The sequence below is a fragment of the Stegostoma tigrinum genome, chromosome 38, assembly GCF_030684315.1.
Source record: "Stegostoma tigrinum isolate sSteTig4 chromosome 38, sSteTig4.hap1, whole genome shotgun sequence".
NCBI lineage: Eukaryota > Metazoa > Chordata > Chondrichthyes > Orectolobiformes > Stegostomatidae > Stegostoma > Stegostoma tigrinum.
In genome coordinates, this window is record NC_081391.1 from 23,830,889 (window position 1) to 23,891,836 (window position 60,948).

The 60,948-nt window shown below is 48.1% G+C and overlaps 1 protein-coding gene across 2 annotated transcripts; it reads left to right on the forward strand.

Moving 5' to 3' along the window:
- Nucleotides 1-10,769: 10,769 nt before the first annotated feature.
- On the forward strand, nucleotides 10,770-43,381 carry sox10 (SRY-box transcription factor 10). Of its 2 annotated transcripts, XR_009443033.1 has the most exons (5): nucleotides 10,770-10,964; nucleotides 11,192-11,582; nucleotides 33,507-33,763; nucleotides 36,259-41,211; nucleotides 41,263-43,381. XR_009443033.1 is itself a non-coding variant. In XM_048521294.2 (4 exons), exons 2-4 carry the CDS (start codon nucleotides 11,197-11,199, stop codon nucleotides 36,936-36,938), a joined length of 1,323 nt encoding a protein of 440 aa, XP_048377251.1. In that variant the 5' UTR covers nucleotides 10,770-10,964; nucleotides 11,192-11,196; the 3' UTR covers nucleotides 36,939-43,381. The 2 variants fall into 2 exon arrangements, 1 of the variants encoding a protein (XP_048377251.1); XM_048521294.2 differs by having other exon boundaries at nucleotides 36,259-43,381.
- Nucleotides 43,382-60,948: the final 17,567 nt, after the last annotated feature.

Sequence of the window (60,948 nt, forward strand, 5' to 3'; positions counted from 1 at the left end):
CTGGGCTCTTGTTCGCATTCCCTTCCTGCACAGCTAAGGTAATGGCAGTGTCTGTACTGAGAAGCGTACACTATCACCTGGATTACTTTGACATCAGCCATGGAGTTAGAATATTTACCTTTGCAGAGGTATCACAGAAAATACTTTAATGTGGGTGAGGCCAGGACAGTCAGCAAAAGAAATCTAGCGACAATTAAGTGGGAAGCTTTCAGTACACATTTGCCCTTCAACAGGATCAACCCCCTTTATTTTACTCACTATTTTTTATACACTTTTGCTATGTCAGGTTTATCTGTGGTGACAATCCGATTCACCTTTACCTACCCCAACTGAGACTCAGTTTAACCATCAAGGACCTTAGCAGCAAGTGCAGACTTTAATTCATTGCAGCTACCTGTGTGACAGTCACCCAGACCCCACCTCAAGCAAAATACAATTCTTTGCCTTGTCATTTTTAAGAAAAGCCAGAATCATTAACCCTGCTGTCAAACGCACAAGACATTTTCACAAACCTTTGTAGATTCCAAAATCGGGATATTATTTCTCTCCCCAAATAAAAACACATCAACACTGGATTCCACTTGACAGGCAGCTGCGGCTGTGTAGGCCCAAAATTCCAACTACTACGTGAGGTAAATTTGGTGGCTTCTGGAATGTTCACCATGTTCAAAAGGAGACAGACAGCAACCAGACTGAAAACATGTTGTCGTTCTGTGACTCTGTCCCTTCAGCTATTCATTTTAACAAGTCTTTACATTTGATCACATGGTCCCAGTTCACCTGGGACTGAACAAAGGGGATACACAACTAGGCCCCAAAGTCTTATCTAACTTACCATTCATACTGCAAAATTGGAAACACAAGGCGAATTGTTCTGGGCCCCTATTGCTTCTAAAAGACCTCACTGTACATTAAATTCATTGTTGCCATGCTGAGCTGCAAACCACGCCAGGCAAATACAATACCAGTCTTATATCAAGCCGCAGGCCCCATATAAAGGCTGCCCTGTGTAAGGGATTGGTGCGGTGGGAATGTCCCAGGTACTGGGGAGAGGGAGTGGGAGTTGGGGGGGGGAGCGCGCATGGAAAGCTATTTAAATACCCGCAAGTGTTCCATCAGCTGTTCAGGTGGATTCCAAAATCCCTGACACAAGGCCAAAACTCCACCGACTTCCTGCAACACAACATGATGAGGTTGAGCATGTTTCCCACAGTTTGGGCATTCACCAGGGTCAATGCTACCTTTGCCTCGACTGTGAGGGGCCGAGGAAGGAAGTGTTTGCCTTCCCAGTGACAAAGGCTCGCTGAGCAGTCCAACTACTGAAACACTCTTGTTTCGTAGGATAGCAGCAAGGAGAAAATGGGGTTTTGATGCTGCTGCCTCATTTAAGCTTCAGAAATTTCCAGTCTTACATAATAACAAACTATAAGGGTATAATATTGCAATAACTGCTTGGGGGCCAGTATCCCATCAACCAACCACCCCTTATTTACAGGTCTCTGACCACCAGCTCATAGCCGGGCCCGGGACTAAGGAGACTCTCTGAATCTCCTGTTTATATCTGTCAGCCAGGGCTCCCTGATTGGGCCAGGCTAGCAACCCCAATTAAGGGTCTCATAGTCAATGGAGCCACCCGGCCCTGGTTCCAATCACTACAAATATAAACACAGTTCTGGAATCCACATTATAGGAGGGATGTGATAGCCCTGGAGAGAATACAGGGGAGATTTACCAGGATGTTGCCTGGGCTGGAGAGCTTCAGTGAGAAAAAGAGATTGCATAGACTGGGGTTGTTTTTCTTACAACACAGGAGACTGAGAGGGGCATGATTGAGAAGTATAAAATTATGAGGGACATAGATAGGGTAGACAGGAAGGAATTTTTTTCCCTTGGTGGAGGGATCAATGACCAGGGGACATAGAATTAAGGGAAGGAACAGGAGGGTTAGGGGAGACTTAATATACTTTTACACCCGGGTGAGTGGTGGGAATCTGAAACTCACTGCCTGTGAGGGTGATAGAGGCAGAAATCCTCATAACATTGAAGAAGTATTTAGATGTGTCCTTTGATTCCAAGGCATAAAATGCTTCTATAAACTGCCCTTTCACAGTGATCTGGGCAAATTAGAAAGAGGACAATGCATTTCAGCCTCTCCAAGCTGTTCTATATTCCGTTAGATTCCGCATCTCAATTTTATTTCTCCACCTTTACACTACGCCACTTCACACAACCAAACTCCAGCTTTATCATTCCTGTTGCCTCAGTTTGCAATGCTCCTTAAGGCATGGTTAACTCCAACTTATTTACTTGTAACAACCCACGTGTGAAATTCCTTCTTTTCCTTATTTTGGAAAAAAATCACCAGAAATAAACAAAGCCCTATGTCACATTTATCGATTGATTTCACACTAAGATGAAATATTCATGATCATGGGGTCATCCTGGTGAATGGCAAGAGTCAAAAGCAGAACGAAAACAAGCTTCTCTCCTTTTGCAGAAATCATGGGAAATTCTGATGACGTGGGATCATCGAGTTAATGCCGAGGTGGTTACACAGTCTGTGTTGTGATCCCGACTGTCTTTGGCCTCCAGTGACTTTGTCCATTGCTCTGCTGATTGTGCAGATGTGGGAATGAACCTAAGACAAAGGACCCAACTGTAGCTCTTTATCAACGCCTTCCCACTGGCTCTCCCACACGGGGCACCTCCTCAAATGATGCCTTTTCATCAGGCCGGCACTGAGGGGGCCGGCTGGCATCACAATGCCAGCAGCTTCACTGTGTTGCAAACTAACCACTCTCACTGTCACCAGCACCTCATCCTTCAGAGGGGCATTACAAATGTTTCACCTTCCCAGCATAGGCCTCCTCGCTGACAGAGTCAGGGGAAGGGCTGGGGAAGTTTGTCAAAGTTTGTTGGATCCAAGGGGCCATGATGGCATTGTGTCTAAATAAGGGAGTGGTTTTATATGCTGACCTTTAACCCTCATTACACGGGTAGCTTCTCATTGAGGCTTCGTGTTCCGGAGGGTTGCACTGGGGTTTAGTTTGAGGGCCAGGGGCGGTTGAAGGTTTGAGGGGCGACCAGTTGGGAAGGGTTAAGCAGTGAAGGATTGAGTCAATTGACAGTGAGGGTATGAGCAGGGGTGAGGGGGTGACCGCGGTAAGCGGGTGAGCAGGTTTGAGGTTGAGGGGTGACCGGGGTGAGGGCGTGAGCAGGCTTGAGGGTGAGGGGGTGACCGGAGTGAGGGGATGTGCAGGGGGGAGCAGGTGAGCAGGGTTGGGGGTGAGGGGGTGACTGGGGTAAGAGGTTGAGCAAGGTAATGATGAGGGGGGGAGAGCTGGATGGGATTGAGTGGGGAAATGTTTAGGGTCACGAGGTAGACTGGGGGGAGGCCGGGGAAGGTCAGTGGGGTGGGGGGGACAGGTTATTGAGTTAGGGTCAATTTTAGAAACTCTCCCCCATTCTGAAACTGGCTCCCAATTGGTCATCATCCAAAGTGTTGTTGCTTATTGCAGAGCAAACCCACAAATCCTATCAGTCTAACCCAGCCCAGGCCTCCTACATCTGCAACCATTCAATGGCTCAATTTTTTGAGGAGAAGATGCCTTTTGGCCCATCTTGATTCTATCTTTCCCCATCATGGAGCAGACAGGCCTCAAGAACCCCCTGCGAATGCGATGTATGCCTAGTCATCTGGCCCAGGTATAGAGGGGATGGATGGACTCTGAAGAGTTTGAAGAACAGCAGCAGCCTTCTGAGGATGAAGATGGGAATGTGATGCAGGGGGAACATCATCTTCGACAGGATAGAGTGCTGCAGTTTAGAGTGCAACACCCCAGGCAGGACTCAACCGACATCCAGTGGACCTGAGGTGGATGAAGTGATCGCTCGCTGACTGTAAGTTTAGGTAATGCAATGGTAGTGTCCCTCCTCCAGACCATAAAGCTGAGGTTCTAATGAGTGTGCTCCATGGGTGTGCAATAACAGCCCTGAACAGGCTGATTAGAAAATGCTTTGATGGTGAATATACTTGCCAATCACAGCCCATTTACTCTCAGGCACGAATGCAGCGGTATTTTTGCTTGTACTTTCCTCACTTTCCTTGTTGTTTAATTTAAAGAAAAAGCTTTAACAACTGAAGTCTTTACAAAGTGTGCTGTTGCCAGATTCGGCAATGACATGGCATTGTGCTCTGCCTGTGTTAGGGAGAGATCAATGGGTGTTAACCACAGGGAATGTTGTAGCCACAATGACAGGGAATGTTGATCAGGGAGGCGATGTCACAAGGTGCCGATAGATTTACAAAAATGGGATCAGTGCATGGCAAGAGAATTGAGTGAGAGAGGTCATGGAGGGCAAGTCTCCATGGAATTCCCTGGAATAGACACTCAGCTGTTTTTTTGACAAGATTCAGCCCAGTGTCCCTGATTCGAATCCAGTCCCTCCCTAAGAACGGGGTCACATCCATTCTGCATCAGCACTGTCAAGCTCCTTCAGAATGTAGGGTTCACTCCTCATTAAAGGTAAATTGTGAGAGAAACCCCTCCCTATTCCTTCTATCTGAAAACAGGAGAAGAAAGGGGAGAAGATGTGGTGATGATGCAGTGGAAGGAGCAAGGTTGAGACTGGGAGCTGATCCAATCAGAACCAGAAACAGCATGTTTAGGCTAGAGGTCAAAAAAGTTTCCTTTCTACAAGAGGGCAAACATAGCAGCTGGAAGCATGTGTAGGAAGAGTTGATGAGTCCAGCACACACAAAAGATGTAACGCAAGGGTTGATGCTTTGAAAGGATGTTCAAATAGCTCAAAACAAAACCCACCTCGTGATCTCACATATTTACAAAGTAATGAAAAGATCGAGTCATGATTCTTCAATACTTGGAGAGGTTAGGGAAAGAATCAATAACAGTAATTATTCTACAACTCCAATTTGTACAAGTTAATTCCATTACACTTCAGAAATGGATAAGAATCGTTTTAAATAAAAACTGAAAGAATTGTGGAAGCCATAAATCAGAAACACACACAGAAATTTCTGCGAAAGCTCAGCAGGTCTGGCAGCATCTGTGGAGGGAAATCAGAGTTAATGTTACAGCGCAAGTGACCTTTTCACCCATTTTTATTCATTCATTCACAGGATGTGGGCGTCCCTGGCTAGGCCAGCATTTATTGCCCATCCCTATTTGCCCAGGGGGGAGTTGGAGCCATGAGTAGGCCAAAACCAATGTGGATGGTGTACCCGAGCAGATTTCCTTCCCTCCAACAACCAGACAGGATTTTCCTGACATATGACACCAGGTTCATTAGAACCTTAATTCCAGATTTTTGACAGAATTCAAACTCCATCATTAGCCATGGCAGAATTCAAACACAGGCAAAAATACCACTAAACCATACCAACTCCCCGCTGTCCTTTAAACTTTGTTTTCAATTGTGCACATCACCGCCTGGCCTCATACTTATTGCCTGTCCCTAGTTGCCCCCCTTGAGAAGGTGGGGGTGAGCTACCTTCTTGACCCACTGCAGTCCATGTGCTGTGGGTTGACCCACAATGCCCTTAGGGAGGGAATTCCAGGATTTTGACCCAGCGACAGTGAAGGAATGGTGATATATTTCCAAGTCAGGAGGGTAAGTGGCTTGGAGGGGAACTTGCAGGGGGTGGTGTTCCCATGTATCTGCTGCCCTTGTCCTTCTAGATGGAAGTGGCTGTGGGTTTGGAAGGTGCTGTCTGAGGATCTTTGGTGAATTTCTGCAGAGCATCTTGTAGATGGTACACACTGCTGCTACTGAGTGTCGGTGACAGAGGGAGTAGATATTTGTGGATGTGGTGCCAATCAAGCGGCTGCTTTGTCCTGGATGGTGTTGAGCTTCTTGGTTATTGTTAGAGCTGCACCCGTCCAGGCAAGTGGGGAGTATTCCATCACACTCCTGACTTTGCCTTGTAGTTCCGAAAAACAGTTGTTGGATTTCAGTCATGAACTCTGCTTTTCTCTCCACAGATGTTGTCAGACCTGCTGAGTTTATCCAGCTCTTTCTGTTTTTATTCCAACAGTCCCACAGCTGCATTATTTTACTTTTATTTGAGCCTTATTAATTGTGGACAGATGTTGAGGAGTCAAGAGGGGTGTTATTCATTGCAGGACAGTGCGGCACTCCCTCAGCACTGACCCTCCGACAGTGCCACTCCCTCAGCACTGACCCTCTGACAGTGAGGCCTTCCCTCAGCACTGACCCTCCAACAGTGCGGCACTCCCTCGGTACTGTAGTGGAAGGATCAACGCAGGGTCTGTGTGCTAGTGGATGGGACCTTTCCGTGTCCGTACCACGCAGTGGCCTGGAGCTTAGCAAAGAAGGACGATGGAGATCAGTGTAATAGGATCCACGTGGTTGACATTGCAAATAATCAGCCTGGTCAGCTGCGTTATTGAGCTGTTGGAGATAATGGGAACTGCCGATGCTGGAGAATCCAAGATAACAAAGTGTGTAGCTGGATGAACACAGCAGGCCAAGCAGCATCTTAAGGAGCACTCCTAAGATGCTGCTTGGCCTGCTGTGTTCATCCAGCTACACACTTTGTTACTGAGCTATTGGGAGTGTTTTACTGAAATTACTCCAACCATGAATGGCCAGCACATAGAATTCAGTTATTTTCTTTTACCTTGCCTGAAGGTCCATCTCAGAGTGCGATTACATGGCAGCTTGTTTGTTTCAATACCACAGTGTCCTCCTCATCTCAGCACCTCGGGTCCAAATGCAAATCAAAGGAAGAGTGAGGCAATTGGTTAATGCCAGCCTTGGAATCTTGCCTACAATCCTTTCTTTTCTGGATAACCAGTGGGCAAAAGTGGAAACTGAAGGTAATTCACAGACCTTGCTCAAACACCAAGCTAGGATCTACCTTGAGAACCTGGTAGTTCCTCACTGCATTTTCAGCGAGATTCCAGCTCAGCTTCATTGGGTGGAAATTGTCTTGGTCAAAGTTGTGTCCAATTTTCAGTCCTGGGTGATTCGGCACAAATCCTAGTGATCAACTCATCAAATCAGACTGCATGTTCCTTTGGTCGTTTGCTATAGGCAGACCACAAATTATACTCAATCATCCTGCTGTTGTAAAACCAAAAGCAAAACATCTATGGTCAGGATGTGATTATATATTTGGGTAACAATTGCAGAATAATTCAGAGCACAGCACTGATAACCGATATAAGATACCCAGCTGAACTCAGGGTGTCATGCATTTGTATGTGCTAAAAGCAACATACATTCAGAAATAGGGCACATTCTCTACTGAGAGAAAGAAACATGCTTAAACCCTGTATCAGAGACAGTAGGAACTGCAGATGCTGCAGAATCCGAGATAACAAGGTGTGGAGCTGGATGAACACAGGCCCAGCAGCGTCAGAGGGGCAGGAAAGCTTGATGTTTCAGCCTAGACCCTTCATCGGAAATAGACCCTTTTTCTGAAGAAAGGTCTCGGCCCGAAACGTCAGCCTTCCTGCTCCTAAGATGCTGCTTAGCCTGTGTTCATCCAGCTCCACACCTTGCTATCTCTGCTTAAACCTTATGCCTTTTTGGAATTACCCACATGATTGAAAAGCCTGTAGTTCCCCATTTTCCTCTCCATGGCAACAGCTTAGCAAATCAAAGTTGACCTGACAACCAACCATGGTATAGATTGTTATGATTGCTTGAAATTTGGCATTCTTGTGTTGGTCCTGATGTGTGCACATCTCTCTGTGCAGCACTTGGAAGTTTTAACTTAAGAAACGATTGTATGTCTTTTGAAAGAAAAAAAATGAGTGCCTTCTTCAAAAGGGATACAGTATCAGGATGGAACAATTAATTCGCAAATAGCTGTGAGTGAAGGTTTGGGAATCAATGGGGCTACAGTTTCTTAATGAGTGCAGATTAATTCATGGCAATTATTAAATTGGTTCCGTGTAACTTAATGGCAAGCAGGGTTGATGTTTCACAAGAAATATTTCTGCTCTAAATCTTTTCTCTGATCTGCTAGGATTTAATCACAGGGTGTGGGCTTCATTCACGGGTCCGGCTGTTCATGCCCATATTTAGCCATCTCTTAAGAAGATAGTGACAAAATCTCATCCTGAAACACGACAGCTCATGTTGAAGAGTTACTCCCACGATGATACCAGATCATCCGTTCGAGGATGTTGGTCCAAAGGTTTAGGGAAGGAATTGCAATACATGACCAGTTCAGGATGCTGTGGAATGTCCACAACAGTGCAAACTTCAAACACTCCCACTACACTGTCCCCATAAAACACTCTCAGCACAGGGGCAGCACGGGGTTAGATACAGAGTAAAGCTCCCGCTACACTGACCCATAAAACACTCTCAGCACAGGGGCAGCACGGGGTTAGATACAGAGTAAAGCTCCCGCTACACTGACCCATAAAACACTCTCAGCACAGGGGCAGCACAGTGTTAGATCAGAATAAAGCTCTCTCTACACTGTCCCCCCCCAAGCACTCCCAGGACAGGGGCAGCACAGGGTTAGACACAGAGTAAAGCTCCCGCTGCACTGTCCCCCATCAAACACTCTCAGCACAGGGGCAGCACGGGGTTAGATACAGAATACAGTTGCCTCTACACTGTCACCCACCAAACACTCACAGTACAGAGACAGCTCGGGATTAGTTAAAGAGTAACGGTCCTGCTAAACTGTAACGCTTCCTCTACATTGTCCCTCCTCAAACATTTCCAGGACAGGGATAGCATTGAGTTAGACACAGAGTAAAGCCCCTCTAAACTGTTCCCACCAAACACTCTCAGGACACTGGCACACAGCAAGATCCCACAAACCGCAGCAGAACAACCATAGAGTCATACAATAGACCCTTCAGTCCAACTCATCCATGCCGACCAAGTTTCCCAAACTAAATTAGTCCAATTTGCCTGTGCTTGGCTTATATTGTTCTGTACCTTTCCTGTTCATGTACCTGTCCAAATGTCTTTTACATGTTATAATTGTGCCCAATAGAGGGAGTGCTGTGCTGTCTTTTGGGCGAGGCGTTAAACTAAGACCCTGTCTACCTTCTGAGGAGATGAAAGAAATCCCACTGTGCTATTCTGAAGAAGAGTAAGGGGGTTCTCCAATGTGTCAAAATCAATCTTCATCTCTCTGTCACAATCACTTGGGTGTTTGGAATATATGCCTTCATTACTCAGACCACTGACTTAAGGAGTTGGGATGCCATGTTGCAGTTGTACGGGACACTGGTGAGGCCACATTTGGAATACTGTGTAGCGTTCTGGCTGCACTGCTATAGGAAGGACATTATTAAATTGGAGAGCGTGCAGCAAAGGTTTACAAGGACGTAAAACAGAAGTTGCTGGAAAAGCTCAGCACGTCTGGCAGCATCTGTGAAGAAGCCAGTTTTGAGGAAGTATCAAAACATGACACGTTAACTCTGAATCTTTTCTTCACAGATGCTGCCAGGCCTGCTGAGCTTTTCCAGCAACTTCTGTTTTCGGTCCTGATTTTACAGTATCCGCAGTTCTTTCAGTTTTTATTTACAAGGATGTTACCAGGAACAGAGGGTTGAGTTATTTGGACAGGCTGGATAGGCTGGGACTTTCTTCACAGGAGCATAGGGGGTGAGGCGTAACCTTATCGATTATAAAATCACGAAGGCCATAGGTAAGGTGCCCCCACGCCCCCCTCCTCCAGGATTGGGGCGTTCAAAACTAGAGGGCATAATTTTAAGGTGAGAGAAGAAAGGTCTAAAAGGGACCTGAGGAGCAACTTATTCACACAGAGCGAGGTTCATATGTGAAATGAATGCCAGAGTTAGTGGTAGATACACTTCCATCCGGTCCATGTGTATGCAAGGAACGTCATTTAATTTTTGCAAAGATACCCGCTATCTTCTGGATGTGACATGTCGTTGTCCTTTCCCTAGAATGGGGGATCTCAAGACCAGGGGGCTTTTTTAATGTGAGAGGAGAGAGATTTAAAACAAAACATATGGGTACTTTTTCTCACACAGAGCGGTTCAACTGTGGAATGAACTTCCTGAGGAAGCGGTGGAGGCTGGTATAATTACAACATTTAAAAGGCATCTGGATAAGTACGTGAAGAGGAAAGGTTTGGAGGGATATGGGCCAGGAGCAGGCAGGTGGGACTAGCTTAGTTCGGGATTATATTCGGCATGGACCGGTTGCTCTGAAGGATCTGTGTCCGCGCTGTACGACTCTAAAGCTTCTTAAGTTCTTCAGAACCGAAGAACAGTCAGACTGGACTGGAAACATTAACTCTGATTCTCTCTCCACAGGCGCTGCGTGACCTGCTGAGTTTCTCTGCGCAACGTCCAGCATCTGCAGGCCTTCGCCCTGATTCTGACAGGTCTCTGAGCACAATTCCACATCTACACAAGTGAAAGCCTCAACATGCCTCCACACTCGCACACTCCACACTTCCGGATAATGAAGCGGGCCCCGCCTCTGGGTGGAGTCTAACGCCTAAGCCCTGCCCACCCATGGAGAGCTGTCCAATCGCTGCAGAGCTCCATGGGGGGCGCCAAGAGCCAGGCAGAGTAGCCAATGGGGGCTGGGTATGGTATTTAAAGCTGAACGACCGAGCACCCTCACGTTTCTTTTTACAAAAACTTCGGCTGTAGCTGGGAGTTGCGCAGCCTCTGCTGTTGAATATCCCCAGGAGGAGGAGGAAGAGGAGGAGGAGGAGTGGGAGTGGGGGGGGAGGGGGAGAGGGAGAGGGGGAGGGTTGGGGAGGGGGGGGGGAAGCAAGGAGAATCCCAGGGCTGAGAGGACAACTCATTCCATCGGATGATGCCCACTGTTTGCTCTTTAATTAAATCTTTCAACACTAAGAGAAAAACAGAACTGGCGTTGTAACTCTGGAGGGACCTGCAGAACGTTCACAGAAAGTTAGTTGGAATTTCTCAAGCGCTGAAGAGCTGGCACTGACAAATCTTAAGGTGCAAATCAAGTTTGACAACTTCCAAAAAAACTTTTTTTGTCTTCTCTCTGCCCTTCTCTGATTGTGTTTCTGAAAAAGGAAAGGGTTTGTGTTCCGGGGAATGAATTAATGTTTATAAAGGCGGCTCTAGACTCTCTCTCTCTGTGTGTGTGTGTGTGTGTGTGTGTGTGTGTGTGTGTCTAGCCATTAGCGAGCTGTAATCGGGTTTATTTTTTTACTTGGAAGGGACCATGTCGGATGATCGGAGCGTGTCAGACGTGGCGAGCTCGGGAGGCTCAGAGAATGAGTCGGTAGTTTCTCCTGGATCCTCTCTCGCTCCTGATGGAGATGAAAAGTTCCAGGCTGGCACCGAGGAAGGCAGTGGCAAACGGGAGAGCGAGGAAGATAAATTTCCGCTGTGCATCCGAGAAGCGGTGAGCCAAGTGCTGGAAGGTTATGACTGGACCCTAGTGCCCATGCCGGTCCGAGTCAACGGCTCCTCAAAGAATAAGCCTCATGTCAAGAGACCTATGAACGCCTTCATGGTGTGGGCTCAGGCCGCAAGGAGGAAACTAGCAGATCAATACCCACATCTCCACAACGCGGAGCTTAGCAAGACTCTGGGCAAACTCTGGAGGTGAGTTCAACACACGCGCACACAAAAAAATCTCCTAAAGAACTGAGCGAAAAAACACCAGAAATTGCTGGAAAAGCTCAGCGGGGTCTGGCAGCATCTGTGGAGAGAAATCAGAGCTAACGTTGCGTGCCCGGTGACTCTTCCTCAGAACTGAGGATACTGACATTCAGAAACAAACACAAAACTAGCTGGAGAAGCTCAGCAGGTCTGACAGCATCTGTGGAGAGAGAGAGTGTGTGTTAATGATTCAAGTCTGGTATATCTCTCCTGCTGAACTGATCTTTGAGTTGTTGTAACATTTAGGACATGCAGACCGCATTTGAAACGTTAACTCTGTTTCTGTCTCCGCGAATGCAGCCAAACCTGTTTTTAAGTGTGTTTCTGGAGGTGAGTTCTTGAGGGTTAAAACCCCTTTCCCCTTGGAGCATTTCAGATGCCAGCACCCTCCAGCCGAATAGAGGGCCCGCGGAGACGCGACCTGAGCTGTTTGTGTTACTCAAATGCGAATTTTTGCCTAGCGCTTTCTGGGTTTTGCTTTACATTTTGTTTCCGTTGTAAGGCAGGCTGGACAGAGAGAAACGAAATGCCTTTCATCAAGCTCTTCAGCCCTGGGTTGAGAGGTGCTAACTTCTCAGCCGGGTTTAGGGGCGACAAAGTTTTGGGGAATTGGAAATCGTTTATGGAGCTCTGGTCTAATTTAAATAGTGGTTTGCTCAGCCGGATTTTTGCACCAGTCCTTCAGAAGCATTTGCCAGTCATTTTCCATCTAACGCAGACTGCAGATACACCGAAATAGGAACCCACTGTTGCCAGAACTTCCTGCGTCGATTCCAAACTTTTTGTCTGATATTTACTTGCTACTTTTACAGGTTCCAACTGGCTTGTCATTAAATTAATTACTTCTCAATGAACAGCTAAATTATACAAAGCAAACATTACTTTGTGAATATTGCTGCCTTTGTTTAGTCTGTGAGGATGCATTCAAAATGTTTGCAGACCTTTGTCTTGTTATTCCCAATTGGAAGAAATTCTGAATTGGAATGGGCCGGGGAACTGGGTTTGGAGGAATTTGCAAGGAAAAGCCTTTCTCTGTATGAATCTTCAGTCGCCACATTTCCTGACTGCAAGGAATGCCCACCACATCCTAACATTGTGAGGGACAACTGAAAAGTACAAAATATAAAAAGAGTGAGGGAGGAGGTGCTGAAAAGCTTAGGTTCACTGAGCAGGGAGAGACAGAATGAGCAGATGAAAGAGGGATTGGGAAAGGAGAAAGGTGGGTAACGACAGGAGGAAAAAGGGGTTGGAGTGAGCGTAAGAGATGGACTGAGGGAGGAAAAAATCTTCCAACAAGTAAAAGGGATAGAGAAAACTGAGCAAAGAATGTGAAGCTTCAAATGGAGAGGGAATGGGGAACAGGAACGAAGGATACACTGAGAGACAAGGGGGAAAATGGATGAACTGTCTTTGCCAATTATGCGTGTTGTGGCACCTCTCTTAAACCCCTGTTACAAAATAAAATGAAAATGAGCTCAGTAGGTCATGCTACAGCAAACAAGATCCGTCAACTTCCCATCTCTAATTCTTCATATCCTATGTAAATTAGCATTAAGTAGTCACAGACTGTGAATATTCTAGCCAGTGCAAGATAATATTAATTATAGGAGTAACTGGAAGGCAAAGTACAGGGCTAATGGTAAGATTCTTCGCAGTGTAGGTGAGCAGAGAGATCTTGGTGTCCATGTACACAGATCCTTGAAAGTTGCCACCCAGGTTGACAGAGCTGTTAAGAAGGCATACAGTGTTTTAGCTTTTATTAATAGAGGGATCGAGTTCCGGAACCAAGAGGTTATGGTGAAGCTGTACAAAACTCTGGTGCGGCCGCACTTGGAGTATTGTGTACAGTTCTGGTCACCGCATTATAAGAAGGATGAGGAAGCTTTGGAAAGGGTGCGGAAGAGATTTACTAGGATGTTGCCTGGTATGGAGGGAAGGTCTTATGAGGAAAGGCTGAGGGGCTTGAGGCTGTTTTCATTAGAGAGAAGAAGGTTGAGAGGTGACTTAATTGAAACATATAAAATAATCAGAGGGTTAGATAGGGTGGATAGGGAGAGCCTTTTTCCTAGGATGGTGACAGCGAGCACGAGGGGGCATAGCTTTAAATTGAGGGGTGAAAGATATAGGACAGATGTCAGAGGTAGTTTCTTTACTCAGAGTAGTAAGGGAATGGAACGCTTTGTCTGCAACGGTAGTAGATTCGCCAACTTTAAGTACATTTAAGTCGTCATTGGACAAGCATATGGATGTACATGGAATAGTGTAGGTTAGATGGGCTTGAGATCGATATGACAGGTCGGCACAACGTCGAAGGCCGAAGGGCCTGTACTGTGCTGTAATGTTCTATGTTCTATGTTCTATGTTCTATGATATGGTCAAGAAATTGGGAGCAGAGTGAGGCAGAAAAATGGACAGAAGGTTTGAGGGGAAGCCTAAGCAAGAAAGGATAACGTCACCAGTCCTAGCAAAACATAGGCATGTCCTTTGGGGAGAGACCAGGGAAGGAGAAGTGTGGTGGTGGGGACAGTATTATATTGCCAACAAAGACAAGTACTAGAGAGAGGGGTGGCAGGAGAGGGGAACTGCCCCCAACCCAACTTTTTCTCTCTGTGCAAATTGCCTGTGAGAGTGCAGTGGGATTGATGGAGTCAACAGCAAATCACTAAATGAGGATTAACCAGATTGCCCTGTGTGCTGGAACAGGGGAGAGCCTCTGGAGTTGGGCAGGAATCAGAGCGTCTAGCCGATAAGAGGGTGTGATGGATCAAGTTGGATTGGCTCCATGGATGTGACTCACCGCCTCAGTACAAAGGATGTGGAGGCACTTATGGGAGGGTGTTATGTTGGGTGTCACATTGATGCCAAGGAGAGGTCCTCACCGTGGAAGTGGGTGTTCCATTGCGGTGATTTGTGGGAGCTGTGCTGGTGAAAGGAGGAGGAACAGTAACACGCTGAGTCATTCAGCCCCTCAATTCCAGTTAGCCATTGAGGAAGATCATGGCTGCTGTGAAGCATCAGGGGCTTGCATGAGGTGTACTGGCAGAAATTTCTGATGATAGTGTGTATTGTCCACACCTGAGAGAGAAAGCAAAATGATTACCAATAGACACATGAGGAAGCAGCTGAGACCCTATGCCCTGCAACCCCCACCTCCTGCCAAAACACTATTGTCAGGGTGACCATGGGCAGCACTCTCACCTGGCAATATTCTGAAATTGAAACACACCCCAGAGTACAGACAGGCAGACGCTCCTGGTGTGTTACTGAGGGAGCGCCGCGCTGAGGGAGCGCCGCACTGTTGGAGGGTCAGCGCTGAGGGAGCACCGCACTGTCGGAGGGTTAAGTGTACATGAATATTTTGACAGCCATGATATGAAGAGGAGTAGTGGAAATCTCACCCCTACTCCTGTGTCCTGGCCAACAATTATCTTTGTAGTATCAAACTAACCCTTAAATCAGGTACATTTTTCTCACTATAATAAGATAATAAAGTGTGAAGCTGGATGAACACAGCAGGCCAAGCAGCATCTCAGGAGCACAAAAACTGACGTTTCGGGCCTAGACCCTTCTAGAGCTCTCTGATGAAGGGTCTAGGCCCGAAACATCAGCTTTTGTGCTCCTGAGATGCTGCTTGGCCTGCTGTGTTCATCCAGCTTCACACTTTGTTATCTTGGATTCTCCAGCATCTGCAGTTCCCATTATCTCTGACACATTTTTCTCACTGATGTGTTTACTGTCCTGAAAATCCATTTGCTACATTTGAGCCATGACTGCCCTTCGAAAACAATGCATTAGTCATGTGACACTTTGGAATTTCCTGAGGTTGTAAAGGATGCTATTGAAATGCAATTTGTTGTTTCTCACTCATATCGTAATTAAAGAGAATAAAATAATAAACTTCAAACTGGAAAAGAAAGCAGCACGGAGGCTCAGTGGTTGGGCAGCGCCAGGGGCCCGGGTTCAAATCCAGCCTCGCGTAACTGTCTGTGTGGAGTTTGCACATTCTCCCTGTGTCTGTGTGGGTTTCCTCTGGGTGCTCTGGTTTCCTCCCACAGTCCAAAGATGTGCAGGCTAGGTGGATCGGCCATGCTAAATTGCCCATAGTGTTCGGGGGTGTGTGGGTTATAGGGGGATGGGTCTGGGTGGGATGCTTCAAGGGGTGGTGTGGGCTTGTTGGGCCGAAGGGCCTGTTTCCACACTGTAGGGAATCTAATCTAATAAATCAGCAGAAGGTTATTGTGTTCTGGTTCAAATGCTCACTTTATCGTCAGGTACTGATCAATGTTCTATGTTTATCCTCCACTTTGATCAACTGATTTATCCATTACTGTCCTGACTGATATCTCACTGTCTAGCCCCACTGTCACCTCATCCAGGACCCTGCTGCTAGATTTGAACCCTCATCCTCCCTCCATTCACCTATCAGCCTTGGTCTTACTGACTTGCGTGGGCTCCCCATATCAGGCAACACTCCAACTTTAAGCCTCTGATCCTTGTTTACAAATCCCTCCATGGCCTCACATCCCCATCCCTTCCCTTTTTCTCATCTCATCCAGTGCTCCAACCTCCCCAGATCTCTGTACTCTTCTTCGTGTGTATCCATGACCTGCCCACAAACACCCACCCTTGCATTAACTGGGGCTAATGGTGGAGCGGTGTCATCGCTGGGCGAGTAATCCAGAAGCACAGGCTAATGATCTAGGGACATGGGCTCAATTCCCATCACAGCAACCTGGTGTAAACTAAATTCAATTCAGAAAATCTGGAATTTAAAAAAAGAAATAGCAAATGTTGTTGATTATTGAGCTGATGCATTAATGCCCGTTAGGGAAGGAAATCTGCCACCGTTACCCAGTCCGATGTGGAGGTGCTGGTGTTGGACTGGGGTGGACAAAGCCAGAAGTCGCATGACACACCAGATTATTGTCCAATAGCCTTATTTGAAATCACAAGCTTTCGTATCACTTCTCCTTCAAAGCACTCTGGAAGTTTGTGATTTCAAATGAACCTGTTGGGCTATAATCTAGTGTCATGTGACTTCTGGCCTTACCCAGTCTGGCCTACATGTGACTCCAGACCCACAGTAATGTGGTTCATTCTTAACTGACCCCTGAAATGGCCTCAAGACACTTGGAGATGATAAAGTCAACAATGAGTGAAAATATCCTTCCCCACACCAATTGGGTGACCACACAATTGTGCCATATGGAATGTTGGCCCAGACAGTGACACCCACGATTCCCAAAGACAAAGAAATAAGAGGAAAATTAACTTTCTGAATTTCTGACAATATTTAAAGTTGAGAAAAGGGATTTGGGAGTGGTAGGGGTGGAATGGCAGGGTGGGATGAATGGGATGGGGCTGAAAAATAGGATGTTTTCTCGACTACTGAAGCAATTTTTTTTGATCTAAAGAAAATGTTGCAGGGGTTATTTGGGGTGGAATCAGAACAGCTTACCAGCAAAATGTAACTGAGTTTGCAAAAATAAACTCTCTCAGCTATTTATAAGAAGGTGAGTAACCGGCATCCGGTAGGGAGCTGGAGACAGAAATCCAGCTGTCTGTGGTTTCTGGTGTTCAGTCACTCTGGAGCTGGTCTTGTAACTCCTGTCCAGGCATGTGGCTATGAGGAGATGCGTGGAACACGGGAAAGGGTTCGGAGAAAGCAGGAGGGCACCAAGGGGCAAAAGAGGATTTTCAGTCTCTTCAATCCAGCAATCATTCCGAAACCCGCTTCCCATCCATGGAATGGGTTTGATCTGACTAGGACTGTGGGAGGTTAAATTAATCAGTCATCTGGTTGGCCAATAAACCTTTAATCAGCAGCAGCTTTGGCAAAATTATTTAATTGTCAATTAGGCAGAAGGAATAATTTCTCACGTTGTATTTGATCAATTGATGTACATCAGGCCAAAAGAACAGCCTTGATAATGACACACATCAATAAAAGCAAGTTCAATGTCTCCTCAAACACCCCCAACATTTCAGTGAGGTTGTAATAGTTTATTATAGACTTCTGTCCATCAGTTCTAATCTTCAAATCCTCTCTGAGCTCACTCTCAATCCAGAAGGAGACCCACGTCATCTCTACACCTGAATTTTCCAAGGATTTCCTGGTCAGTCTCCCAGCTTCAGAAACTGCACAGTCTTTCCCCCTTCTTTCCTTCCCTTGTACCAACTCCTGGTCATTCATCATTGTCCCCACCCCTCACTCACGGACCTGCATTGGCTCCTGGTCAAGCAACATCTTGATTTTTAAAACTCTCCTCTTTGTGTTCAAATCCTTCCACTGCCTCCTACCTCACTGTCTCCCTGAGCTCTTCCAGCCTCTCAACCCTCACAGCCTCTGAGCTGAAGCTCTGGAATATTCTCGCAAAACCTTTTCACCTGCCTTCCCCTCTCTCTCCCAGATGTTCCTCAGACCTGCATATTTGATCAATCTATTGGTTGTCTGGCCTAGTATCTCCTTCCGGGTCTTGGTTCAGCATTATCAGGCTGTGATCCTGTTACCTTGGGATGGTTTTCCACACTAAAGCCATAATATATACTCCAGGCATTGTTGTTGCTGTGACAAGGTGTCTGGACTTGGCCAGGCGAGCATCACAATTGATCCACTTTTGAGCATTAGTAATTTTCGATAATGATACTGCTGTCTCCCATTCTGTGGAACCTCCTCAAGTGGTGAGGTCGGTGGGATCAGAGCATGCATTTATATGGGGTGGGGTTAAAAGATTAGAGCAGGCAGCATGATGGAGGTTGGCACTAGGTTTTCCCAAATCAGCATTGCTTGATAGAGGTATGCAGGTAGAAACAGCCTTGTTCCTTTAGCTCCCTGAGAGCAGTGAGCTGGAGTACAGGTTACACAGCAATAAATTCTCTCAGCCTTCCCTCACTTTGTGAGTTAACAAGGTGTAGAGCTGGATGAACACAGGCCAAGCAGGAAAGCTGATGTTTCGGGCCTGGACACTTCTTTAGAACTTTCTGATGAAGAGTCTAGCCTGAAAGTCAGCTTTCCTGCTCCTATGATGCTGCTTGGCCTGTGTTCAGCCAGCTCTATAATTTGTTATCGCAGATTCTCCAGCATCTGCAGTTCCCACTGTCTCTGTCTTTGTGTGGTTTTTGGATTACAGTCAGCCATTCTTGGGATACGGGGGTCACCAACAAAGTCTGCATCTATTATCCTTTGAAAAAGTGTGGATCTGTCCCAGTCAGTTTGGAAAGGTGCTCCTGAAGCATAGTTAGGTCTTAGCTGAATGGTCAACTTGCATTCACTCTTAGTGCTTTTTGTAGATGTTTAAAAAAACTGAGTCATAGCTTGAGAAGCTAGTTAAGAGTCAGAAAGATGTGAGATTGGAGTCCTATAAACCCGAGTCAAGGCGAAGAACAGCAGGCTTCCCTCTCTAAAGGACATCAGTGAACCAGGTGCATTTTTATAACCATCTGCTATAGGAAAGATGTTGAGACGAGAAAGCATTCAGAAAAATTTGAGGATGTTCCCAGGGTTGGAGGGTTTGAGTTATAGGGAGAGGCTGATTAGACTGGGATCATTTTGCCCGGAGCGTTGGAGGCTGAAGGGTGATTTTAGAGCGGTTTTTAAAATCATTGGGGACATGGATAGGGTGAATAGTCAAGGTCTTTTCCCTGGGTGGGGGGCTCAAAGCTAGAGGGCATAGGTTTAAGGTGAGAGATGAAAGATATAAAAGGGAGCTAAAGGGCAACGTGTATGGAATGAGCTGCCAGTGGAGGCTGGTACAGTTACAACATTTAAAAGGCATCTGGCTGGTTACGTGAATAGGGAGGGTTTACAGGAATATAGGCCAAACACTGGCAAATGGGACCAGATTAGTTTAGAATATCTGGTTAGCATGGACGAGTTGGACCGAAGGGTCTGTTTCTGTGCTGGATATCTCTATAGCACTTTTTTAGAGTTGCTTTTACCAAAATCAGTTTTTTCTTTTTTGTAAATTTCAAAACTGAATCCAGATTCACAGAAGAAAACTAAAATTGTTGCAGAAACTCAGCAGGTCTGGCAGCATCAGCAGGGAGACAGAGCATGATTAATGTTTCCAGATTCACAGTGCGCCTTGATGGGACGTGAGCTTTTGTTCGCTACAAGTGAGCTGACACTGTCACCGTCACCGTCCAACTGCCTGTGAGCTTGCACAGGACACTGGGTCACCCCCATTCTGACTCTGAGCAGACAGTAAAGGGTTAATGGCCACTATATTATGTTTTGGTTATTTGGATTTGTGAAAAGTTTGCTACAGTGTGGCACAGATTAATTTACAGAGAAACGAAGTGTAGGAGTGAGGGGATGAGAATTCCTGGCTGACTCTGGCTTCAGTTCAGGGTCAGAGATGTGACATTCAGCAAACCGCGCCCCCCCCCCCCCCCCGCCGCCCTTACTCCTCCATAAAACATAACTTCCAAATAGAATCTACTGGCATTTTCTTCTCCCCTTCTGAGAGTTGCCAGAGAAATGACGGTATCTAACTCTGTCAGCTCCAACCCCACTGAGTTAATGCCAACTGCAGTAAGAAGCTTCAACAGAGCTCTCAATCCACGCTGGCAGTCTCAAGGGGCAACTAGGGACGGTCCAGCTAACGATGGCCATGTCCTGCAGGTGTATTTTTTGACTGAGCTGGTCCAGCTCAGTCAATGTTGAACGGTGAGGGTTCACCTGGAAAAAGTGGAGTGAGAGTGAGAGTGAGAGTGAGAGTGAGAGTGAGAGTGAGAGTGAGAGTGAGAGTGAGAGTGAGAGTGAGAGTGAGAGTGAGAGTGAGAGTGAGAGTGAGAGGCAAGATAATGGACAGAATGCGAGGACAAGGGGAAATTCCCAAACTGCGTTCACCAGTGGAAACAGACCGAGGCCAATGGCTTGAAGTAACTCTAGCTTTGATCCTTATATCCGTCTGAGTGTTTTCGACAATCCAGATATACCCAGTTCACATTACACCTGAAGGCAGCTTCTAACATTGGTTTTAAAAACTTCTTTAAAAATCCTGAAAACAATTTCCTTCCTCCTCTATCGAAAACACCAACTCCTGCTTTGGCTAATGATCCACAATGCAATTTTACAACAAGTAATGTTCCCTGAGCAGGTACAGCATGGGGTTAGATACAGAGTAAAGCTCACTCTGCTCTTTTAAATTGCATGTAAAGCTACTTTGAAATTGTCCCGTTAGATACAGAAGCAGAATTAGGCCACTTGGCCAATCAAGTCTGCTCCACCATCTGATCATGGCTGATATGTTTCTCCACTCCATTCTCCTGCCTTTTCCCTGTAACCCTTAGTCACCTTACCAGTCAGGAACCTATCTATCTCTGTCTTAAATACACTGAATGACTTGTCCTCCATGGTCCCCTGCATTAATGAGTTCGACAGATTCACCACCTTCTGGCTGAAGAAATTCCTCCTCATCTCAGTTCTAAAGGGTCATCCCTTCACCCTGAGGCTGTGCCCTCGGGTCCTAGTCTCTCCTGTGAGTGGAAACATCATCTCCACGTCCATTCTATCCCAGCCTCTCAGTAAATTTCAGTTAGATCACCTCATATCTTAAACTCTAAGTACAGACCGAGCATCCTCAACTGCTGTTCATATGACAAGCTCTTCATCCCTGGGCTCGCTCTTGTAAGCTTCCTGTGGACTCCAAGACCAGTTTATCCTTCCTCATATGGAGCACAAAGCTGCACACACCATTCTAAATTCAGCCTGACCAGAGCCTCTTATAGCCGCAGCAGTACATCTCTGCTCTTGAAATGAATGCATTTGCCTTCCTAACTGTTAACTGAACCTACAATGCTAGCCTTAAGAGAATCCAGAACCAGGACTCCCAAGTCCTTCTGTGCTTCAGATTTCCAAAACCTTTCCCCATTTAGAAAATAGTCTATGCCTCTATTCTTCCCCACATGGCATTCTATCTGTCACTTCTTTGCCTGCTCTCCCGGCCTGCCCAAGTCCTCCAGCAGCCTCCAGCCTTCCTCAACACGACCTCTGTGGCATCTGCAAAGTTAGCAACAATGCACTCAGTTCCTTCATCCAGATTGCTAATGTATAATATCCTGATCAAACACTCCCAGGACAGGGACAGCACAGGGATAGGCACAGAGTGAAGCTTCTACTCTGTTCCCCCATGTGACCTCGTGTAAAACCCAGTTGGATAACACACTTGCACAGCATTTTATTGAAAATATAAACTATTTGAAATGAATGTTGATGAACCTTGAGTGTCTGGAAAGACTATATACCACGACCTTTGCAGATCTCCACAACCCCATCTCGAGGTAAACATCCAACTGCACTATTGAGACTGCGCCGTACTGTCGGAGGGTTGGGGCTCAGGGAGTGGGCACTGCCGGAGTGTCGGTGCCGAGGGAGCGCCGCGCTGCAGTTTTGTTGCGAATAGATAGAAAACGAGGATGAGGGGTAACCTATTGCACTTGTGGAAGGGGGTGGATTTGGGAGAGGACAGAAGTGCAGGAAACAGGTTGGACATGGCTGGGGCCCACTTATAGAAGTTTCCCCATCACTGAAGTTAAACTAACTGGTTGGCAATTGCTGGGCTTGTCGTTCCTTCTGCAAAGTGTAGTGTTTGCAATTTTCCAGTCTAAATCAACCACTTGTGTCAGACAGCTGGTGTGGGGGCAACATGGAATAAAGTTTAGAATTTTTATAATGATTTATTGTTATTGCATTAAGGGATTAATTGATCCCACTGACGAGAAAATAAAGAAAGGGAGACGAAGATTCTCAATTCACAGCTGCGGAGAAGTCAGGGGAGGAATACACAATTGATTTTTGAGTTTCAACATCAGAGTCATAGAGATCTACAGCACAGAAACAGCCTTCAGTCCAACTCGTCCATGCTGATCAGATATCCTAAATTAATCTAGTCCCATTGGTCAGCATTTAGCCCATATCCCTCTAAACCCTTCCTATTCATGTACCATCCAGATGCCTTTTAAATGTTGTAACTGTATCACTTCCTTTGGCAGCTCATTTCATACACACACCACCCTCTGTGTGAAAATGTTGCCCCTTAGATCTCTATTAAATCTTTCTCCTCCCACCTTAAAACTATGCCCTCTAGTTTTGAACTCCCCCACCCTGGGGAAAAGACTCTGGCTATTCACCCTATCCTCATCCCTCATGATTTTAAAAGCCTCTATAAAGACCACCTCTCAGCCTCCAACGCTCCAGGGAAAATAGCCCCAGCCTACTCAGCCTCCCAATAGCACATATCCTCCAACCCTGGCAATATTCCTGTAAATCTTTTCTGAATGCTTTCAAGTTTCACAACATCTTTCCTCTAGCAAGCAGACCAGAATTGAATTAGAGATAATGGGAACTGCAGATGCTGGAGAATTCCAAGATAATAAACCTCTCTGATGAAGGGTCTAGGCCCGAAACGTCAGCTTTTGTGCTCCTGAGATGCTGCTTGGCCTGCTGTGTTCATCCAGCCTCGCATTTTATAGACCAGAATTGAATGCAGTGTTCCAGAAGTGACCAAGCAATGTCCCGTAGAGCTGCAACATGACCTCCCAACTCCTACTCAGTGCATTGACAAATAAAGGATCCGACCGCACCACCCAAGACATTTTTCCATCCCCACCCCTGTCTGCTTTCCGGAGAGACCACTCTCTCCGTGACTCCCTTGTTCGCTCCACACTGCCCTCCAACCCCACCACACCCGGCACCTTCCCCTGCAACCGCAGGAAATGCTACACTTGCCCCCACACCTCCTCCCTCACCTCTATCCCAGGCCCCAAGATGACATTCCACATTAAGCAGAGGTTCACCTGCACATCTGCCAATGTGGTATACTGCATCCACTGTACCCGGTGTGGCTTCCTCTACATTGGGGAAACCAAGCGGAGGCTTGGAGACCGCTTTGCAGAACACCTCCGCTCAGTTCGCAACAAACTACTGCACCTCCCAGTCGCAAACCATTTCCACTCCCCCTCCCATTCTCTAGATGACATATCCATCCTGGGCCTCCTGCAGTGCCACAATGATGCCACCCGAAGGTTGCAGGAACAGCAACTCATATTCCGCCTGGGAACCCTGAAGCCCAATGGTATCAATGTGGACTTCACCAGTTTCAAAATCTCCCCTTCCCCAACTGCATCCCTAAACCAGCCCAGTTCGTCCCCTCCCCCCACTGCACCACACAACCAGCCCAGCTCTTCCCCCCCCCCACCCACTGCATCCCAAAACCAGTCCAACCTGTCTCTGCCTCCCTAACCTGTTCTTCCTCTCACCCATCCCTTCCTCCCACCCCAAGCCGCACCCCCACCTACCTACTAACCTCATCCCACCTCCTTGACCTGTCCGTCTTCCCTGGACTGACCTATCCCCTCCCTACCTCCCCACCTACACTCTCTCCACCTATCTTCTTTACTCTCCATCTTCGGTCCGCCTCCCCCCCCTCTCTCCCTATTTATTCCGGAACCCTCACCCCATCCCCCTCTCTGATGAAGGGTCTAGGCCCGAAACGTCAGCTTTTGTGCTCCTGAGATGCTGTTTGGCCTGCTGTGTTCATCCAGCCTCACATTTTATTATCTTGGAATACCAAACATTGCCTTCACTTTTTTTTGTGCACCTACAAATCTGCTTTCAAGCTACTATGAGCCTGCACTCCAAGGTCTCTTTGGTTTCTGTCTTAAATCGTTGATTACTTTTTAACAATGATCCCTAGTTCTAGATTCTCCCACAAGAGGAAAGATCCTCTCCCTGCCCAGTGGGTAAGGACCTCTCAGATCTTAGATGTTTGAATCAAGTCACCCCCTTCGTTTCTCATCCAGGCCTAGCCTGTCCAACCCTTCCTCATGAGATATAGCCCCTCAGCCCAGGTACCAGCCCAGTAAACGGCCTCTGACCTGTTTCCAATGTATTTTGATCCTTCTTTAATTAAGGTGACCAATTCTGTACAGAATACTCCAGATGGGCATTACTCTGGGGCATTCTAGTCAAGCTTGTGGCATTATGTAGCTCAGAAGCTTAGTATTTGGCTCATTCTACATCCCTCTCCCCCATCCATCCATCCTCGGAATCACAGGAATGCCACACTGCGGAAGGAGGCCATTTCACCCATCGTGTTTGTGCTGGCCCTACCCATAAACCTGTAGAATATTTCCACCTGCAAGCATCACTTTACTGAACAAGATATTCAAACAAGTTTGGATTCAAATAGAGAGGTGTGGATCAACAGGCCTGATGGCCTCCTTCAACTGTCAATCTGAGGTGTATGCAATTGGCTTTGAAAGTTCTGGCCTGGGAACCAGTGATGATCTGTAGCTCTGAGTGAGAGATCCAGCTGAACAGTCTGTTTATGGAAAGCATTGCATTGAGATAGGTTTTTGCTATCTATATTTCCCAAGGAAACTCCAAGTCAGCCTCCAGGTGGAAAGGCTCAACTACAGAATGCAGGCAGGCAGGAGCTGGAGAAATGTCCTGCCTTCCACCCATCAACACGAGACACTGGATCCCATATCTCTCATTATTATTATCATTATTTCACATCTAAAGTGTAGACAGGGTAATGAGGAAATGAATTAACCAGAGCAAGTGGCTAGGGACAGTCACTATTGTATAATCACAGAGTCCTGAAGTCAATCATTGTGTCTATTTGTGCTTTCAAACAGTGGTGTGCATTCTTTGATCTCCGCTGTTTTTGTTTATTTGCCTATACCTGACCTGATGCTCAAAGATCCATCCATCTCACTCTTACAATTTCCTACCATTTTATTAATAAGACCATAAGATATAGGAGCAAAGTTAGCTATTTGGCCCATCGAGTCTGCTTCACCGTTAGATCATGGTCGATATATTTCTCGTGCCATTTTCCTGCCTCCTCCCTTTAAACCTTGTCCCCCTCACTAATCAAAAACCAATCTATCTCTGTTTTAAAGCATTCCAAATCCCAATTCTCTCCAAGTGACAAACATTTCTCCTTCTATCCCATCGAGAGGTTTTACTAAATGATTTTGACACTATGACCTCCACTTATTGGTTCACTCGCCAGAGACATTAGTCTCTCTGTCTCTCTCTCTTCTGTCAAAATCATCTGACATCCCTAAAACTGAGCTCTCCTCTAGCCTTCCTCCATTCTGAAGAAAACAGTTTGAACTTTCCCATGTCATCCTCAACACAGGCCCCTCTTCCCCAGGGTCACCCCCACCCCTCCATAATCATTCCTGTATCTTGGGAGCTTCTCTGGGTGAGTGAAATCCAGCTGAGGACTAACGAGTGATTTAGAAAGTGCCAGAATAATGTTTTCTTCTTCCAGCAGCTTCTGATGTTCTCAAGAATAGGGAAGGACTTGCACCTCTATAGCTCCTGGCACAACCACTGGACATCGAAAAGCAATTTCCAGCCAAAGTTGCTATAAATACAATAATGAATGTTTTTCCAATTTGGGGTTTCCTTGTGAGGGATGGAGGGAGGGAGGGAGATGGAGCGGGGTGCACTGTCTGACACCAGTCAGTGTACAGCTATCTCCCTGAGGGGGAGAGAGGAGACTGAGAGACACCAGCCAGTGTATTCCCTGAGGGAGAGGGAGGGGGTTGCAGGGGCTCTGAGAGACACCAGTCAGTGTACAGATATCTCCCTGAGAGAGAGAGAGGGGACTGAGAGTCACCAGTCAGTGTACAGATATCTCCCTGAGAGAGAGAGAGGGGACTGAGAGTCACCAGTCAGTGTACAGATATCTCCCTGAGAGAGAGAGGGGGGACTGAGAGAAACCAGTCAGTGTACAGATATCTCCCTGAGAGAGAGAGGGGACTGAGAGACACCAGTCAGTGTACAGATATCTCCCTGAGAGAGAGAGAGGGGACTGAGAGTCACCAGTCAGTGTACAGATATCTCCCTGAGAGAGAGAGAGGGGACTGAGAGTCACCAGTCAGTGTACAGATATCTCCCTGAGAGAGAGAGGGGGGACTGAGAGAAACCAGTCAGTGTACAGATATCTCCCTGAGAGAGAGAGGGGACTGAGAGACACCAGTCAGTGTACAGATATCTCCCTGAGAGAGAGAGGGGGGACTGAGAGACACCAGTCAGTGTACAGATATCTCCCTGAGAGAGAGAGAGGGGACTGAGAGACACCAGTCAGTGTACAGGTATCTCCCTGAGAGAGAGAGGGGGGACTGAGAGACACCAGTCAGTGTACAGCTATCTCCCTGAGGGGGGAGAGAGGAGACTGAGAGACACCAGTCAGTGTATTCCCTGAGGGAGAGGGAGGGGGTTGCAGGGGCTCTGAGAGAGTCCAGTCAGTGTACAGCTATCTCCCTGACAGACACCAATCTTTGTCTCTATTCAAAGCTTTTTAATGATTGGTTTAAGTGTGTATGAAGTACTGTTGAAAGGTGTCTTGAAGTATTTAATAGCCTGTAAAGAACTTTCTGAAGTGTGTTGTAAAGCAGAAAATGCAGCTGCATATTAGTTTTCAGTGAGTTCTGATGTTCAGCAAACTACCTGAAGAGGTTAGGTTCGTTGGTTTGGAGACTGGGGTGAAGTCCCTAGGGCAGACGGTTCCTTGGTTCGATACTTTGTCTGAAATGTTATGCCTCTGACAATGCAGCACTTGTTTGGTGCTACACAGAGTCTTCCTAGGAGGACCTGAGGCCCAGTGAGCAGTGAGCTGCCCTCAGTCTGGGTCACAGCTGTCACTGACTTCTCTCCTGCTTTGTGTGTTGGTCTTTCCCAAGCTCCATGTTAGAAATGAGAATCGAAAAGGCTGGATCTTGGTCACCCCCGCTCCAAACCCCTTTTCATCCCTTCTAGGCAGGGTGTTAGCCCCAATTATTTCGCATCTTCATATGGGGCTCTGCAGTCTGAATCTTTACCTCCAGGCTGGCAGACAGACGGGAGCTCGGGAATGTAGTTTTGGAAAATTGTGTTGGGATTATGGAATGATGCATCACAATGAATCTATTCAGCCCTTCGTGCCTGTGCTGATTCTTTCAAAGCCCGAACTAATTAGTCCAATGTCTGTTAGCTAGATGACTAGTTCTTTTTTCACTCATTCACTGGATGTGAGCATTGCTGGGCATTTCTTGCCCATCCCTAATTACCTAGAGGGCAGTTAAGAGTGAACCACATTGCTGTGGGTCTGGAGTCACATGAAATCCAGACCAGGTAAGGATGGCAAGATAATAAAATGAGGCTGGATGAACACAGCAGGCCAAGCAGCATCTCAGGAGCACAAAAGCTGACATTTCGGGCCTAGACCCTTCATCAGAGAGGGGGATGGGGTGAGGGTTCTGGAATAAATAGGGAGAGAGGGGGAGGCGGACCGAAGATGGAGAGTAAAGAAGATAGGTGGAGAGAGTGTAGGTGGGGAGGTAGGGAGGGGATAGGTCAGTCCAGGGAAGACGGACAGGTCAAGGAGGTGGGATGAGGTTAGTAGGTAGCTGGGGGTGCGGCTTGGGGTGGGAGGAAGGGATGGGTGAGAGTCAGAACCGGTTAGGGAGGCAGAGACAGGTTGGACTGGTTTTGGGATGCAGTGGGTGGGTGGGAAGAGCTGGGCTGGTTGTGTGGTGCAGTGGGGGGAAGGGATGAACTGGGCTGGTTTAGGGATGCAGTAGGGGAAGGGGAGATTTTGAAACTGGTGAAGTCCACATTGATACCATATGGCTGCAGGGTTCACAGGCGGAATATGAGTTGCTGTTCCTGCAACCTTCGGGTGGCATCATTGTGGCAGTGCAGGAGGCCCATGATGGACATGTCATCAAGAGAATGGGAGGGGGAGTGGAAATGGTTTGCGACTGGGAGGTGCAGTTGTTTGTTGCGAACTGAGCGGAGGTGTTCTGCAAAGCGGTCCCCAAGCCTCCGCTTGGTTTCCCCAATGTAGAGGAAGCCACACCGGGTACAGTGGATGCAGTATACCACATTGGCAGATGTGCAGGTGAACCTCTGCTTAATGTGGAATGTCATCTTGGGGCCTGGGATGGGGGTGAGGGAGGAGGTGTGGGGGCAAGTGTAGCATTTCCTGCAGTTGCAGGGGAAGGTGCCGGGTGTGGTGGGGTTGGAGGGCAGTGTGGAGCGAACAAGGGAGTCACGGAGAGAGTGGTCTCTCCGGAAAGCAGACAGGGGAGGGGATGGAAAAATGTCTTGGGTGGTGGGGTCGGATTGTAAATGGCGGAAGTGTTGGAGGATAATGCGTTGTATCCGGAGGTTGGTGGGGTGGTGTGTGAGAACGAGGGGGATCCTCTTGGGGCGGTTGTGGCGGGGGCGGGGTGTGAGGGATGTGTCGCGGGAAATGCGGGAGACGCGGTCTCAGTTTCCTTCCCTGAAGGGCATTAGTGAACCAGATGAGTTTTTCCGACAATCAACAATAGATTCATGACTGTCATTAGAATCTTTAATTCTAGAGTTTTTTTATTGAATTCAAATTCCACCATCTGCCATTATGGGATTTGTATCCAGGTCCCAGAACATTACCTGGATCTCTGGATTAACAGTCCGGCAATAATGACACTAGGCCATCGCCTCCCCACCCCTGTCATGCAGAGAGATACCAACAGTGTATGGGCTCAGTTCTCACACTGGCTGAAGTTACCATAGAGCAGTCTCCTCAACCTCTCCCCTTGCTGGACACATGATGACACTCAGGTTAAAGGACCATCAGTCACAGAGTCAGACATCACAAAAATAGGTCCTTTAGCCAAACTCATTCATGTCCATAAGACCATAAGACAAAGGAGTGGAAGTTAAGGCCATTCGGCTCATCAGGTCCACTCCGCCATTTAAATCATGGCTGATGGGTATTTCACCTCCACTTCCCTGCACTCTCCCCATAGCCCTTGATTCCTTGTGAGATCAAGAATTTATCGATCTCTGCCTTGAAGGCATCCAACGTCCTGGCCTCCACTGTACTCCGTGGCAATGAATTCCACAAACCCACCACTCTCTGGCTGAAGAAATGTCGTCTCATTTCAGTTTTAAATTTACCCCCTCTAATTCTAAGGCTGTGCCCACGGGTCCTAGTCTCCCCGCCCAGCGGAAACAACTTCCCAGCGTCCACCCTTTCTAAGCCATACATTATCTTGTAAGTTTCTATTAGATCTCCCCTCAACCTTCTAAACTCTAATGAGTACAATCCCAGGACCCTTAGCCGCTCATCGTACGTTAAACCTACCATTCCAGGGATCATCCGTGTGAATCTCCGCTGGACACGCTCCAGGGCTAGTATGTTCTTCCTGAGGTGTGGGGCCCAAAATTGGACACAGTATTCTAAATGGGGCCTAACTAGAGCTTTATAAAGCCTCAGAAGCACATCGCTGCTTTTATATTCCAACCCTCTTGAGATAAACGACAACATTACATTCGCTTTCTTAATCACGGACTCTACCTGCAAGTTAACCTTTAGAGAATCCTGGGCCAACACTCCCAGATCAACCAGGTTCCCCAAACTGAACTAATCCCATTTACCTGCATTTGGCCCACATCCTTCTAAGCCTTTCCTATGCATGCGTCTGTCTATATATTTTTTAAATCTTGTAACTGTACCTGCTTCTACCACTTCCTCTGGCAGCTCGTACTGTAAACACACCCCCCTCTGTGTGAGAAAATTGCTCCTCAGTGCCCTTTTAAATATTTCCCCTCTCACCTTAAAACTATGCCAATTAGTTTTGGACTCCCTTACCCTGGGGAAAAGACCCTGGCTATTCACCGTATCTGTGCCTGCCATGATTTTAACAACTTCTATGCAGTCAGCCCTCAGCCTCCCATTCTCCAGGCAAAATAGTTCCAATCTATTCAACCTCTCCTTATAACTCAAACTTTCCGTTTTCATCTCTTTTGCACCCTTTCCAGTTTAATAATACCCTTCCTACAGCAGGGCGACCAGAATTGTACACCGTACTCCAAATGTGGCCTCACTAATGTCATGTACAGCTGTAACATGATATCCCAACTCTTGTACTCGATGCACTGACCAATGAAGGCAAGTGCCAAATGCCTACTTCACCACCCTGTCGTCTTGTGGTGCCACTCATATCTACCTAATGAGAGAGCAGCTGTGTGGTCTGGTAGGACTACGGTGACATTACCTCTGTCCATTGCCCCGTGTATCATCTTCCTGCAAGTCATTGTTCAATTCCCTTTTGAAAGTTCCTGGTGAATCACCCTGAACCGTCCTTTCTGGCAGCATGCTCCAGCCACCAGTAATTCACTGTAAATACCTGGCCCCCCTCTCCGCCCACCACCTTGCCTGGTCTGGCTGTTTTGTCAATCCCTTCAATTACTCACCTTCCTGCCACAGGAAACACTTTGTTTATTTACTGCCTTTAAAGCACTTGTAATTTTCTCAACCTCCCAAAAATCTCCTTTTAACTTTAAATGCAAACTGTTGTGGATGCTGGAAATCTGAAACAAACACAAAGTGCTGGAGAAACTCAGCAGATCTGACAGTATCTGCTGAGAGAGGAAAAAGTGTGTCAAGTATGACACTTCTTCAAATACTTTGTTCTCCTTTGATTAGAGAAGGTTATAGAGTTAGTCATACAGCACAGAAACAGGCCCATCAGCCCAACCAGTCCATGCCAAATATAATCCCAAACCAAACCAGTCCCACTGACCCACTCCAGGCCCATATTCCTCAAAACTTTCCTATTCCTGTCTTTTAAACATTATAACTCCTCAGGAAATTCATTCTACATGTGACCACCTCTGTATAAAAAGAAATTGCCCCTCATGTCTCTTTCAAATCTCTCCTCGCACCTTCAAAATGTGCCCCTAGTATTGAAATCCCCCACCCTAGGGAATAGATACCTGCCATTCACATTATCCATGCCCCTCGTGGTTTTATAAACCTCGATAAGGTCACCCCTCAACCTCCCACACTCCAATGAAAAAAAGTCCCAGCCTATCCAGCCTTGCTTTATAACTCAAACCTTCCATACCCAGCAACATCCTGGTAAATCTCCTCTGAATCCTCTCCAGCTTAATATTATCCAAAATTCAAAAACATTTTCAAATTCTCCACATCATTACTGTACATTAAATTCTCCCCTGAATTTAATCTGACATGTTTTGACACCAGCACGGTGGCTCAGTGGTTAGCACTGCAGCCTCACAGTGCCAGGGACCTCAGGTTCCATTCCAGCCTCGGGCGACTGTCTGTGTGGAGTTTGCACATTCTCCCCATGTCTGTGTGGGTTTGCTCCAGTTTCCTCCCACATTCCAAAGATGTGCAGGTTAGGTGGATTGGCCATGCTAAATTGCCCGTAGTGTTCAGGGGTGTGTGGGTAATCGGGGGATGGGTCTGGGTGGGATGCTTCAAGGCGCGGTGTGGACTTGTTGGGCCAAAGGTCCTGTTTCCGCACTGTAGGGAATCTAATCTAAAAAAACGATCACTTTGATAACTTATGATCTCTCTGCCTTAATTAGTACAGTTTTGTATTACTGTATAGTCTTGGATTATTTGTTACTTCGGTTAGACCCTCAGCATACAACTCTTACACCCCTCATTTTATTCCAATCATTTGGTTTGTCTTCACGATCAGCTTATCAATTTTTTTGAAATGATCTCTGTCTCAGTTAATCAGATGATTAGGTCATCCCTTCACTTGTTATTCAGCTGTTAACACTTGACTCTCACTGTCTGACACTTACAATCACTTGGAGAGGATTAGTATTCAACCTTACCAACACTTCACCCATGCCATTCATATGATCTTTTCTTCTCTACTATAAATTCTGTGCCTGTCTGCACTTCTGATGAAGAGGCAGCTCTATGAAAGCTTGCAATTTCAAATAAACCTGTTGGGCTATAACCTGGTACCTGGTGACTCCTGACCTTGTCCACCCCAGTCTGACACTGGCACCTCAAGATGTTGGCATTTGCAAAGGCAGCCAAACCCTGCCTGAAGCAGTTCAAGAAAGCGGCTCACCATCACCTACTTAAGGCTTTCAATAAATGCTGACCCCAGCCAGTGATGCCCACATCCCATTAGTGAATAAAAAAAATGTGGCACAAGAATATGATGCTACCAGTGAACAGTCTAATGGTGAGGGGCAACAGAAGCAGCATTGTGAGTAATTTTCAAAAAGGAACTGGGAAAGGGTTGAAGGAAATGAGCAGGGGTCATGGGGGAGGGAGTCCATAGGAAAGGAGTCACAGTTTATGGTGTAGGCTATTTAGGACTAAGATGAGGAGAAATGTCTTTGTGCAGAGAGTGGGGAGCCTTGGAATTCTGTGTCACAGACAACAGTTCGTAGAATCTCCACAGTGTAGAAGCTGGTTACTTGGCCAAACAGGTCCACACTGACCCTCCAAAGAGCATCCCACCCAGATCCCCACCCCCCCATCACTGTAACCCTGCATTCCCCATAGCTAACCCACCTAAACCTGCACACTATGGGCTATTTCCCAGGGCCAGTCCACCTTAACCTGCAAATGTTTGGGCTGTGGGAGGAAACCGGAGCACCCGGAGGAAACCCGCGCAGACACAGGGAGAACGTGCAAACTGCACACAGACAGGCACCCGAGGATGGAATTGCACCTAAGTGTTGTGAGACAGAAGTGCTAACCATTGATCCACCTTACCACCCCAGCTGATGGCAAAACATTGCATGTTGTCAAGAGGGAGTTTTAGTTCTATGGGCTAAAGGGATCACGGGATATGGGGAGAAAACAGGAACAGGGAACGGAATTAGATGATGAGCCATGATCATGTTCAATGACAGAATGGGCTCAAAGGGTTGAGTAGCCTACTCCTGTGTTTCTAGAAGTGTAGGGTGAATTGAAAGCTCTTTCAAAGATTCAGCAGAGCTCGATGGGCTGAGTGACTTGCGTGTGCTCTGACTGTGCGGTGTCCGGTTGGGAACACAGTTTGAAGGGTGTTAGGGTCTGGTCTCTGTTGCAGGTTACTGAATGAGAATGACAAGAGGCCGTTTGTGGAGGAGGCAGAGAGGCTACGGTCGCAGCACAAGAAGGACCACCCTGACTACAAATACCAGCCGCGGCGGCGCAAGAACATGAAGCCAGGCCAGGCCGAGTCTGAGGGTCACACTGACGATGGCCACCTCTCCGCTGGGCAGCCTCACTACAAGGCTGTGCCTCAGGACCGTGGGCGTGGTGCGGGAGCTTCCCCACTCTCAGAGGGGCACGAAGAGCACACAGGTGAGCTCATGCCAGGTTTAAACCCAACTCCACAAACCTGCCCCCTCCCCCTCCCAAACCACCACCAGGGCCATACTCTGACCTCCCAATCTCAAATTCCTCAGACATTCACAACTAAGCTGAGTTTTGCCTGTTCTCTAAGATTGGAGGGGGTGGGCTTCCTGAGGATTTTGGGCAATGTGGGACAGTGAAGCTCATCTTTTGAGGCTTTACTGCCCGTGAACCAGTAACATGACCAGCTCTGTAATCCCACCCCAGCACTGTCACAGAATCATACAGTCCTGCAGCATTGAAACAGACCCTTCAGTCCAACCAGTCCATGCTGACCACTAAACTAAACTAGTCCCACCTGCCTGCTCCTGGCCCATATCCCTCCAACCACTTCTTAATCATGTACGTATCTAAATGTCTTTTAAATATTATCACTGTACCCATCTCTAGCGCTTCTTTTGGCATTTCTTTCCACACATGAACCACTCTCTATTGTTTAAAAAAATTGCCCCTCAAATTTTTTAAATCTTTCTGCCCTCACCTCAAAATATGCCCGAGAGTCTTGAAATCCCCACCCTAGGGAAAAGAGACCTGCCATTCACTCATCTATATCCCTCATGATTTTATAAATCTCTATAACGTCACCGCTTAACCTCGTACACTCCAGTGGAAAAAATGTCCCAGTCCATCCAGCCTCTCCTTAGAACTCAAGCCTCCTGTACCCAGCAACATCCTGGTAAACCCATCTGGTTCACTAATGCCCTTTAGGGAAGGAAACTGCCATCCTTACCTGGTCTGGCCTACATGTGACTCCAGCCCCACAGCAATGTGATTGACTCTTAACTGCCCTCTGGGCAATTAGGGATGGGCCATAAATGCTGCCTGGGCAGTGACGCCCTCATCCCATGAACGAATAAAGGAAAAAAAAACATTGTGGTAAATCTTTGCTGAACCCTCTCCAATTTAATAACACGCTTCCTGTAACAGGGCAGCCAGAACTGCACACAGTATTCCACAAGAGGCCTCACCAACATCCTCGACAAGACGTTCCAACTCCTATACTCAAAGGTCTGAGCCAGCTGGGCCATTCCTGCCCATGTCCATTTGTACTGCCAGCTGATCCAGCCTTCACTCCCCTCCCTCCAGGCCTCATGGTCCTGAGGCCATTCCCTCCTCCCCCTGCAAAGTAACCCTCCATGCCAGTACTCTCAGGGGCAAGATGGAAGGAGGCACTGACCCCTTGTACCTGGCCAAGTACCCCCAGAGCTGTTGCTAAGCCTGCAGTGTGAGGGCACCGACAATGCTGTTGGGGGAGGGAGTTCCATGATTGTGTCCTAGTGATGGAATGGAGATATATTTCCACAACCAGATTGAGTGTGCCTAGGCAGGGAATTTTGACTGTCTTGACTGTGTTTTCTAACTTTATTACAATCACCTTGAATCTTCATTTCCTCTTACCTGTGGCTCCAGTATCCCTTGTATAACATGTTGGTCCAAGCTGGGATCAGTAGAGCTGGGATTGTGAGTTAATCCTTGGCAATGACTCACCATTTCCCTGTGTATGTATTCTTATTTCAACGAGCTGTATCTGTGCTCTTGTGATTTGTACCTGACCCCCTCTGGTCCCCCAGTCCAGTGAAACACAACCATGTGTTTCTGTCCTTTGAGAGGCCTGGATGGAATGGACGTGGAGATGATGTTTCCACTAGTAGGAGAGACTAGGACCTGAGGACACAGCCTCAAGGTGAACGGACGACCCTTTAGAACTGAGATGAGGAGGAATTTCTTCAGCCAGAGGGCAGTGTTCCTGTGGAACTCCTTACCACAGAGAGTTGTGGAGGACAAGTCATTGAGTGTCTTATGAACAGAGATAAGTTCTTGATTACAGTCTTATATGTACAGCACAGAAACAGGCCCTTGAGACCAACTCATCTGCTCCAACCAGATATCCTAAATCAATCTAGTCCCATTTGTCAGCATTTTGACCATATTCCTCTAAAATCTTCCTGTCCTTGTTACCCATCCAGATGCCTTTTAAGTGTTGTAAATAGTAAAGGGATCAAGGTTTTTGGGGAGAAGGCAGGAGAATGGGGTTGAGAAATATATCAGCCATGATGGAACAGCAAAGCAGACTTGATGGGCCAGATGGCCTAATTCTGCTCCTAAGTCTTATGGGTTTTTCCAATCCTATAGAATGACTTACGGCAGCTTTACTCTGAAGTTGCCCATTCTGTGTTGAAGTGGCACATGGAATAGTGTAGGTTAGATGGGCTTGAGATCAGTATGACAGGTCGGCACAACATCGAGGGCCGAAGGGCCTGTACTGTGCTGTAATGTTCTATGTTCGACACAGGCTGCCACTGAACTGCACTGGCCACGTATTTGCCCACCCCTGCTGCCTCTAAGCCCCCCGTCCCAACTTTTGGTGAAGGTGAGAATCCTCTGTTCCCATGCCTGACCGTTCTTCCTTGTCTGTTTTTCCTGCTTTTACCTCTCGTGTTTAGGCCAGAACCACGGGCCCCCGACACCCCCCACCACCCCGAAGACAGAGATCCAGCCGGGGAAAGTGGAGGGCAAGCGAGATGGGCGCCCGCTGGTGGAAGGGGGCAAACCGCACATCGACTTTGGCAACATGGACATCGGGGAGCTGAGTCACGATGTCATCTCCAACATGGAAACCTTTGATGTCCATGAGTTTGACCAGTATCTGCCCCCCAATGGGCACCCAGCTCATGGCCAGAGCCTGGCAGGAGGGGCGTACGTTGGGAATTACGGGCTGGGGGGCAGCTCCTGGATCGCCAAGCAGCACAGTGGAGCTGGTACCCCCTGTTCCTCAGCGTCCGAGTCCAAAGCTCAGATCAAGACGGAGCAAGTTCACCCGAGTCACTACACAGAGCTACAGCACTCCTCGGCCCAGATCACATACACCTCCCTCAGCCTCCCACACTACGGCTCTGCTTTCCCCACCATCACCAGGTCACAGTTTGACTACCCTGAGCACCAGCCTTCTGGATCCTACTACAACCCCTCCAGCCAGGCATCTGGACTCTACACAGCCTTCTCCTACATGGGCCCATCTCAGCGGCCACTCTACCCGTCTATCAGTGACCCATCCTCCGTGCCTCAGTCTCGCAGCCCCACTCACTGGGAGCAGCCGATCTACACAACGCTCACTCGACCATAGGATCTCTCTCTCTCTCTCTCTCTCTGAACCTACTGTATAAACACACACACACACACACACACACACACACACACACACACACACACACACACACACACACACACACACACACACACACACACACACACACACCAACCATCCCATCTCCCTACACACTGCACCGCCCACCCCCCACATCCCACTCCTCACCCATCAAAGACCCAGTGGGACTTGCTTGGTTTTGTTTGAGAAAGAAATAGAAAAGCAGCCTCTGTCCACAGTGGAGCCTGAGTGTTCCCATGTGTTGGGGTGGGAAAGCCCTGATGGCATGGAAGTTCCTCACCTTCAGACTCTGGCCTGGACTGAGGAGCGGAGCTGCTGAGGTTCCAGACTTAAAGCTGCACCAAGCCACCTGAGACACAACACTAAAGCAGAGGGGATCGCGGAAAGGTGAAAGGTTCTCCAGTCAATCTCACCAGGCCCTGAAACGCCAGGGATTCTGTGACCCAACAAGTGACCATTTTATTAGTTGAGTCTGGAGTTGCTCAACACATTGCAAACTCACATCATTCACATGGGCCTTTGACAGAGGTCTACTCTGTCCGAAACCATTCTGAAGAAGCAGAACTGTAAAAAAACTGTTAATTTTCAAACGAGCGGGATTCTAGTCTGAAAGTAACGTGAGCTTGTGACTGCCAGTGTCCTCTTGTCAAAATTGTTAAACATGGCTTGCCTTCAGTTGCCGTAACATTTCCTTTATTTTGTTTTTAACTTGCCTAGCCCTGTTAGGCTGTGGTTAGCTTCAGCCAGGGCTAACCTTTTGGAGCTGTTGCTAACATTCTAGGTGCGACCAGATAGCTACACAATAAAATGTGGAGGGAGGGCTGGAATGGGGAGTCAGTGGATGGGCTTAGTGGTAGAGGAGGAAACAGGAGCGAAGGACAGAGAAGCTTGACTTTCTGTAGCGCCTTTCATGGGCTCCCCATAGCCCTCCACAGCCTTTTCTCGAAGTGTCGCTGCTGCTGTAAACGTAGGAAGCTTGGCAGTCGATTTGCGCACAGCAAGATCCCAAGAAACAGCCACTGACCCCAGATGGTCTGTTTTCTTTCTCATAAGCGTTATTTGAAGGACGAGTGGCTGGTCCCAGGAGCACTGGGGAAAAGGTTTTTTGATTTGAAATGGTGGTCACTGGGAAGAGAACAACTGATGAAGAAATGGGAAGTTTCAGGGGGGTGGGGTTGGAGGTTTTCCGGTTTCTAAGAGATTCCTTTGTGTTTTAATTTTGTCTTTGCTCTGTGCCAAACTCCTGCATGCACCAAAGTGGGGTTTGTTATAGGAGTTGGTGGGGATCTGATTCCTCAGTCAATCCATTAGCTGGATTCTTGCCAGCAATTATTTGTCAACAAAGAGATGACTTTTAAACCCTTCTCAATATTTAACAGAAATGTGCAATGAGTTACTGCTCATGTCCAATAGCTTCACCTCTAAGGGTTGGCCTTTTCACCCTAAACGTTAAGCCCAGATTAGAGTTGCTAATGCTCCTGGACTGTCCTGGGAAATGCTGATTGAACTTCCTCTGTCAGACAAACTGCTAAAAAGAAAAATGTTGATTATCTCAGCAAAGATTGGAGATGGGCCATTAGTGGGAGCCTGGGGAGGAGGTGACAAACCTGACCATTGAGAAGCAGCCAATCAAAGTAATGAGCACATGTTTGCTTTCTGATTGGCTGACAGCAGGTAGGGCACCATGGGATTATTGGAAAGCCGACTGAAGAAGACAGACTCTGGGCACCTGGAGGATGAGGTGATGAAGTCTCTAGGGAAGTATTGTGGGACCCTACTGGCCTAATGGATTGGGCCTCAGGCTGTAGGCCTGTTTCCCGACTGAGTTAGGCCTGAAGCAGGCAGAGACAAGATCTCTTAAACTCAACTTCTGTCACCTTTCCAAAACAGAAATGACAGTCTCTGATGTAGGAGATGGAATAATGCATTGAGTGGACATCCGTAGACCATATCTTAATTTATTCAACCCTCACTTCTTGTATCTGCATATGCTATTGGGGCTGTGATATGATTGGATTAATCACCCTGAGGTCTATGTTAAAGATGAGGAATTAAAATCATGCAATGGCAGAATTTGAAGGAAAAAGCTCAAGTTTGTAAAGGTGACTGTGAATCCATTTAATTTTCAGGAAAATCGATCCCTTCGGCAACTTTGACCTTATTTACTCCATCAAAACCCCTCACATCTCAACTTTAACCCTCAGTGTCCAAGGAGAACAATCCCAGCTTCTTCACTCACTCCATGTAATAGGAGTCCTTCATCCTATAGTAGACTAGGTGATGAATCAGGCCAGTCTAGGCCCTTGTTAATGAACTTTAGGTGTGAGCAGAATTTCCTTCATTCATTCATGGGATGTAGCCTCCACATGGACAGTTAACTCATGCCTAGTTGTTCCTTGAGATTGTGGGGGTGAGCTGCCTTCTTGAATCGCTGCAGTCCATGTGCTGTAGGTTGACCCACAACACCCTTAACGAATGAATTCCAGGATTTTGACCCAGTCACAGTGAAGGGACGGTGATATATTTCCAAGTCAGGATGGTGAGTGGCTCGGAGGGGAACTTGCAGGAGGTGGTGTTCCCATGTGTCTGCTGTCCTTGTCCTTCCAGATGGAAGTTGTTGTGGGTTTGGAAGGTGCTGTCTGAGGATGTTTGGTGAATTTCTGCAGTGCGTCTTGTAGATGGTACACACTGCTGTTACTGAGTGTTGGTGTTGGACGGAGTGGATACTTGTGGATGTGGTGCCAATCAAAAAGGCTGGATGTCCTGGATGGTGTCGAGCTTAGAGTGTTGCAGGAACTGTACCCATCCAGGCAAGTGGGGAGTATTCCATCACACACCTGACTTGTGCTTTGTAGATAATGGACAAGCTTTGGGGAGTCAGGATGTGAGTTACTTGCTGTAGGATTCCCACATTCTGATCTAGGTCTTTAACATCGTAGAATTATACCGTACACTGTGGTAGCAGGCCATTTGGCCCATTGATTGCACACTGATCCTTGAATAGCATTCAACACCCAGACCCATCACCCCACAATATCCCTGTAACCCTTCATTTCGCCCTAACCTGCACATGTTGGACTATAATACCCCACCAGACGACCTGCTTCCCATCTGCCCCTCTAAAATGCACTCTGTTGTACTATATAATGAGCAGCTCGTGTTGGTACTAAATGCCATTGACATCCCAAAGTTGGGCATAAAACTGATGTCTCTGCAGGGACTCGCATGCTGTTGACTTAGCCGTTGCCTGCTGTCTCAGATGAATAACTTAATTGTCGAAATTTCCCTTAATTTTCTGGAAACAAAATTACCCTCCCAACCCTTGGAACTAAACTAAAACCAATGAAATGAAATTAGATTAATCGGTTGTCCCATTCCACCCGCATTTATGCCACGGAAAATGTGCCCCCATTTGTTTCAGAAATAAACTTGTGGGGAAATGACGTTCCTTTAGCAAAGACCAAGCTGGTCTCCTGTCAGAGGGTCAGGTGCTTAACCCATCGCAACCTCATTAATGTATGCTTGTTGCTAAGCTCCCTCAAGGGCATAATGTTCAAATCAGTGAAGCTATGGAAATGTGGAATAGCAGAGTTTTTGGAAAGAATATTTATTTTAGACTGTTAAGATGCTGTCGCTGTTTTGTGAATATTTTATTTAACAATCCTATTTTATAATGGTTAGATTGTCCTCAGCCATCTGCTGTTAGGCGTGTGTGGTGAGAGGCTGTACGCTGTATCTTGCTCGGTATTTTCTGAGTTATGTAAAAACCTGTCTTCAGAAACCCTCTGTGGATTGGGATTAATCAAAGTCAGGATGGACGCATTCCAAATGGACCAGAGATGACCCCATGAACATTCTCTAGTCTGCTTTAAGTTGGTTGACCCCGAAACAGCAATTGTTCAGGCTAGAAGCAGTAAGAAACCAAAAAAAGAACATTTGGCCTTGTGCTGGCTCTTGATAACGTCTATCCAGTAATCCCACCCTTTCCCCAAATCCCTGAAAATCTGCCCCCTCAAGTATTTATTGAAATTTCTCTGGACAGTTATTATTCAATCTGCTTCCGGGGTCAGGCTCAAGGGGCCAGTAATCTGATCCTATGTTTTTTCTGTGGTCTTCCCATTGTCCTTTGAGGCAACATATTCCAGGCCACAAGCTGCACCCTGTCAAGTTCCTCCTCTTTCTCTCTGGGTCTTTTCATTATCTTTGATATATATCCAAAACAAAATCTGAAGTTACTGGAAAAGCTCAGCAGGTGTCACAGCATCTGTGGGGACCTGCTGAGTTTTTTCAGCAATTTCTAATTTCCAGCATCCGCAGATCTTTGTTTTTTCAATATGTATCCCTCTGGCTCCTACTCTCCTGTCACTACAGACACTTTGACCTTATTTACTCCATCAAAACCCCTCACGTCTCAACTTTAACCCTTTAACCCAAGGAGAACAAATCCCAGCTTCTTCACTCACTCCATGTAATAGGAGTCCTTCATCCTACAGTAGACTAGGTGATGAATCAGGCCAGTCTAGGCCCTCGTTAGTGAACTTTAGGTGTGAGCAGAATTTCCTTCATTCATTCATGGGATGTAGCCTCCACATGGACAGTTAGCTCATGCCTAGTTGTTCCTTGAGAAGGTGAGGGTGAGCTGCCTTCTTGAACTGCTGCTGTCCATGTGCTGTAGGTTGACCCACAATGCCCTTAACGAAAGAATTCCAGGATTTTGACCCAGTCACAGTGAAGGAACGGTGATATATTTCCCGTTTGGGATGATGAGTGGCTCGGAGGGGAACTTGCAGGGGGTGGTGTTCCCATGTGTCTGCTGTCCTTGTCCTTCTAGATGGAAGTGATTGTAGATTTGGAAGGTGCTGTCTGAGGATCTTTGGTGAATTTCTGCAGTGCATCTTGTAGATGGTACACACTGCTGCTACTGAGCATCGCTGGTGGGGAAGTGGACATTTGTGGATGTGGTGCCAATCAAGCAGCTGCTTTGTCCTGGATGGTGTTAAGTTTCTTGAGTGTTGTTGGGGCTGCCCCCATCCAGGCAAGTGGGGAGTATTCCATTGCACTCCTGACTTGTGCCTTGTAGATGGTGGGACAGGCTTTGGGGAATCCGGAGGTGAGTTACTTGCTGTGGGATTCCCAGCTTCTGACCTGCTGTTGCAACCATGGTGCTGATGTGGCTGTTCACCTTCAGTTTCTGGTCGATGATAACACCCAGGACGTTGGGTTCCTATGATGTTGCTGTTGAATAGCTTTCTGACCTTCATTGCCTGGGCTGATTGGATGAGCTCCAGAGCAGAGTGTTGCTATGTTTAAAAGGCTGAGGGATCTGAATGCAGGGGAAGTCAGCTCTCCCAGATGAACCTCTCCTGGCTAAGAGATAACCCACCTTGTTATCTCCGATTCTCCAGCATCTGCAGTTCCTACTATCTCTGACGCTAAGAGATAAGATTTCTTGTCTGTGTAGCTGTTTGTATTATCTTATTGTTCTCCCCAAACCCCCCAGGAAAATGACCAAAGGTATTTAACATCACTTATTCCTCTCCTTTGTAATTAGAAAGGGAACAAAATCCATTGGAAAGCATTTTCCTCCTTGGGTTCAAACTGGGGCCTTTGGGATCGTGGGGGTAAGGTATGGTGAATGAATTCTGTGATCAGATCCTGGGTGGGTTGGGGGGGTGATAGTTAAAGGGAGGGAAGGAGCTTTATGATATTAATCTATTTCTGACCCATTGTGTTTTGATCGGCCACAGTGACAGTTCAATGAAAAGATGTGGCAGTTTTCAGTCAGTTTATTTGAGGGGTTTTGGGTGGCACTGCGACTGGGAAGCTGGGAGCTGGGAATATTTTTGATTAAGTTTTTCAAAACCTACTCCCCACCCCCCCCCCCCACCCCCCGCCACCGTCTCCCCCGCCCAAAACCTGCAGCCTTTCAATCTGTGAGTAAAATTGTGAAATATTGAAAATCCTCACGGTTTCCGGGCTTTGGTGCCTATAGTCCTGGATTAACTGGGAAAGAGAGTGCCCTGCTGTTTCTGCAATGTTTCGTAATCACAGGGCTGGAGGAGACACTGACTTTTAATAAAAGATTTTTGGTGTCGTTGAGGGAGGGGCTGAGTGTTGGCCTGGAGTACGAGATGTTGTCAAACTGATTCACGGTACTGCTCCTGTCCAGTCCCACCTGGCCCCCGACTGCCACTCTCAGTTGCTGGTAGTGAGGTGAACTGGAGCTTTGATTTACACCCTGTTGTGCAGGTCTGAAATTGTATGATAGCATATCCACACCTTGTGAATTTCATAGCTTCCCGTTTTGTTACACCTAGTGTAGTACAATGTAACTGTGCTTTGGACAAAATAAATGTGTAAAGATGGACATGCCAGTTTACATGTTCCTTATATAAACCTTCTCACAGGTTGTGCTTCGTGTTTTTATCTCTGTGTGTGTGTGTTGTGGTGGGGTGGTGGGAAGGGTGTGTGTTGTAAGGGTGAAGGTGGATGAGTGTGCGTGTGTGTGGGGGTGGGAGGAGATGATGGTGTGTGTGTGTGTGTGTGTGTGTTGTGGGGGAGGTGATGGTGTGTATGTATGTGTGTGTGTGTGTGTATGTGTGTGTGTTGGGGGGGGAGGTGATGGTGTGTATGTGTGAGTGTTGGGGGGGAGGTGATGGTGTGTATGTATGTGTGTGTGAGTGTGTGTTGGGGGGGAGGTGATGGTGTGTATGTATGTATGTATGTGTGTGTGAGTGTGTGTTGGGGGGGAGGTGATGGTGTGTATGTATGTGTGTGTGTGTGTGTGTTGGGGGGGAGGTGATGGTGTGTATGTATGTGTGTGTGTGTGTGTGTTGGGGGGGAGGTGATGGTGTGTATGTATGTGTGTGTGAGTGTGTGTTGTGGGGGAGGTGATGGTGTGTATGTATGTGTGTGTGAGTGTGTGTTGTGGGGGAGGTGATGGTGTGTATGTATGTGTGTGTGTGTGTGTTGGGGGGGAGGTGATGGTGTGTATGTATGTGTGTGTGAGTGTGTGTTGGGGGGGAGGTGATGGTGTGTATGTATGTGTGTGGGGGAGGTGATGGTGTGTTTGTGTGTGTGAGTGTGTGTTGGGGGGATGGTGTGTGTGTGCGCGCAAATGAGTGTTTTGGGGGTGTGTGTGTGTGCGCGTCTCTCCCCTCTCCCATCTTGAATACCTTTTGTAGAGTCTCAAAGTGATCTGACAGGAAAGTTTACTTTGCCCATTCCCCGTCCCAATCCATTGCCTGGGTAATTTCCAACCTTTGGCATTTATCCAAGGTCTCCTTTAGAATCGTGCTCCTATGAACTTAAACATTCACAGCCAGTGTGTTTTCTCAATGACATTAATGAGAAACTACTTCTCCTTATTTAGAACTGAGTGGTTTTGAACATATTACATATTCCACTATAATACTCTAGTCTATGGAAGACAGTTCCAGCTTCCTGCATTCCCTCAAACCACCCGAAATCCCTCATCCCTGGATCCATTCTATTAAATCTCCCCTGCACCCTTGCCAAAGCTTTGTAGCTTCCCAAATCAGACCTGACATTCCAACAGAGGCATAGCCAGTGCTATATAAAGATTCAGTTTAATCTCCGAACCTTCACTCACACTTCAAACACCACCTTCCCGTCTCTTCACTCCCAAAGACTTTGTTTTTTTTTAAAGTCAATAGGATTCAGACACTGGTCTAGACCCTGGAGGAAAGTCACTTTCACATCAAAATTACTTTTTTTTGGTCAATAAATTTAAAAATATAACGTACTGACTATGAAAAGCACAATAATGATTACTTTCCAACTGTCAATTCACAAGTGTGAGACTAGTTGTTGAGAGGTGAATTTGATCAGAGTGTTTGTTGGGATGGGGCTAATCTGGATTTATATATTTTTAGTATCCCTTTGTGAAGATTTGAAGCAACAATGAAGACAGTTTTACAAACAATTTTATGCCCCTATCAAAGCCTCCAGCCTGCAGGTTTGCATCAGGCTGATTGTGAAATCACAGAGAGAAAAGCAAGAGTTGTCTGTTCTTCGTTCCTGAAAAAATAAAACAAGAAGAGGAACATGACAAAACTGTTGTAAAACACTTCAGAAAACAAAACTCCAACTTGCTGATCCAGGTTGAGATGTAAATATTCTCTGATACCAGTACTGGGGCCTGAATGACGTCCAGCCCAAGAAGTGATTGAAATTAAACAAGTTAATTATTTGTTTTTTTTTCTCTAGCCAGTAGCTAAACTGGGTAGAATACACAAGAATTTAACAACAAATAAAATTTAGAGTCAAAATAAATTTGGACAAAAAAATGTTTTGAGGTAATTGGCAAATAAAAAAGAGGAGATGAGAATTTTTTTGAATGCAGTATGTTGTCATGACCTGAGCAGTGGAAACAGGCTTAATAAGGACTTCAAAAAAATGAACAGGATAAATAATTGAAAGGGAGCTTTGGGAGAGTTACTGGATGGCAGGATCAGTTGGATAAGTTGTCCAGAGAGCAATGATAGACTGAATGGCCTCCGTACACTGTAAGGCAGTCACTCCATCATGTTCTGACAAAGGAAGGGGATAACCTTCATTGCCCCCTGAAAGTAACACCACAGTAAAATCAGACCAATGAAATTAATCGGGATTGGGTCTGGAGACCTTGAGTAGGTAAGTTCTGTCCTCCCTCAGTGGTTTCATTGAACCTCTACAGTGACAGAAACAGGCCGTTCGGCCCATCAAGTCCACATTGACCTCGAAAGAGCATCCCACCCAGTCCCTGTAACCCTGCATGGCTAATCCACCTAGCCCATACGTCCCTAGACATAATGGGCAATTTAGCATGGCCAATCCACTCTAACCTGCCCATTTCTTCAGGCTGTGGGAAGAAACTGGAGTGCCCTGAGGAAACCCACACAGACACAGGGGGAATGTGCAAATTCCACACAGACAGTCACCCGAGAGTGGAATTGAGCCCAGGTCCCTGGTGCTGTGAAGCAGCAGTGCTAACCACTAAGCTAGCAAACCCCTGATATGCGCAATGTAAATATTGAAGATCAAAACTGCTGACTAAATATCAGTCAGTCAAGGGATAAAGGAGACACACAAAGAGAAAATCTGGGATTTCTACGGAACATTTCTCACAAACCTATGAATTCCAATCTACTCAGCAGCCAATGAAATGCTATTTAAGGTGTAGCCATTGTTGTAAAGTATAGATTTGTCAGTTAATGTATACACAGCAAGATCCCACTAACAGCATCTGCCTATTGCCAGAAAGTCTGTCTGCATTGATGTGGATTGAGGGATAGTCGACTGGTGTCAGAAAAAAATACCCTTCAATTATCCAAAACATGTTGAAAGACATTTCAATTCCACTTGTGAGGTGAGGGGATTCCTCAGAAAGTTAACAAAGGTCAACTCAACTGACAGTGCGCCGCTCCCTCAGCACTGACCCTCCGATAGTGCGGCGCTCCCTCAGCACTGACCCTCCGACAGTGCCCACTCCCTCAGCACTGACCCTCCGACAGTGCCCACTCCCTCAGCACTGACCCTCCGACAGTGTCCACTCCCTCAGCACTGACCCTCCGACAGTGCCCCCTCCCTCAGCACTGACCCTCCGACAGTGCCCCCTCCCTCAGCACTGACCCTCCGACAGTGCGGCGCTCCTTCAGCACTGACCCTCTGACAGTGCCCACTCCCTCAGCACTGACCCTCCGACAGTGCCCCCTCCCTCAGCACTGACCCTCCGACAGTGCGGCGCTCCTTCAGCACTGACCCTCTGACAGTGCCCACTCCCTCAGCACTGACCCTCCAATAGCGCAGCACTGCCTCAGCACTCACCCTCCGACAGTGCAGCACTCCCTCAGCACTGACCCTCCGATAGTGTGGCACTCCCTCAGCACTGACCCTCCGCCAGCATGTCACTCCCTCAGAGTTAACGGTTCGAGTCCGGCATGACTCTTTTTCAGATTACAGTCATCATTGTTTGATATTCTGAACAGTAATTAGACTAAAAATGTTAACTCTCTATGTGTGTCTACAGGTGTTGTCGGACCTGTTGAGTCTATTAAATTCACCTGGCTTTCTGGATTGCTAGTCCAGTGACAAGATCACGGCACCAACCCACTCCCACCCCCAACCCCAACCTCTCCATTGAAACATAAAAAATCAGAGTTGGAGTAGGCCATTCAACCCCTTGAACGTGCTTCTAGATCATCTCCCCAACACCACGTTCCCACATTATCCCTTACGTCATAAGTATCTAGAAATCTATTGACCTCTTTCTTGAGGATACTGAACTTGCATGGGTCTGCAGGGCAGAGAATTCTAGGGACCCACCACCTTCTCTGAGCGAAGAAACCCCTCATCATCTCAGCCTGAAATGGCGTGGGCTGGGGAGAGGGGTGTTTGAAATGTACGCCTCATGGTCACAGGAGGGCAGAAACAGATGGAGATCCCCAGGGCCTGAAACTGTCTATGATTGTGGCCATGTGATTTCTCAACCTTTCCCTGAGCTAACATCAGACAGAGGAGCTCTGTTCTTTAAAATAAATACCTGTGAGGGAGCCATTGGACTGGAATTCAGACCAGTCGGTTGGATTCTCTTTTATAAACTGGCTGAACTTCACCATTTGTGGTATATAACATCACCCAAATAGAATTATAGTCCTGTTACTCCCTTCGATGGTATCTGTTATTTTAATAAAAATGTACAGTTTATTTTATGCATGCAGACAGGCAGACAGCACTGAGGCCTAGAGAGAGGGCCCATATGGGCGGAGGCAGCAAAAGACGGTGACTGGAACAGCCAAACTGCGATAGGGGCTTGTGGATCGCGGGCAGAATGTCCTTTCAAAAATATGTTTGTTGGAGGACAGCCAGGGAATTAGCACGGTGTCAGTAATCACTGCGATGCTCTGTTCTCACAAGTTTCTAGTTAAGCCACACACACACACACAGCTCGCTGTTTATTTAAATTTAACTCAAATCTACATTCTTCCTGCCCTCTTGTGTGTTTATTGCACATATTTTTAAAGGTGTCCCCCTCCCAGTTTCCCTCCCCGTCCTGCCGCTCCATGCCGCAGTCTACACTTCCTCAGTAAATGGAGCCTGTTCTCCAGATTGACCCAAATTGGGGTGGGGGGGGTCAAACTCACAGTTTGGGGGGGATGCGGGGGGGGGGGGAAGATGGTGGGGGGGGTTTTCTCCGCATTGAACGGAGCCAGGATGTAAGGCTCAGCTGACGCCGCCAGTGTCAGACTAGCCTGGATCGTATTCACAGGGCTGTTTGTGGGATCCTGCTGTGTACAAACAGTCTGCTGCCTTCACCACATCATTACACTTGACTGTGGTTCCAGAAACACTGCTTTGTCGTCTGTGCCCCAGGACATTCCAAGGCTGTGAAAGATGGGAAATAAATGAGGGGTGTAAATTAAAAGTTTAATTACTCGCGCGTTGGTGACCGCCCAGACTCTGAAATTTTCTCCCTCGCCTCCAAGTCCACCTCAATTTCCGTCCCCTCTCCCTCCCCCCAACCCCTTTAAGATACACCATAAGATCGAGCCATTAACCAAGCTTTTGGTGATGGGACTGAATATTTCCTGCTGTGTTTCAGGGTTACACTCTGCTCCTGAGAAGCATCTTGGGGCGTTACATTATAAAGGAGCGATAGAAATGAAAGTTATTGTTGTCTTCATCCCACCACACAATCAATTCAGGTGCTACAAGCTCTTTCCCCCAGTTGGGCTAAGCTTCTTTAAATGTTTGCAGAATGGTTTAGAATGAGAATACAGGGTGACTTGGACAGGCTAGGTGAGTGGACGGATGCATGGCAGATGCAGTTTAATGTGGATAAATGTGTGGTTATACACTTTGGTGGCAAGAACAGGAAGGCAGATTACTATCTCAATGGAGTCAAGTTAGGTAAAGGGGAAGCACAACGAGATCGAGGTGTTCTTGTACATCAGTCAATGAAAGCAAGCATGCAGGTACAGCAGGCAGTGAAGAAAGCTAATAGCATGCTGGCCTTCATCACAAGAGGAATTGAGTATAGGAGCAAAGAGGTCCTTCTGCAGCTGTACAGGGCCCTGGTGAGACCGCACCTGGAATATTGTGTGCAGTTTTGGTCTCCCAATTTGAGGAAGCACATTCTTGCTATTGAGGGAGTGCAGCGTAGGTTCGCAAGGTCAATTCCCGGAATGGCGGGACTATCATATGTTGAAAGATTAGAGCGACTGAGCTTGTATAAACTTGAGTTTAGGAGGATGAGAGGGGATCTGATTGAGATGTATAAAATTATTAAGGGATTGGACACTCAGGATGCAGGAAGCATGTTTCCGCTGATGGGTGAGTCCAGGACCAGAGGACACAGTTTAAAAATAAGGGTTAGGCCATTTAGGGCAGAGTTGAGGAGAAACTTCTTCACCCAGAGAGTGGTGGATATATGGAATGCTCTGCCCCCGAAGGCAGTGGAGGCCAACTCTCTGGATACTTTCAGGAAAGAGACGGATAGAGCTCTTAAAGATAGTGGAATCAAGGGTTATGGGGATAAGGCAGGAACAGGATACTGATTGTGGATGATCAGCCATGATCATAATGAATGGTGGTGCTGGCTCGAAGGTCCGAATGGCCTACTCCTGCACCTATTGTCTATTGTTTATTGGTTACATGTTGCAGTAAATGACACAATGTCTGCAATCAGAAGATCTCATTAGGAAGAGCTGCAATTGGCTGAGTAACAGTACTTCTTCATTCTCCCACACTCTCTCCTGATTTACCAAGGGGGGCGTTGGGGTCAGGTGGCCCGTTGGTGGAGGCTTTTAAAAAAAAGTCACTGTCTTCACCGTACTGACCCAATGGTCTTCAACACAGCCAAGCATCAGGACCAAACTGGGAACATCTTGACTGTAACTGTCTGTAAACAATCCATGTCCCAAATCAATGAAGCAAGAAGTGACTGTGCCCTGACAGAACAGTCACAATACTCAGGGCAATTTCAACTCATTCACAACCCATCCCCAGAAACACTGGGCCTCACTGAGACAGCGTGAGATCGAGCCATTCCAGTGTGCTCATTGCGCAAAACGTCTGCGACAAAACTCATAATAAGGCACTGCTGGAGGATCAGTGCTGAGGGAGTGAGCACTGTCGGAGGGTCAGTGCTGAGGGAGCGAGCACTGTCGGAGGGTCAGTGCTGAGAGAGCGGGCACTGTCGGAGGGTCAGTGCTGAGGGAGTGGGCACTGCTGGAGGGTCAGTGCTGAGGGAGTGGGCACTGCTGGAGGGTCAGTGCTGAGAGAGCGGGCACTGTCGGAGGGTCAGTGCTGAGGGAGTGGGCACTGCTGGAGGGTCAGTGCTGAGGGAGTGGGCACTGTCGGAGGGTCAGTGCTGAGGGAGTGGGCACTGCTGGAGGGTCAGTGCTGAGGGAGTGGGCACTGCTGGAGGGTCAGTGCTGAGGGAGTGGGCACTGTCGGAGGGTCAGTGCTGAGGGAGTGGGCACTGCTGGAGGGTCAGTGCTGAGGGAGTGGGCACTGCTGGAGGGTCAGTGCTGAGAGAGTGGGCACTGCTGGAGGGTCAGTGCTGAGGGAGTGGGCACTGCTGGAGGGTCAGTGCTGAGAGAGTGGGCACTGTCGGAGGGTCAGTGCTGAGGGAGTGGGCACTGCTGGAGGGTCAGTGCTGAGGGAGTGGGCACTGCTGGAGGGTCAGTGCTGAGAGAGTGGGCACTGTCGGAGGGTCAGTGCTGAGGGAGTGGGCACTGCTGGACGGTCAGTGCTGAGGGAGTGGGCACTGCTGGAGGGCCAGTGCTGAGGGAGCAGGCACTGTCGGAGGGTCAGTGCTGAGGGAGTGGGCACTGCTTGAGGGTCAGTGCTGAGGGAGTGGGCACTGTCGGAGGGTCATAGAACATAGAACATAGAAAAGTACAGCACAGTACAGGCCCTTCGGCCCACAATGTTGTGCCGTGGAATAATCCTAATCCAAAAATAAAATAACCTAACCTACATTCCCCTCAATTCACTGCTGTCCATGTGCATGTCCAGCAGTCGCTTAAATGTCACTAATGACTCTGCTTCCACGACTACCGCTGGTAAACTATTCCATGCGCTCACAACTCTCTGGGTGAAGAACCTCCCTCTGACGTCTCCTCTATATCTTCCTCCTAACACCTTAAAACTATGACCCCTCGTGGCAGTCAATCCTGCCCTGGGGAAAGGTCTCTGGCTATCGACTCTATCCATGCCCCTCGTTACCTTGTACACCTCGATCAGGTCACCTCTCTTCCTCCTTCTCTCCAGAGAGAAAAGTCCGAGCTCAGTCAACCTCTCCTCGTAAGACAAGCCCTCCAGTCCAGGCAGCATCCTGGCAAACCTCCTGTGCACCCTCTCCAAAGCCTCCACATCTTTCCTATAATAGGGCGACCAGAACTGGACACAATATTCCAAGTGTGGTCTCACCAGGGTTTTGTACAGCTGCAGCATAACCTCGCAGCTTTTAAACTCGATCCCTCTGTTAATGAAAGCCAAAACACCATATGCTTTCTTAACAACCTTATCCACCTGGGTGGCAACTTTGAGGGAGCTACGCACTTGAACACAAAGATCCCGCTGTTCCTCCACACTACCCAAGAATCCTGCCTTTAATCCTATATTCAGCATTTAAGTTCGATCTTCCAAAATGCATCTCTTCGCATTTATCCAGGTTGAACTCCATCTGCCATTTCTCAGCCCAGCTCTGCATTCTGTCAATGTCTCGCTGAAGCCTGCAATAGCCCTCGGTACTATCAACGCCACCTCCAACCTCTGTGTCATCAGCAAACATACTAACCCACCCCTCAACCTTCTCATCCAAGTCATTTATAAAAACTACAAAAAGCAGAGGCCCAAGAACAGAGCCCTGCGGGACACCACGCAGCACTGACCTCCAGGCAGAATACTTACCATCTACAACCACTCTCTGCCTCCTGTCCTGGAGTGGGCACTGTCGGAGGGTCAGTGCTGAGGGAGCGGGCACTGTCGGAGGGTCAGTGCTGAGGGAGTGGGCACTGTCAGAGGGTCAGTGCTGAGGGAGTGCCGCACTGTCGGAGGGTCAGTGCTGAGGGAGCGGGCACTGTCGGAGGGTCAGTGCTGAGGGAGTGGGCACTGTCAGAGGGTCAGTGCTGAGGGAGTGCCGCACTGTCGGAGGGTCAGTGCTGAGGGAGTGGGCACTGTCGGAGGGTCAGTGCTGAGGGAGTGCCGCACTGTCGGAGGGTCAGTGCTGAGGGAGCGCCGCACTGTCAGAGGGTCAGTGCTGAGGGAGTGCCGCACTGTCGGAGGGTCAGTGCTGAGGGAGTGCCGCACTGTCGGCGGTCAGTACAGTGAAATAGAAATGTCTCAGACTTGAAATCCTAATTCTTTATTTCTGTCCACAAATGCTGCCAGTCCTGCTGAATTTCTCCAACACTTTCTGGTTTTATTTCTGATTTCCTGCAGCATGTTGCTTTTATTTGAGAGGAGAGGATTTGTTTTGCTGAGGCACTCCTCCAGGCAGGGGTATTGGTCTGGATTGTCGTGAAGGGACAAGCCAGGTAAGGATGGTTGATCCTCGTGCTTAAAAAGCGTTAATGAACCAGATGGATTCTTAAAGACAGTCTACAGATTGTCAAGTTCCCAATTTTTCCTTAAAGTTCTCAAACTTTGTAGGGCAGGATTTGAACCTTTCAGTCTCCGTGTGATTTATTTGAACTTGGTAAGACACCACATTGTGGGGAATGTCTGCTCCCAATGTCTGAGTTTATTCAGTGATCGCTGAGCATTGCGCAGCAGTGAATGAAATCAATCCCCAAAATCAGGTGATGGAATATTGTTAAATTCTTCCCTGTCCCAATGTGCTCATTGAGGGTGGGACGGTGTTGAGGGAGGAGGGTGTTGACAGTGTGGAGTCAGGGTGGGAGGGGGTTGACGGAGGAGGGTGTTGGCGGTGTGGAGTCGGGGTGGGAGGGGGTTGAGGGAGGAGGGAGTTGGCAGTGTGGAGTCAGGGCGGAAGGGGGTTGACGGAGGAGGGTGTTGGCGGTGTGGAGTCAGGGTGGGAGGGGTTTGACGGAGGAGGGTGTCGGCGGTGTGGAGTCAGGTTGGGAGGGGGTTGACGGAGGAAGGTGTTAGCGGTGTGGAGTCAGGGTGGGAGGGGGTTGAGGGAGGAGGGTGTCAGCGGTGTGGAGTCAGGGTGGGAGGGGGTTGACGGAGGAGGGTGTTGGCGGTGTGGAGTCAGGGTGGGAGGGGGTTGACGGAGGAGGGTGTTGGCGGTGTGGAGTCAGGTTGGGAGGGGTTTGACGGAGGAAGGTGTTGGCGGTGTGGAGTCAGGGTGGGAAGGTGTTGAGGGAGGAGGGTGTTGGCGGTGTGGAGTCAGGGTGGGACGGTGTTGAGGGAGGAGGGTGTTGGCGGTGTGGAGTCAGGGTGGGAGGGGTTTGACGGAGGAGGGTGTTGGCGGTGTGGAGTCAGGTTGGGAGGGGGTTGACGGAGGAGGGTGTTGACAGTGTGGAGTCAGGGTGGGAGGGGTTGAGAGAGGAAGGTGTTGGCGGTGTGGAGTCGGGGTGGGAGGGGGTTGACGGAGGAGGGTGTTGGCGGTGTGGAGTCAGTGTGGGAGGGTGTTGGCGGTGTGGAGTCAGGGTGGGAGGGGTTTGAGGGAGGAGGGTGTTGGCAGAGTGGAGTCAGGGTGGGAGTTGTTTGAGGGAGGAGGGTGTCAGCGGTGTGGAGTCAGGGTGGGAGGGGGTTGAGGGAGGAGGGAGTTGGCGGTGTGGAGTCGGGGTGGGAGGGGGTTGAGGGAGGAGGGAGTTGGCGGTGTGGAGTCAGGGTGGGAGGGTGTTGAGGGAGGAGGGTGTTGACGGTGTGGAGTCAGGGTGGGAGGGGGTTGACGGAGGAGGGTGTTGGCGGTGTGGAGTCAGGTTGGGAGGGGGTTGACGGAGGAAGGTGTTAGCGGTGTGGAGTCAGGGTGGGAGGGGGTTGAGGGAGGAGGGTGTCAGCGGTGTGGAGTCAGGTTGGGAGGGTGTTGAGGGAGGAGGGTGTTGACAGTGTGCAGTCAGGGTGGGAGGGGTTGAGAGAGGATGGTTTTGGCGGTGTCCAGTCAGGGTGGGAGGGGGCTGAGGGAGGAAGGTGTTGGCGGTGTGGAGCCGGGGTGGGCGGGGTTTGACGGAGGAGGGTGTTGGCGGTGTGGAGTCAGGGTGGGATGGGTTTGAGGGAGGAGGGTGTCGGCAGTGTGGAGTCAGCGTGGGAGGGGTTTGAGGTAGAAGGGTGTCAGCGGCGTGGAGTCAGGGTGGGAGGGTGTTGAGGGAGGAGGGTGTCAGCGGTGTGGAGTCAGTGTGGGAGGGGGTTGAGGCAGGAGGGTGTTGCAGTGTGGAGTCAGGGTGGGAGGGGGTTGACGGAGGAGGGTGTCGGCGGTGTGGAGTCAGGTTGGGAGGGGTTTGACGGAGGAAGGTGTTAGCGGTGTGGAGTCAGGGTGGGAGGGGGTTGAGGGCGGAGGGTGTCAGCGGTGTGGAGTCAGGTTGGGAGGGTGTTGAGGCAGGAGGGTGTTGCAGTGTGGAGTCAGGGTGGGAGGGGGTTGACGGTGGAGGGTGTCGGCGGTGTGGAGTCAGGTTGGGAGGGGGTTGAGGGAGGAAGGTGTTGGCGGTGTGGAGTCGGGGTGGGAGGGGGTTGAGGGAGGAGGGTGTTGACAGTGTGGAGTCAGGGTGGGAGGGTGTTGAGAGAGGAAGGTGTTGGCGGTGTGGAGTCGGGGTGGGAGGGGGTTGAGGGAGGAGGGTGTTGACGGTGTGGAGTCAGGGTGGGAGGGGTTTGACGGAGGAGGGTGTTGGCGGTGTGGAGTCAGTGTGGGAGGGTGTTGAGGGAGGAGGGTGTTGGCGGTGTGGAGTTGGGGTGGGAGGGGGTTGAGGGAGGCTGGGTGGGGCCTGAGGGATGTAAGAGTCAGGGTGGAGAGGTAGGGGATTGGAAATCAGGGTGGGAGGTGTTTGGCAGCATGGAGTCAGTGTGAGATGGGGCTCAGGGTGGGGGAGCTGGGTACTGCCATGTCTGTCCCACTCCCAGCTGAACATGAGTGTGCAATTTACAGGCGAACCCCTGCGATTGGGGTGAACAAAGAGCTCATTTAGAAATCTGTGCTGTGGTCAGGAGGGACTGCAGGCTTAGCTGTGTACTTACACAATGAGCTGCCTTATACCAGCAAATCCCACATCAGTAATGTGATTACAGGATTTCAGAATAACCAGGTTAGTTACAATGTCGGTTTGGCACTGATTAACCCGTTCATTGCTAAGCCTGGGAGGAGCTCCTGTGGGAAAATTCACTGAGCCCCTCACAGCTCGCTCTCTGTCTGTATCCAGCCAGCCTTCCAGAGAACTCCTTTCAGAAGGATTTTCCTGGCTGATGTTACACTGAGCTCTCTCTGTTAGACCCAACGTCTGCTCTCCACCTGTGAGTCTAGGAAATGGGTCTCACTGAGCTGTGCAACCACAGGGGTCAGCAGATGATTCGAGGCAGGCTACAAGAAGTCGTTCTGGTGCTATGGGTCTTGGCACAGTCACTGGGTAGAGTTCAGCTGAAGGGCCCCCATCTTAGCCCTCCTCTCCCTTCCCAACCCTGGAGCAACCGAGGTCAAGTTTGGCTGGCCTGATGCCAACTTTGAGAGTCACCAACAGTCTGGGCACTAAATCCAGGGTCACAGAAATGATAGCATGTGGAAGGAGGTACGGCCAGTCAGACTGAGGGTCGAGGTCTGAGATTCTGAACAGGGGAGAGAGAGAGAGATAGAGAGACATTGGGAGAGAAGGAGAGAGAGAGAGGGAGAGAGAGAAATAGAGTTTGAGAGATGGAGAGACAGAGTGAGAGAGAGAGAGAGATCGAGAGAAGGAGAGAGAGATAGACAGTGCTTGGTTCTGGGATCATCAGTATAATCAGTCACTGATAAATCCAAGTGGGAATTCCAAAGAAATCTCTTGACTCAGGGAGAGGGGAGAATATGGACCTCACTTCCATGTGGCCAAGATGACTTGAGTTGCTGCATTTCAGAGGAAGCTGGATAAACTCGAGAGAGAAAGGATAAGGTGGTAGAGGGAGAGATGAAGAGGGGCTGACAGGAGACTCATTTGGAGCTTTAACACCGGCATGGAGGGATGGGCCGGCGTTCTGTATGGCACTATAACACAGCTATTGTATTCATCTCCAAAGCCAGATGTAAATTGGACACTCGGACTCCATTAGTCACACCTCGGTCTTTGGGATGGAGGCTGAAATTCTCATGTGTGCTGCCTCCAGAGAAGCACTTCCAACTCTTCAAAGTGAGTAACTAGAGTTTGAATTGCTCCCAGTCAATCTGTCAGTCTCTAATCCCATCCCAACGCCTCATTGAAATACTCTGAAGGGTAACAGCGTTCATTTATAGAACATACTACAGTTCAGGTCCTTCGACCCCACAATGTTGTGCCAACCTATTACCCTACTAAGATCAATCTACCCTGCATACCCTACATTTTACTATCCTCCTTGTGCCTATCCAAGAGTCGCTTAAAAGTCTGTAAAGTATCAGACTCCACTCCCACTGCCAGCAGCACATTCCACATACTCCCCACTCTCTGTGTGAAGAAAATGGGCACTTTCATTCACACCACCGGCCTTACCCCGGGTATACACCAATTCACCGGAGATAGGAGGAGTGATGCAGTTAAATTGGGAACTGCATGAACTGGCTTGTACTTTTTGGAGTATGTAAAAGTGAGCAATGATCTGAGTGCGATTTTGCAAGGGCGACAAGGCAGTTCGAGAGAAGCAATCTGCTCTGGCTCGGGAAAACAAATCAGGGGACAGCTGATAAGTGAGGGGAGGGCAGGAGCTCACGTGCAGGGTGAACACCAGCTCAGAACAGCAGGGCTGAATGGCCTGCTAGAGTATTTGATTGAAAAGAGAAAGGAGATGCAATTTTAAAACGAGACCAAGATGTTTCAATGTGAAATCAGGAAAGTAATTTATCTTAAGTGCAGTGCAGTGTCATGCTAATGAGCTAAAGGCTCTGAGTGTTGGGGAGTCATCAGGCTCAGCCAGTAATGTGTCCCCATCCTGGGCTTAAAAAGTACAGCCAATCACTTTCCCTCAAGAGATAGAGCCCAAACCGTGTGAGGTCCCCAACCAGGACCCGCTCCTCTCTCCAGAAGGACACAGAGGATGCATCCCAAGCTTTTAGAGAACCCTGAAGCTGCGCGTAAAAGACTGAGAGGCAGCTCTTTGAATATCTTTCAGGAAAAGCTCACTCCATTCCAAATGACATAGAATGTACAGCCCAGAAACAGGCCATTCAGCCCAACTTGCATTTATGCTCCAGGCAAACCGCCTCCCATCACCCCTTGTGCTTTCTTTCTCATGTGTTTATCTGATTGTTTCTTAAACGCCTTCTTGTTTGATCTCCCTCAGAGAGTGAGATCTATGTCCTCACCACTCTCTGCAGGCTCCTGGTTTACCCTGAGCGGATTATTGTAAGTGGTGACCCCATCTGCGCCTTCAGACCCCACTGAGATTGCCCCCTTTCTCCCCCAGTTCCGCTGCCCTCCCCCTCAGGTCATTTCCTTTCTGAACAACAGCTTTCGGTGAGAGATGGATGGGCGGTACCTCTCAAATGGGCAGTGAGATGAATTTGACTGGATGGTGATTTGATTTATTGCAGTCACGTGTACCGGAGTACAGTGAAAAGCCTTGTTTTGTGAGCAGTTTGTAGCAAACAAGGACATACAGATCATAGAGTGCTTCAATAAGGGAGGCACACAATGTTACAGCTGCTTGGTCCTCTGCACCCCAGGTGGCACATTTTGGACCCTCTTGGAGGCTACATTTGGCCACCCTCTCCCTGAGCCCACCGTTCCCCAAACGGTTAAATTGAGCAGAGATTTGGACAGGTATGTTCTGACGATAGGGCACTGTCACTCTGGCTGACATCAATCCTCTCTCTCGGACTTCTCCCTCACAGATGGGAAGTGTAAGAGATATTTCCAATGATGGAGGCAGCGCGGGATATCAGTAGCAGATGGAACAATGGCTGGTTTTATGAAGCTGTGCGCTGATATCCCTGGGAAGCTCCCACAGCCAACTTCTCTCCCTCTCTCCGAAAGGAAATTGGGTGTTTCCATGACAACCAGTTCAAGTCCCCTGGAGCACAATGCACCGTCTGTGCCACACGAATGAGGGAAAAAAGTCACCAACAAAGGGAAAAACAGTCTGGGGACGGCATCGTTGCGGCAATGTGGTGTTTGCTGCTGAACAATTCTCAACATTCAAACAGATAGGAGGGAAAATATTAAATCTGAGAATGATACAGCGCAGCATGAGGCCACTCTACCCTCAGTGCCAAGGCTGGGCCTTCCCAGGAGCTGGCCAAGCAGCCCTGTAAATGACACTTTTTCAAAAATTTAATCCAATTACCTTTCAAAAGTTCCTGTTCAATCTGCTTCTGTCATCCATTCAGCCACTGAATTGCAGATTATGAATATACTTTCAATTCTGCACAATACTGTCATGTTCCTCTCTGCATATGTTACCAAATTATTTTATATCTGTGTCCTGTTACAGTCAGAATCATGGAACTGCTTGGGAAATACACTTTATTCCACCTCATCCATGCTGACCAGATATTCTAAATTAATTTAGTCCCATTTGATAGCATTTGGCCCATACCCCTCTCAATCCTGATAGGGTGAATAGCAAAGGTCTTTTCCCCAGGGTAGGGGAGTCCAAAGCCAGAGGGCTTGGGTGAGAGGGGAAAGGCTTTTTAAAATTATTATTATTTTATCTCTTCTGAAGAAGGGTCCCAAACCGAAAAATCAACTTTTTGCTCCTCTGATGCTTCCACACCTGTTGTGTTCCTCCAGCTCCACACTTTGTTATGTCAAACTCCAGCATCTGCAGTTCTCGCTATCTCAAAGATTTGTAAGGGGCAGATTTTTCATGCAGAGGGCGGTGTGTGTATGGAACGAGCTGCCAGAGGAAGTGGTGGAGGCTGGAACAATTACAATATTTAAAAGACATCTGGATGGGTATATGAATAGGAAGGGTTTAGAGGGACATGGGCCAAATGTTTGCAAATAGGACTAGATTAATTGAGGATATCTGTTTGGCATGGATGAATTGGACTGAAGGGTCTGTGTTCTTGCTGTACACCTCTTTGACTCTATGACTGCATATACAGGTAGGGTGGATTGGCCACTGTAAAATTTATTCTGCAGTGTCCAGGGATGTGCAGGATGGCCATGGTTTTAAATAAAGCCCCTGTGGATGGGGTGGGTCTGGGTGGAATACTCTTCAAATGATTTATGTGGACTTGATGGGCTGAATGGCCTTTTCCACACTACAGGGATTCTATGATACCACACACCCCTCTAACTGCCTCTTGCACACCTGGCTATGGTTATTTTAAAGGGCAGCCAAGAGTCAGCCACATTGCTGTGGGTCTGGAGTCACGTGTAGGCCAGACCAGGTAAAGATGGCAGTTTCCTTCCCTAAAGGACATCAGTAAACCAGATGGGTTTTTCCTGATGATTGACACCTGGTCACCTTCAAATCTGAGATTCCTTTCACCCCCTTCCTCAGATTTGAAATTTCGCTATCAGTCACTATGGGATTCGAGCCCACATCCCAAAAATATCAGCCTGTTGTCCTGGATCACACATCCCATGACATTATCACTGCACCAACCCACAGGTGCAGTCATACCCAACACCAAGATATTAGGGAAGGTGACAAACGAGAGAGAGAGAGCGAGAGAGACAGAGACCGTGCAAGAGAGAAAGAGAGAGAGTGAGAGAGCGTGAGAGAGAGGGAGAGAGGGAGAAAGAGAGAGAGGGAGAGAGAGCGAGAGGGAAAGGGAGAGGGGGAGAGAGAGAGACAGCGAGAGAGAGAGTAGCTTAGACAGGGAATGTCAGAGTGTAAGGCCCCACGTAACCAATGAGACAGCCACCAATGGTGGGGCAATCAGAATCGGATACTGAAGCGACCAGGATTGGTGGATTAGAGGAGAACAAGACAGGTGTGATCTGGATGCATTTAGCAACAAGGATGAGAACCTTAATCTTGAGGTGGTGCTAGACTGGGCATTAGCAAGGTGGATGGGTCTGCAATTGGGAAAGATGGTCAGAATTGGAATAGTTGAAGACAGAGATAGCAAAGGCATGAGTGAGGATTTCAGCAGGTGATGAGCTGAGACTGGTTCCTTTTCCAAAGGTTCTGCCCTCCAGGATAAGTATCTCATGACTGACACCTTGCCCCACCTTGGTCACAGTTGTGCCCTCCTGTGACTCCCTTCCCCTTGGGGAGAGGTGGAGAGAAAGGCATTCCCTCCCCCCGAGGTCCATCTGTATTCTCCCTCCCTGTCTGGGGGTGGATGGAGGAAGGGACATTGTCAGTCCCACCCTCACATATCCACCCCCACCTCCCCCGACTTTACTGATCTCAGTCAGGGGCTTACAGACAACAGAGCTCACCCTGAGCTCCCCTGCGACAAAAGAATGAATCACCTGAAACGTCAGCTTTTGTGCTCCTAAGATGCTGCTTGGCCTGCTGAGTTCATCCAGCTTCAACGGTGTTATCTCAGATACTCCAGCATCGGCAGTTCCTGCTGTCTCTGTTAGAATCTCTGATCATTTTCCCACCAGCTGCTGTTTGCAGGAGTTAATCAGGAAGCTGACTGAAGACAGGGTGAAGCTGGACTGGAATACTGACACCCCCCGCAACAGTTTCTGGACAGAACTCATCCCGGACTCAAAATGTTAGCTCTGTTTCTCTCTTCTGCAGATGCTCACAGACCTGCTGAGTTTCTCCAGCATTCTCCGCATTCATTTCAAATTTCCAGGCCGCTGCAGGATTTTGATGTTATCTATGACAACCTGCATTACTTTGAACGCTGATCCAGGCTCGGGAAGTGAACACAGTGGACAGATAAGTCAGTGTCTGCAAGATTTCTGTGTGTGCAAAACCTGACATAACGTAG

Excerpts from the sequence above, each read along its gene's own strand:
- sox10 (XM_048521294.2), top strand. The coding sequence starts at position 11,197 with ATGTCGGATGATCGGAGCGTGTCAGACGTGGCGAGCTCGGGAGGCTCA. Across the intron at positions 11,583-33,506 it reads ACTCTGGGCAAACTCTGGAG|GTTACTGAATGAGAATGACA; the intron begins GTGAGTTCAACA and ends TCTCTGTTGCAG. Across the intron at positions 33,764-36,258 it reads GGGGCACGAAGAGCACACAG|GCCAGAACCACGGGCCCCCG; the intron begins GTGAGCTCATGC and ends TCTCGTGTTTAG.